The following is a 72,089-nucleotide window of genomic DNA, read 5'->3' as shown; positions in this document are numbered from 1 at the left end:
CAAAACAACATTATGCCATGTGCAACTCTAGGCATTGAATAAAAAGAAGTGGGAGACTGAGAATTAGACAGACTCAATTCAATCAATTTAGACAATTCAGAGTACCCTTAACATCCACTCTCAACGATTATCCCTTGCTAGTGGAAGACAGCTCTCTTTCTCCGTCTAATGAAGCCTCGCATATTACTCGGAGGCCCGATAATGAGACCGTATATACCTCACCCGGGGTAATTATCATAAAAAGAGTAACAATTCTCTTTTTGCAATATATTTTTCTTCTCTCTTTTGCTCCCACATTTGTAAATACTGTCAGATCTCAGCATGACCCTAGAGCATATACACAACTTCTGACCCAGAAAGGAAGAAAGCTAACACCAAAACTCTTCCTCTCTCTCTCTCCCTCTGTCATAAAATATAAGATACCAATACCAACATTTCCTTGTATGTAAAATGGACACACAGACACACACACTCAGACACACACACACACACAGACACACACATAGACACAGACACACAGACACATACATACACAGACACACACAGACACACACACACAGACACAGACACACACACACGCAGACACACACACACACAGACACACAAACACACAAACACACAGACACACGCAGACACACACATACAGACACAGACACACAGACACACACACACAGACACACAGACACACACAGACACAGACACACACAGACACAGACACAGACACACATGCACGCAGACACGCACACACAGACACAGACAGACAGACACACACACACGCAGACACACACACATGCAGACATAGACACACAGACACAGACACACACATGCAGGCACACACAGACACAGACACACACACAGACACAGACACACAAACACACACACACACACAGACACACACAGACACACACGCAGACACACACACACAGACACACACAGACACACACGCAGACACACAGACACACACACGCAGACACACACAGGCACACACGCAGACACACAGACACACACACACAGACACACACATAGACACACACACAGACACACACACACACACACACACACAGACACACACACACACAGAGGAACTTGAGGAATATGTATACCAGTGGGCTCAAAGTGTTCTATACCAGTGAACAAGAAACATGATTTCAGATTAGGTCAATTTATAAACAAGTATGTTTTTATTAGAGATAAGAGTTTCAGTATGCAAGTTCAAACATGTTCTCACTTTTTGGTTGAAATCTAGACTCTAAGGTGACACATTTTTGTGAGGTTGAGATGTCAGATATCCTTGCTTTATTGTGGAGTAGTAAACACAAAGCCTTCAGGAAACAGGCGAGATTCCGCATGCACCCAGTAACTATGGCCTTGAGAGGATACAGGCAGCATTTCTTTCTTACTACAAAGGTAGTGAGAATTACATCCATGAGTAGAAAAGCAGTGCCCTCGGAAGCACTGTAGCATTCGTCCTCTGTAGGTCCTAATAGACGTTCACAGTATTGCTATTGAAATAGCCTCCCTAATTCCAATGAGGACAATGTTACCCACAAGTCTCAGAGAATAAGTCCTCAGCTGCCTCAAACAAAATCCAACTGATATTATGAAGGAGAGAGGGCTAAAGGAATAATTGTTTGATTTTGGTGTGGATATTTATGCAACCTTTTAGAACTGAAATAGATGAGTAGACTTGAGTCATCCTGGTTTCTCTCGATTTCCAGACTTACTTCCCTGCTTCTGCTACACTGGGACCTCTCCCTCAATCCATACTATGGCTTCATGGAAAGACTTTTGCAACCAGTTTGTCAAGAAGAAAATATTGAGCTTGCTTTTTAAAAATATATATTTTTAATTTTAATCAGCAAATAATGTGATATGTGACATGATGCTTTAGCACACCTTATGGAATGTCTACATCAAGGGAACTTGTGTGCATTATTTTCTTACATACATTTATTTTGTGGCAAAAACACATAAAATCCACTCTCTTAGCATTTTTCAAGTATGTCACACAATGTTATTAACTCTAGTCACCATGTGGTGCAATAGATCTTCCGAACTTATTCCTCCTATCTTACTAAGATTTTATACTCTCTGATCAATATCTCCCCACTGCAACTCTTCACTGCCCCCAGCCTCAGGGATCCACCATGTACCCTCTACTGGTGTGAATTTGACTGTCTTAGATACCACATGTAAGTGACATTATGCAGTATTTGTCTTCTGTGCCTGACTTATTTCATTTAACATAATGTCCTCCAGGACTATCGTATTGCTGCAAATGACTCATGGCTGTTAGAATGACTACTACCAAAAAGATGGAAGATGACAAGTGTTGGCAAGAATGTGGAGGAAAGAGAAGCTTTGTACACTATTGGTTGGAATGTAAATTAGCACAGCCACTATGGGAAACAGTATGGGGCTCCATCAAGGAATTAAAAGCATAAAACTACCATATGATCCAGCATTCCCACTTTTCAGTATATATTCAAAGGAAACAAAATCAATATGCCAAAGAAATATCTATACTCCCATGTTCATTGTGCCATTACAACAGCCAAGATGTGAAATCGGCCTAAGTGCCCATCAATGGATGAATAAAAAGAAAGTGTGGCATATAGACACAATGGGATACTTACTATTCATCCTTAAAAGAAGGAAAGCCTCCCATAAGCCTCATTTTCTAACAGTTTGGTACAGTATGCTGACACTTGTGAAACAACATAGCAATATAGACTCTATAGACCTGATACTGTTTGACACTGTCCCCACCCGAATCTCATGTGATGTTGTAATCCCCAATGTTGTGAGAGGGACCTGGTTGGAAGTGATTGGATCATTGGAGCAGATTTTTCCCTTGCTGTTCTCCTGATAGTGAGTGAGTTCTCAGGAAATCCAGTTGTTTGAAAGTGTGTGGCACTTCTCCCTTTGCTCCGTCTCTTCTGCCACCATGTGAAGACGTGCTTTCTTCTCCTTCATCCTCTTGCCATGATTGTTAAGTTTCCTGACTTACATGGGCTCCCCAGCCATGCCTCTTGTACAGCCTGTGGAACTGTAAGTCAATTAAATCTCTTTTCTTTATAAATTACCCAATCTCTGGTAGTTTTTTTTTTTTTTTTTAATTTTACTTTAAGTTCCAGGATACACGTGCAGAACGCATAGGTTTGTTACATAGGTACATGTGTGCCATGGTGGTTTGCTATACCTATCAACCCATCTAGGTTTTAAGCCCTGCATGCATTAGCTATTTGTCCTAATGCTCTCCCTCTTCTCGCTCCCCGCCCCACAACTGGCCCCAGTTTGTGTTGTTCCTCTCCCTGTGTCCATGTGTTCTCATTGTTCAACTCCCACTTATGAGTGAGAACATGTGGTGGTTGGTTTTTTGTTCCTGTGCTAGTTTGCTGAGGATGATGGCTTCCAGTTTCATCCATGTCCCTGCAAATGACATAATCTCATTCCTTTTTATGGCTGCATTGTATTCCATGGTGGATGTACCACATTTTCTTTATCCAGTCTGTCATTGATGGGCATTTGGGTTGATCCCATGTCTTTACTATTGTAAATAGTGCTGCAGTAAACATATGTGTGCATGAGTCTTTATAGTAGAATGATTTATATCCTCTTGGGTATATAAATTTGACCCATTAATAAGATTGCTGGGTCAAATGGTATTTCTGGTTCTAGATCCTTGAAGAATCACCACTCTGTCTTCCACAGTGGTTGAACTAATTTGCATTTCCACCAACAGTATAAAAGCATTCCTATTTCTCCACATCCTTGCCAGCATCTATTGTTTCTTGACTTTTTAATAATCGTCATTCTGACTGGTGTGAAGTGGTGTCTCAGGGTGGTTTTGATTTGCATTTCTCTAATGATCAGTAATGTTGAGGTTTTTTTCATGTTTGTTGACGGCAAAAATGTCTTCTTTTGATAAGTGTCTGTTCAAATCCTTAGCTCACTTTGTGATGGGGTTATTTTTATTTATTTTTTCTTGTAAATTTGTTTAATTTCCTTGTAGATTCTGGATATTATACCTTTGTCAGATGGGGAAATTGCAAAAATTTTCTCCCATTCTGTCAGTTGCCTGTTCATTCTGATGATAGTTTCTTTTGCTGTGCAGAAGCTCTTTAGTTTCATTAGATCCCATTTGTCAATTTTCACTTTTGTTACAATTGCTTTTGGCGTTTTTGTCACAAAGTCTTTGCCCAATGCTTATGTCCTGAATGGTATTGCCCAGGTTTCTTCTAGGGATTTTTGGTTTTGGGTTTTACATTTAAGTCATTAATCCATCTTGAGGTAATTTTTGTATCAGGTGAAAGGAAGGGGTCCGTTCTCAGTTTTCTGTGTGTAGTTAGCCAGCCCTGTGGCCCAGAAGCTGAAGATTGTCACCAGAGTGAGGAACATGAGGAGGATACTGAGTGAACTGGAACAACCATAACTGTACTCTTTTAATGGAATCTGATGATCATGCCATTCTTACTTCCAGTAGTTCTTGTTTGTTCTGGCATACATTCCTGGGTTTACACTAATGGAGCAGTGGATATGCAATAGCAATGACAACATTATTAGAAGTTCGTTAATGTGAAAACAACACTGAACTTAGAATGCTTTTTAGTTTGCCCAGCCGCTTTACAACTCAAAATTTTATCACTCTTCTAAGTCCCTAAATCTTTAAAATGAAGATAATTGTCCTTAGATCGACTCTTGTGGGGCCTAAGACAATTCTTTTTCCAATGTGGCCTAGGGAAGCCAAAAGATTGGACACCCTTGCAAAAGCAATCTTTCAACTGATGTCTTTTTAATTTCAATTGCTCAAGTCTGCCCAATTATGTTTAAAAACACTTTTTTTTTCTTCTAAGAATATCCAGTGTATGTCTGATTCCTGCACTGAACTCTGTTTGATAAAGTTATTTACAAAGGTTGGCAGATTCAGAGCCAATACACATATATCAGAAGATTTTATATATATATAAATATTTTATCTCACTATGTTTGGCATGGAGAACAACAAAAATTATCCACAAACAAGCAGCCATGAACAATATTTTCTATATTCTTTATTTTGTGGATCATAGATACTTCTTTAGATGACTGATAATGGAGTACAAATGAGTACTGTGTGACTTTACCAGAGGGTGCCTTATATTTTAGCAGTTTCCTAAATTACCAGATACAATGGGGCATCCACTGAGTCATCACTATTACATGTCTAAACACGAAGCCCATTCGGGTGACTGCCTGACTTACTTAAAAGCAAGTCAATCTCTTTGATAGCCAGTAAAACTTAGACTCAAACACCAGAGGATCAGATCACTTATTGAAGCTTTATGTCTTGACACTGAATGACTGATTATTTAGTAGAAATTTGAACTGTGTGACATAAAACGTTAATACATTCTTAAAGTATCAAATATGATTTAGTAACACAAACTAAATGTGAAAGCTTACTGTGGAACTGAAAATAGATTTAAATGGTTTGAGGAAGCACTTTGGCCCAGAAGAAGATGAATTGGAGGGGTTTCTAAGAACAGATTTAGTAAGCCTGGGGTTTTGGGTGGTTTACATTGGCCAGATCTAACATTATAGACAATTTGGTACTTGAAGTTAGTTATTTCAACAGCAAAGTGAGAAATGAAAATGATGTTTTCATTTGAATGAAAATGATGTAGAAAATAACCACAGAGAGGAAAATAGAGTAAAGGAAGAAGGAGTTAAAGGCAATACAGGAAGATAGATGAGCTACACCAGATGGTGAGCCTTGACCAGGAGAGATGGGTCAAGTATGAGCCACAAGTTGGAGAAGGCAGCATTTTGATGAACTCCATGAGAAAGAAGGGGATATCCCACATAAGGAATAAGAGGGTCCTCCTGCCATTATTCTGCATGTGGGGTTCTTACTGCCCTCACTGGGCACTCATTTTTATGCAGTGCTTCAATGGGTGAGTAGGTCTTCTCAGAAATTGCAGTGAAGCCAATGAGAACGTCAAACTTGAATTATCCTCTCAGGATTTATTTTTCTGCTAGTTAGACACTGAATTCCCTATAATTTAACTACTGAGTAAGCACTGTTTGAGAAAGAAAGGAGTTAATTTGGCAAGAAGATCAGGTTCATTGAAATACTGAGTTTTTCTATTATACTATAGGGAGAAATTACATGGAATGAACAACAGCAGCAAATGTACCAACCCTGAGATAATAGCTGCTGCGTTTCTGGTTGCACTAATACTGCTACCACTACCTGGTGGGTCCCTAAGTGTCACCTTGTTATGCAAATATGCTTCCTGGGGGCAATAGCTGGAGAATTTCACAATGGCACCAGTCCATACAGACAGGATGATTTTTGGAATTAATGAGTTTAATAATATAATGTTTGCTTCATATTCATATTTGTTTCAAAGAAAGTAAGGTTTAAAACCTTTTCATAAGTTGTATTACTATGTTGACAATGTAGAAATGAGATGCTTTAACATGTATTTAGTTACATTGGCAGAGATGTTTCTAAATTTACATTTATATGTGTAAGTGATTATACTTACCCATAAATGTAGAGTTAAAACCGCCGTTGAACAATTCTTTTTGTGTATTTTTACCTTCACTATTTATAACTGAATGACATCTAAATGGAATAGAGAGAGAATAGCCATGGTGACAGAGCGCTTCCTTGCTGATTTAAAGAGGAAAGAGAATCATATTTATAATCTTTGGTGGAAAGTTGTGGGAAGAATTGAGTTTTCCATTGCTACACTTCCAAAAACAGATTATGTTGCCTACTCTGTTTATTTTATCCTTTTAATAATGCACATTCCTAGTCTGAAAAAATTTTCAACATAATCGTCCTGGGGTTTAAGTCGTCTACTACGACATGGTAGACACAAGGAAATTAAAGGAATATTCATTTAAGTATTTTTCATATACTGAACATGTCCCAAAGAGTACATTTTATCTCAGAAAAGAATAGTAATATATCCTGAGAAGCTTAAACTTTATTTCCAAGAAGTAGTTAAAGTCAAGTCTTATAAAACAGGTCCAAGTATAGTATTTGGCATATAGAATGTGCTGAGTTAGTGTTTAAATTAATTCATGGTAAAGAATATCATGACAGTCATTTAATCAAATACCCTTTAATATAAATGGGATATGATTATTAACACAAATTCACTCAAACAATTGATTTCATCTTAGCTTACCAGCCTGGATCAGGTGTGGAACACATCTTTTACTTTGTATCTAGCGTCAATGAATGTTTGTGTTACCCACACTCCTGAAAACGCTCCTATAGTTTTATTCTGTGATATTTTACCAGCACAATTTGGGTGCTCTAAAAGACATTAACGGACATATTTGTTATTGGTTAAATACAAAAAACATTAGGATGGAAGTGGATTGCTCATATGAGTTATAATTTTAAAAGTCCCTGTGAATATAAAAAAAAAAATTGGTTCCAAAGGTCCACAGTGTTTCCCTTCTTCTAAAACCGATATTGCTGATCACTTCAAGAATAAATACATGTGCCATTGTTAAATTCAAGATCCTCTTTCAACTCATCCAGAATTCTCTTTCCAGCTTTGTTTTTATGAACTGCAGTATTGCACACAGCCAAAGTTACAAAAAAATATTCTCAAACAAGTGAATCTGGAATCTTTAACTGTGCTCATGTTAATTTTTCTACCCTACCAAGTCTCCGATTCCACTGAAGTCCTAATCATTCAAGACCCAGGAGAAATGCTCTCTGCCATTGTAGATTACCATGCAAAATTGGACATTTCCTATGAATAAAATTACTTCATTAATCTTTTGTGTCTGACTCCTTTTGTACAGAATACTGCTTTTGAGACTCATGCATGGTGTTGCCTGTACCAGTGGTGCATTTCTTTTCCTTTTCCTTTTCTTTTTTTTTTTTTTTTTTTTTTTTGTGATGGAGTCTCACTCTGTTACCCAGGCTGGAGTGCATGGAGTGCAATGGCTCAACCTCAGCTCACTGTAACCTCTGCCTCCCACGTTCAGGTGATTCTCCCTCCTCAGCCTCCCTAGTAGCTTAGATTAAGGCGTGCGCCACTACACCCTGCTAATTTTTGCATTTTTAGTAGAGATGGGGTTTCATCATGTTGGCCAGGCTGGTCTTGAACTACTGACCTCAAGTGATCCACCCACCTCGGCCTCCCAAAGTGCTGGGATTACAGGTGTGTGTTTCTTCTTATTGCTTAATTGTGCATTTTGTAGACAGAAAACAATTCATTTATTCATTCACCTGGTGATGAGCATTTGGATTATTTCTACTTTTGTTATTATGAATAAAGTTATTGGGAACTTTCATGTGCAAGTCTTTGTGAAAGGAGCATTTTCAGTTTTTCTGGATAAATATCTAGAAGTGAAACTGCAGCATCTTATAGAAAGTGTACAGCTTTCTTTAGAAGACACTGACACAGTGTTTTCCAAAGTAGTTACACCATTTAACACTGTCACCAGCAATGAATGACAGTTTCGAACTGACACTTGTGTTGTCAGACTTTTCAACTTTAGCCCTTCTATGGTGGGTAGTGAGTGGAATCCAAATCTGGTGATTTCTTTCATTTCTTTGCTAACTAATTAGGTTGAGAATCTTTCTTCTTTGATGAACATCTGTTCAAGTCTTTTGTCCATTTATCATTATTATTATTATTATTTGAAATAGAGTGTCACTTTATCACCCAGGCTGGGGTGCAGTGGCGTGTTCTCAGCTCACTGCAACGTCTGCCTCCCAGGTTCAGGGATTCTCCTGCCTCAGTCTCCCGAGTAGCTGGGATTACAGGCATACTCCACCTCGCCTGGCTAATTTTTGTATTTTTAGTAGAGAAAGTGTATCACCATGCTGACAGGCTGGTCTCAAGCTCCTGACCTCAACTGATCCCCTTGCCCTGGCCTCCCAAAGTGCTGGAATTACGGGTGTGAGCCACTGGGACTGGCCTTTTTTGCTGATTTTTAAGTTGGATTGCTTGTCTTCTTATTGTGTTGTAAGGGTTCTTTATATTCTGGCTGTAAGTTCTTTGTCAAGTATATGTATTGGGAATACTTTTTCCCATTCTGTGGCTTGCATTTTTATTTTTACATGATTTTTTTGAATATCAAGTATTCAGACATTTCTGATAAAGTCCAATCTATCTATTTTTTTCCTTCTTGATTCATGTTTTTCATATTTTACCTGTGAAATATTTGTTCCCTCTGAGCAAAAATAGAAAGTTCTTCTGTTTTCTTCTAGAAGTTATTTAGATTTTTGCTTTTACATTTAGGTTTAAGATCCACTATGATTTACTTTTACATGTGAGAAAAGGGCCAAAGTTAATTTTTGTGGTTGTCTTAAATTTGTAGCAATAATTTCTAATTTTCCTTTAAAGCTTCTGTATGAATTTTTGTAAATATCCTCTAAATGTTTATTTTTTCTGACACTATGCCAAATATTATATTTTATTTCAAGTTCTGTTTACTGTTAGTACATAAAAATACAATTGATCTTTTATGTTGATATTAACATTCTGAAGCCTTGTTAAACTCATTTATTAGTTCCAGGAGTTTTTTGTAGGGATTAGCTAAGAGTTGAAAAAAAAAGTAATTATCATATTGACTGTGAAACAGAAAGTTTTACTTTTTCTCTCCAATCAATGTGCCCTTTATTTCTTTCACTTGACCAATTTCCCTGGTGAGGCCCCCCAGTGACATGTGGACCAGGAGTGGTGAGAAAGGCCAGGCTAGCTTCGTTCCTGACCTTAAGAGTAAAGGATGCAGCCTTTCATCATCACGTAGGTTGGCATCTGAAAGTTTTTCATGGATATCCCTCCACAGTCTGAAGACATTTTCTTCTACTCAGGGTTTCCTGAGAGTTTTGTTTGTTTGTTTGTTTGTTTTAAATCATGGATGGTGGTTTAGAGAGAGCAAAGGTAAACATCAGCTGTGCTGTGATCTATATTTTCCCTGATTCCTTGTAGGACCAACTTGAAGAAATCACAGAAGACAGGAGATTCAACCCGACATCCGCTCTGTGATAACTGGACCTTCGCATAAATTGATTAATGATATCAGCTTGGAGGAGAATCCACAGCTGTGGAACACTCTTCACAGAATGACCCTGGCTTAGAACTGCTTATGATAGACACACCCAAAATCAATGGCATTGTTATGAGGCACCTGTCCCTGAAGGATGCTCTGTAATCTATGCAGAAGTCTGTGGTACAAAATAGAAATGTACAAAAATAAATAAATAAATAAAATTAAATTAAAAAATAAAGTTTTCTAAGAAAAACTGTCTCTACCCAGTGAGGAAATAATCTTTTGAATAATAAGAATTTTAACAGTTTTGATAAAGTCTAATTTATCTATTTTTTCTTTCTTGATTCGTGTTTTCCTTATTTTATCTATGAAATATTTCCCCCCTAAGTAAAAATAAATGCTCCAGAGAGACTCGATCAACTCAGTCCTGACATCACATGTCAGAAAAGAGAAAATTGGATCTGTGAAACTATTCTCCATGTTTCAGTATTATTCCTGCTTTGATTATTCATATGCTTGAAGTTATTTATTAAGCTTGATGGTGGATAGATTTCTGATCAATATGAGTCTGAATTGACAACCCAATAATTTGTGCTAAGTGTGAAATTTTTGCCAAATGATTTTTCAGCCTGTAAAGATGTTAGTATAATGTTAAATCAACTTTGCATTGCTGAGAAAAAACTCTACTTGGTCATAGTGTATTATAATTTTTATAGATTGTTGGGTTTAATTCGTTAATATTTTGTTGTGGATTTTTGCAAGTATGTTTATGAGGAATATTGATCTGAAGTTTCTTTCATTTTCTTGTAATATATCTAATAATCTTAGTGCAATCGTGGCATCATTAAGTAAGTTGTAAAGTAGTCATACTTCTGTTTTCTGAAAGAGAATTGTGTAGGTTTGGCGTAACTTCTCCCTCAAATTTTTGACACAACTCATCAGTAAAAACATTTGGGCCTAAAGTTTTCTTTATGGGGAGGCTTTAATTACAAATTCAATTTCTTTAATAGATATACAAACACTGTAATTTTGTATGTCTTCTGTTAGTTTTGTTAATATACAGCTTTCAAGAAACTTGGCATAATGTTTATAATTTTTATTTTATATCCTTTTATGTTTTTATGCTTATATAGTAATAACTCCTCTTTCACTTCTGCTATTAATAATTTGTATTTTCTCTACTTTTTTATGCTAACATAGCTAGAGTTTTATTATTTTATTAATATTTCCATGAGACAACTATTGATTTTATATGCTTTTCAATTTGTTATCCCTTTGCCATTTCATTGATTTCTGCTTTTATCACTATTATTTTGTTTCTTTCACTTAATTTGTAATAAATACACTCTTCTAGCTTCTTAAAGTGGAATGTTATACCACTGATTTGAGCCTCTTCTATTATAAGTATTTATATTTTTTCTTTAGGAAGAGAATTTGCTGCACCCCCAAAATATTATGCATTGTTTTTAACATAATTTAATTAAAAATATTTTCTAATTTTTAAAATATATCTTTTTGTTCCATGGATAGTTTAGAAGTGTATACTTAATTTTTAAATATTTGGGGATTTTTTTCCAGATGTGTTTGCTATTGATTTTTAATATATTTGCTATTATCATCAGCGTATTTACACTCTTTATGATTCTACATTTTCTATGTTTAGAAAGAAATATTTTCAGACCTAGTATAAAGTCTGTCTTAGTGAGTCTTCTATGTATATCATAAAAAATGTATTCTTTCTTTTTTGCTTTTAGTGTGCTGTAAATATTAAGTCAAGCTGGTTGATAGTGTTTGTTAGACATAGATAGTGTTTTATATTTGTATCCTCAATGATTTCCTTCTTTTATAAATTACTGATAAAAGTATATTGAATCTTTAACTGTAATTGTGAATTTTTTCTCTTTGCTGTTTTAATTCTATGAGATTTTATTTTATGCATTTTGTATCTCTGTTATTAGTTGCATACATTTTGAATTTCAGTGAGCTTCTCATTTGTTGATCACTTTACATTATGAATTACCCATTATTATCCTTGGAGATCGTTCTTGTTCTGAAATTCATTTGTTCAATCTTGGTATAATCATCTTTCTGTAAGGTCCATTTTTTTAAATTTAATCATCTAACTTTCAACTTACCTAAATATTTATATTTAAAGAGAGTTTTTCTTGTAGACTTCACATAGTTGAGTCATTCTTTTTAATCCAGTCTGACAAACTCTGCCTTAGATTTGGAATGTTTCGATATGTATAATTAATATAATTTGACATATTTGGATTTAAGTCCCAGGCTTAAATTATATGTACTATCTATTTATCCTCTTCGTTCATTGTTTCTTTTCTCTTATTCTGGTGCATTATTTTTAAAAACTTTACTTCAGGTGTTTGGTTGTTTGCTTTCCATTTTACCTGATTAGTTGGTTAATAGATAAAATTCTCTGTGTGTGTGTGTGTGTGTGTGTGTGTTTAGTCATTGATTTAAAATTTACAAATGTACAATGAACTTATTATAATCTGCTTTAAAATTTTATTATACCACTTCATGTAAAAGTCAAGGAACTTTTAACAATAATTTCCATTACCCTCCTCTCAAAATTTGTGCTGTTGTTTTCAAATGTTTTAATTGTATATAGGTTATCAACTCAAAACTTCAAGTGGTTAGTTTTTGCATTTACAGGTTATTTTTGAGTAAAAACTTAAAAAAATTTGTATGCATATTTTAAATTTTTGCATTCATATTTATACCCATATTTTCTTATTTATGTGGCTTTCATTCTTGTAATGTTGATCTGCAATTCCCCCAAGTGTCTATTTTTTAGCCTAAAAAAACTTTCTTTAATATTTTCTGAAATGTAAATTTGCTGGTAAAAGATTACCTCAACTTTGGCGGCCCTGAAAAAATATATTTTACCTTTCATTTTTGAAAGATATCACTTGATAAAGAATTCTAAATTGACAGTCCTTGTTTTAACACTTTAAAAGTTGGTGTTTAAATTTCGTATACCTTTCCTTGCACCTAATGATAAATATGTCATCCTTACACTTCTTTCCTTACAGAAAATCAATACCATGCTTTTCTTTTTATAATGTATATACATTTTAAGTATTGTCTCTTCATGAGTGTTTATTAACAATCTGATCATGATATACTTCTTAAGGTTTTAATTGTTTCTATCTTGCTGGAGTTTGTTGTGCTTCTTAGATCTGTATGTTTAGAATTTTCGTGAAATTTAGAAAACTGGTGGCCGTTGTTTGTGTCAACGTTTTTGCCCCTTCCTCTCTTGCTTTTCTTCATTTTCCATGCCAATTAAATGTATTTTAGACATCCTGATATTATTCCACCGGTCACTGAGGTTTTGTTCTTTTTTTTTTTAATCTCAGTCTTTTTTTATTCTTTTTCTTCAGGTTAGCTAATTTCCATTGCTATGTTTATGTTTTCAAGTCCACAGGTTCTTTCTTCTGCAATGTCTATTTTGCAGTTTATTTAATTTGGTGTATTTTGCATCTCTATTACATTTTTCAGCCCTATAGGTACCATTAATTTCTATTATCTTTCTTTTTCCCTCATTATGTTCATTAAAAAAGAACCATGAAGTCACTTATAGCACCTACTTTAAAGTCATTGACTGCTAATTTCATCATTTCTTTTATTTATACATTTGGATTTTTCTTCAGTTTATGGGTCAATTTTTACTTTTTTCCCCAAAGTTTTTGAATTATTTTTGTCTTCTTGAGATTTTAAATATTGATGGTTGTATGTTTAAATTTTATTGTCTTCTTTTAAAGGGTTTTGAAGTTTGTATTGAAGTTATTTGCAGATCAGATTAATCCTTTGAATCTTGTATTTTAGGTCTGTTAGAGAAGGTACCCTCTTTGAGGGCCAGTTTAGTTTTATTACCAAGACATGGCTCTCCTGGGATCCACTGAATGACTTTGGGATTTTGACACAGTCTCTGGGTCTGGCTCTTAAAAACCATAACATACCCTCCCCACCCCAGCTCAGTAGTTAGTCCTTGCCCAGCCTAGTGGAGTTTTACTTTACGTATGAGCAGACTAAAATTCAGTCCAAGACAAATTTCTAAAATATTTCTAAGAAGAAGAATCTGAATGCGAAGTTTAATTAATAATTATGATGGAGATACTCACTCCCCTGTAGACCAGGCAGTCCCTTGCCGAACACACCCCAGTACCGTTCAGATGCTTTTACCTACCTTGCTTCTTCACTGCCTCTGTCTTTCCAGTATCTTCACAGAGATACTTCTTTCTTGCACTTGACATATTAACTGATTAATAAAGACTCAAGTAATATATGTAAGCGCTCTTAGAAAGAAGTGCATTTGTGCTGGAGACTTTTGAAGGTGAAAATGATCCTACAACAATCAAGGAATAAGAGGGGTCATCTTCCATAGACTGGGTATGATGTGGACAAACACTCATTCATACCACAGTGGAGGCCACAGCCCCAGAATGCTAATTCCAGAGACTGTTCTCTGCACTTCAAGTATTCTGTTGGCAAATAAAATAGCGTATGAAACATTAATACGTTGCAGCATTATACAATTAGTATACAGAAATCATTTAGTATATTCAAAAATAGATGAAGAAATAAGCAAGTTACTAATGGTTTTATATTTATGAGAATTAGGTTTAGTATCAGTGTAAATGCGTAATCTGCTTTCTTTTATTTCATTGCACTTATTTTTTCAATACCTAAAATTAAAAAGTTAGTGAATCTTTCAAATTGTTGAAATAATAGGCTTTAAAACTTTCAAAATGCAAGGGAATTTGAATGTGTACATTTGCTATTATAAATGTGATCAGCAACACATGTATTTTCTTCTTTAAAAATGTTTTTCTCTCTATTAGATGTATTTCCAAATGACTAATTTTATATACCTGGTTTTTTTTTTCTTTTCCATTGTGATCTTCTTAAGCAATTAGATTTTTTAAAGAACAGGACAAATGCAAAATAGTCTACTTCTAGGACAGAGATATCTGTCAAAAGGAAATTATATCTAATCCTATGTACTAAATATCAGTAAGTAAAAGAAGAAACACCGAATAAACAAGCTTTACTGAAGGCATACTTTTAATAGAAAATATATCCCAGGCCTGATTAAAATCCTCAGTATTTCGGAGCATGTTGTACCAGACCTACAAACTCAGTATCTTGTCCTGCTTGTTACCTTCTGAGTACCGTTTATAATTGGGAAGTTAACTTACAGATCTTGAGTTTTTTAATTCTTGATTACTGGAACATTTCTCCTTCTCATATACGTACACACATCATTACCTTCAGACCATTTGGCAACAACTGAGATTTACATGCCTACTTTTATGATCAGCTCTTCATGTATGAGAATACACCAGCAATTAACGTTTCCAATTTTTTATTTTAATTCCAGTTTTACAGTTCAGCATCTAAAGTTAATTTGGGTGAAAAATAAAGCTTTCTTATTTAGACTCTGCAAGGAGAAATATTAAATATACCTGCATGTTTTAATGTAGGCTTTTAAAATAATTTATAATGTTTTCAATGTAGATTTTTTAACACATAAAAGCATTTTTATTTTGGGATTAAGCAGAATATAAATTACTTGAGGATACAAATGCATATAATTTACACATATGCATATGTATTACATATAATATGCATATGTGCCTGCATATACATAAGAATTTGGCAACTCTAATAGAAAAGTATTTACCTATCTTGATTTACTTTCACAGTATTGCCAGTCTCAAAAACCACATTTATTTTTCCTTTAGAAATCACTATTTGCCCAGCATTGCAAAGTGTTTGTTTTTAATCGCCATTCAAGACCAAATTTGACATTTACTTTTTCTGCGCCACGGAGAAGGCTAATGGGAGCTAAGTGAGAAGGAGTTGATGTATGTGTGTTCATCTCTTCATAACCTCTAACCCCAGAATTATAAGAAATATAGATTTAATGGAGGTTCTATTAGTTAGTGGCTACGTGGCTTTTTAACTTTTAAAAATCTCTCAGAGGCTTGACCAGGTGCGGTGGCTTATGCCTGTAATCCCAGCACTTTGGGAGGTCGAGGAGGGTGGATTACCTGAGGTCAGGAGTTCGAGACCAGCCTAACCAAAACGGTGAAACCCTGTGTCTACTGAAAATACAAAAATTAGCTGGTCCTGGTTGTGAGCGCCTGTAATCCCAGCTACTCTGGAGGCTGAGGCAAGGAATTGCTTCAACCCAGGAGGTGGAGTTTGCAGTGAGCCAAGATTATGCCATTGCACTCCAGCCTGGGTGACAGAGTGAGACTCCGTCTCAAAAAAAAAAAAAAAAAACAACTCTCAGAGACCCCACCAACTTATGTATAAATGGGCATGATTGGTTTGTACATTCTTATCCAAGGAACTACACGTCAGTCTCTTAATTAGATGCTGAGAATGAGCCTGTAAGTTATGACAGATGTGAATCCTGCTGTGTCTTGGAATTTAGGATTAGAACAGGACAACTAAAGAGGAGGTTACAAAACAACATTAGAAAGTCTTATGAGGCCCGTAACATGGACTTTGGGGTTGAGGAAACCCTGAAGTTAGAAATGTCTAACTTAGGATAGAAGACGAGTAGGATAGAGATAGGTAGGTGGGAAGGAAAGAAGAAAGTAGTGAAGGGACCAGGTAGGAGTTCTGCAGATTTTCCATGCTAGCGCTGACTGTGGTCCACCCAGGGATGTGGCAATGGGGACTGGAGGAAGTGGCTGGGGAGTAGGGAAATGAAATGATTCTTGGTCATTAAATTTTAAATGTACTTTAATGGAGTGGAGTGGAGTGAAGTGAAGTGAAGTGAAGTGAAGTGAAGTGAAGTGAAGTGAAGAGAAGAATGACATCCATGGACCCAGAGCAGCACTTGGTTGATAGAAGTGTTATTCACTAAAATGGGGATACAAGAGGAGATATGGATTTGTTATGGAAAATCATAGTTTCAGTTTTGGACATTAGGAATTTTGCATGTCTGTGGGATGAGGAACCAAATGGAGAGATCCAGAAAGCAACTGAAGATAAATTCTGAGGCTCAGGTAAAGGATCTAGATCAGAGGTAAAAATGGTCTTTGGAGCCCCACAGGAGGAGGCAGGGGTAATGCAACTGGAATGACACGGCTGGAGCACAGTTGGGGGAGCACTAGCAGGTGAGGACTCCTCAGGCCCATACCAGAGTCTGAAACAGGCAGCTTTAGGAATCAGAGCAAAACCAGGTGTGTGGCAGACTAGAAACCAAGACAACAGAGTGTTTCTAGGATTGGGCCCTATTAGAAAGTGGGAGGTCAAGAAAAACTACGTATCAAAACGTTCTATTGAATGTATCAATAGGACTGTCATCAGAGATATTCACGAGAGGTGCTTGTATGTCATGATTCACCTAGAAGTCAGATTTTAAAATCCGAAAAGTGAATGGGAAGTATGAAAATGGAAACATGAAGTAGAGATAATAATTAAGAAGCCTGGGTGTGAAGAGAAAGTGAAGACAGAAACATAGAGTTTGCAGTAGATATAGAATCAGAAAAACGACGTGTGAGAACTTCTAACTTTTGGCATTACAGATTGAAGAGGTTGAGAAATCCTACTCTCACACAGCAAACTACTGAAACTGACAAAAAATTATTTGGTCCTCTGGTAATGGACCAACGGCACACAACAAAAACAAACCATTTATTCATAAGAACTACTAAAAGTTGAGTAAGGACAGTGTGAACCTGGGGTTTTTCTGCCTGGGGTTACTCCCATCGCTCCTCCCTCAGCTTGGTCAGTGTGGGGATTCAACTGGGGGCAGAGGAGAGGTGCAGCCCCTGAAAACCTGCAGCTTCCCTGGTGCTCCCAGCGTGAGCTCTCTCCAAGGAGAGCCCCATGAGTTAAAGTGGTGAGCTAGGTGCAAGCCGGCTGGGGGTGGGGTACGGGAGGCAGCAGTTCTGGTAGCTTGAGGTTCAGGTCTTGCGTCAAGCAACAGAGTGGCCCACTAGCTGGTAAGTTAGCAGAGAGCTTTGGGAAATGAGATGATTATACATGCATTGATAAGCTCTCCATTCCAGCATGATCACAGAGGCCCAGGCCACCACACCTTCTGGCTAACAGAGCCTGTGCCCATGCACAGAGGGCATATGTCAGAGACCAGCAGAAAATAAAACTGAGGCAGATCTGGAAACTAAGTCTAGTTTCAATGTACTCCCTGGTTCACACACCTATCTATCAGCAGACAGTGTAAACCACACTGACTTGAGGTTTTTGAATACAACTTCTGGCCAATCTTTAGTTGAACACTAAGCTATGCAGACATAGGTGTAGCCCCAACATTAAACCAAACTTAAAAAGAAAAAAATGACAAATGCAAAGCTGCCTACAATGTGTGGGAGATAGACTTTGAAGGCTGACTCCAGGCAAGTTACAAATTGCAACAATAACAACAACAAAAACCCACAGCAGGCTAAAGTTAACACACACACAAAAAGTGAATAAAACATGTTCTTTAAAACCAGAATCTCCAGCTCCCTGGCCGTGGACTGATGCAGGTCCATGGACTGTTAGGACCCGGGCCACACAGCAGGTGGTCAGCAGCAGACCTGTGAGCAGAACCGCCTGAGCTCCCGCTCCTGTCAGGCCAGCGGCAGCATCTGATTCTCACAGGAGCACGGACACTAGAGGTGAACTGCCCACACGAGGGATCTAGGTTACAAGCTCCTTAATGAGGTGGAATGGTTTTATCCTGAAATCATCAAATACCCCTTTCCACCTCCCTATCTGTGCAAAAATTGTCTTCCACAAATCTCGTCCTTGGTGCTAAAAATGTTGAGGACTGTTGTGTTAAAATATTCAGTAATTTTTTAAAAATCAAGATATTCAAATAAATAATAAAGAAATAGTCTGGAGAAAAAGTTAGCCAATAGAAAGCATTGCTGAATGTGCCCAGATGTTGAATTTAGTAGGCAAAGTCTTCATAGCAGAAACTATAGTTGCCTAAAAAACTAATAGAAGTCATGTCGGAAGTTTTATACAAAAGTATGACAATGACTCAGTGACAATATAGAAAATATAAAACACAAACAAATGGAAATTCTAAAATTTAAAACTATAGTAATTGAAATGGGAAAAATGCACTAGACAGGCTCAGAAATGTATTTGAAGTGATAGAAAAAAGAATCAATGAACTTGGGGATGCATTGATAGAAATTATCCAATCTTATGAACAGAGATAAAAAATGGTGAAGAAAAATAAAGAGAGCAGTATAGAGTTGTGGGATACATGAGCAATGGTAGTACCAGAAGGAGAAAACAGAGTGGAAGAATAATATTTGAGCAATAATGGCAAAAGGTCCCCAATTTGATAAAAATATGAATCTACAGACCCAATAAACCCAACAAAACTCAAGCAGGAAAAAATTCAAAGAGAATCACACCTAAATATATCTTGGTCAAGATTTTGATAGTTAAGGACGTAGAGAAAATGTTGAAAGCAACAAGAGAAATACTAGTTATCATGTGTAGAGGAACAACAATATGACTAATAGCTGACCTCATCAGAAATGAAGTAGGACAGAAAGTAACAGAAAGACACAAAGTGATGGTTCAAAAATTCAATATCCAGGCCAGGTGCAATGGCTCATGCCTGTAATCCCAGCACTTTACAAGGCCAAGGCAGGAGGATTGCTTAAACCCAGGAATTCAAGACCAGCCTGGGCAACAAAGTGAGACCCTGTCTCTACTAAATATTTTTAAAATATTAGCCAAGCATGGTAATGCGTGCCTGTTGTCCCAACTACAAGAGAGGCTGAGGTGGGAGGATCACTTGAGCCCAGTAGATTGAGGCTGCCATGAGTCATGATCTCACCACTGCACTCTAGCCTGGGTGACAAAGCAATACCCTGTCTCAAAAAAGCAAATCAATATCCAACAAAGCTATTCTTCAAAATGAAGGTGACATAAAGATATTCATAGATTAACAAAATCTGAGATATATTAATGCTACTACACTTTCAAAAAATATTAAAGAAAGTTATTCCAGTTAAAACAAAATGACACCAAACTACTATGCGCTGCATACACAGGAATAAACAAAGGTAATACAAAAGTATGTGAGTTAATATAAAATTTCACTTTGTAAGTGTGTGGGCTTATATAAAATTCTCCCCTCCTCTCTCTCACACATGCACGCACACACACACACAAACATATGTATGTGTGTGTGGATATGTATACATGAGTTATTAAAAATATTATATGTATATGTTTATGTATCTATCTATATATCAGTTATACATATCAGTTGTTTTTCTCATTTCTGTTTTTAATCTTCATATGACTCAAGATTGCATAAGGTAATAATTAAAACACTGTATTGCTGGGCTTACAACATAAATAGATATGAAGATTATATATATAGTAATTATAGCCCAGAACAGGAGGAAGGAAAAGTACTGGAAAAAAAGTTGCTATATTTTATCAGAGTTAAGTGAGCATAATGCCGAAGTATATTGTACTATGTTTAGTTGCATATTTTTATCCCTAGGACAACCACTAGGAAAATAACTGAACCTATAGCCAATGAAAAGAAGAATTAAAAAGACACACCAAAAATGTTTATTTAACACAAACATAAGGCAGTGAAAGAAAAACAGGGGAACATGAAGACACAAGGCAAACAAAAAAATAGCAAAGTATCTGCTACAAATTCTACCACACAAATAATAATATTAAAACTTTAAATGGGCTAAATACACCATGAAAAAGGCAGAAATTATCAGATTGAATAAAGAGAAATGTATGTAAGAGACATACTTTGGATTTAGTGATGCAAATAGGTTTAAGGAAAAATTGTAGAAAAAAGATATACCATGAAAAAAATAGTCATAATAAAACTGGAGTGACCATATTAATATCAGACAAAATAAAATTTATATAATAAATATTAATATAGAACAACAGAGGTAACGTGATAATCACATGGTCAATATATCAAAAAGATATAACAAAAATGTATGTACACTTAACAATGGAGTACCAAAATACATAAGAAAATCCTAGTAGGAATGGAAAAGAAAACACAATTCAGTGATGATAAAAGTTGGAGATGTCAATAGAAAACTTTTAGTAATTGATAGAACAACTAGATGGAAATCAGCAAAGATGGAAGGCTTGGACAATGCTTTCAACCAACTTGATCTAATTAACAGTTACAGAACATCTCACCAAATATTAGCATAATATACATTCTTTTAAAGGATATATCTATTTAAATAGATTGAAATTCTATAAAATAGGTACCTTGATCACAATGAACTTAATTTAGTGATCCACAATTGAACAGAAAAAGTGAAAAACTCAAAATATGTGTATACTAAAAATTACGATACCAAATAACCCATGAGTCAAAAAATATATAACAAAGAAAATTTTAAGACATTTTTGACCTGAGTGAAAGCAACAGCACAATATATACAAAGGGATGATATATAGGTAAAATTATGCTTAGAAGAAAATGTATAACTTTAAAGCATATACCAGGAAAGAAGAAAGGTCTCTACAAATGATAATAATCTATGCTTCCATCTTAAGAAACTAAAAGAAAAATAATAAAAAGATGCTCCACATCATTAGCCATTAGGGAAATATAAACTAAACCACAATAGGTACCACTGCACACCTACTAGAATATCTATAATAAAAAGACAAACAATCCCAAGTGTTGCAGGGAGGAAAAGGAAGCCTCAAAGATTTCTCTTGGGTGGAATGTAAAAGGGTGTAGCCTCTTTGGAAACAGTTTATTAAGTTAAACATAAACATGTCACAGCAAGTGTACTTAAAACATCTACTCAATGAAAATATGTGTCCACAAAAGACTTCTGCACAAATATTTGTAGCAACATTATTCATGATAGCTAAAGAGTGGAAACCACCCAAATATGCCTCAACAGGTGAAGGGATAAACAAAATATGGTATATCCATACTGTGGAATACTTTCCAGCATGAAAAATGAATGAAATGCTGACACATACTAAATCATGAATGAATCCCAGGAACATGACACTAGTTGAAACAAGTAAGTAGCAGGAGACCATTTATTGTGTGGTTTCCTAGATATGAAATGCCCAGGGAAGGAAGATTGAAAACAAATAAATCCAGGGAGTTCAGAATATTAGCAAGAGAGTGTTTGAGGCAATAGACTTTTTTATTTTTATTTTTATTTTTAAAGTGGAGGAGTGTTTGAGGCAATAGACTTTTTTATTTTTATTTTTAAAGTGGAGTATCACTCTTTTTGCCCAGGCTGCAGTGCAATGGTGCGATCTTGGCTCACTACAACCTCTGCCTCCTGGGTTCAAGCAATTAGATTCTCCTGCCTCAGCCTCCCAAGTAGCTGAGATTACAAGAGTCTGCCACCACGCCCAGCTAATTATTATTATTATTATTATTTTATTTTATTTTATTTTATTTTATTTGAGACGGAGTCTCGCTCATCGCCCAGGCCGGAGTGCAGTGGCACAATCTCGGCTCACTGCAAGCTCCGCCTCCAGGGTTCACACCATTCTCCTGCCTCATCCTCCTGAGTAGCTGGGACTACAGGCGCCGCCACCACACCCAGCTAATTTTTTGTATTTTTAGTAGAGACAGGGTTTCACCATGTTAGCCAGGATAGTCTCGATCTCCCGACCTCGTGATCCGCCAGTCTCAGCCTCCCAAAGTGCTGGGATTACAGGTGTGAGCCACCGCACCTGGCCTATTTTATTACTATTTTTAGTAGAGATGGGGTTTCACCATGTTGGCCAGGCTGGTCTCGAACTCCTGACCTCAGGTGATCCACCCCCTTCGGTCTCCCAGTGTGCTGGGATTATAGGCGTGAGCCACTGGGCCCAGCCATGAAGCACTCAACTTTTAAAATCTAAGTGATAAATAGCAAGATGTGAAGTCAGGAAGGCACCGATTGACAGAAACTGGAATTATCATTGCCTTGATGGGTTAGAGAAGAGTGATGTAGCAACTCCCAAAGACGAGGACAAGGACAGGAAGTGGAGGCCAGAGAGCAAGCGTTGAGTTCCTAATTTTACTAGTGGAAAGCTCTGATGAGGCCCAGGGAATAATGGTGTCTCTGTGGAGTTAGACTCCAGAGATTTTGGTCCTGAGAAGCCTGGGGATGAGGGTGGCGTCAGAGGAATGGATACTGGCATCACACAGATGATGCTGAATGAGGCCATTGCGGGAATGAGAATATTATATCAAATGCTTGCGTTGTGGCTTTTGGGCTTCATACCCCTCTGGTTTCTGGTTTTCTGAGTAATCTTTGACCTTTTTTTTTCCATGCTTTTGCTCTTTCTGTATGCCTGGATACCTCTTCAATAGCGTGACTCTGACTCATAAACTTCTGTTCCAGAATATGCTGTCAGTATAAATTGATGCCCTAATTCCAGACTCCCAGATTTGCTTTGACAATGGGCTCTTCCGCCCTGCCCTGGCCTCACCTATCTCCATGGACATGTTCTTGCTCCTGTGAGGGTCCTGCTAGCTCCCTGGTTCGTCCTTCTCAATCTGCCTGTGGGACACACTGACACCCAATTTCTGAGTATATGTTTGTGGAGAATAGAGGGGAATCTTAGATCTGGTGAATAGGGCTAGTAGCAATCCCTAATGAGTGATACAATGGTGCTTCAAACTCCTGTCTCGGTGTCAAATGTGGGTCTAAGTAAATTAGTAAACTAGTTTTAAATATTCACCTTTGCCAGTCTTAGTCTTAATGGAATGATTTAATTGATACAGTGACTTTCTCTTGTATATCTCTGAGTAGCTTACATTTCTGAGATATATTTTTCTTCAAGATACTTTATTAAAATAGTCCCATTACCAATAAGTATGGAAAAGAATAATATAAATATTATAATGTACTTTTCAAAGCAGAGTAAACCATTAAAAAAAGAAAGTTCACTTAAATAGATGATACTATATGGTATGCAACCAAAACTTATTTGTGATATGTATTTGCTACAGAGCACACTACATCCCAATGTGATTATGGCTGCATGCGATGTGACAGCAACTTAATTTAGCGATGAGGTTTCCTACTTCTTGCTCTTATTTATAGAAGTAGGTGTTTGGTCAAATTAATTTCTGTTAACCAAATAAATTAAATATACTTTGGTCAAAATGTATTGATATTACCTTTTCAGATTCTACTTATATAAATCTTTCATTATATACTATTTTAATGTATAAAACTAATTTTCTCTTGATATAAAATTTATAGTAATTGTAAAACAGTGTACATTGAAAGACCAAATGTTCCATAATAAGCCTAAATGTTATCTAAGTGAACATTTCTGTAACCTCTGTAGGTTTCTTTTTGTGCTGTTACTGATCCGAAAGAAAAACAGATTAAAATAGGTGTTTTTTTTTTTCTTTTTCCTTATTCTCGATATGATATTTCAGGGGATATTCAAATATAAAGTTTAAGAGAGCCTTCAGGGAGTATTTTTTCACGGCAGCCAAAGTGAACAAAAGAACAGTAAAATAATTTTTTTCTCTGCAGAAAAATCATCACGAGGCTGGGCACAGTGGCTCACATCTGTAATCCCAGGACTTTGGGAGGCCAAGGCCAGTGGATCACCTGAGGTCCAGAGTTCGAGACCAGCCAGACCAACGTGAAGAAACCCTGTCTCCAATAAAAATACAAAAGTAGTCGGGGCATGGTGGTGCATGCCCGTAATCCCAGCTACTTGAGAAGCTGAGGCAGGAGAATCACTTGAACCGAGGAGGCAGAGGTTGCGGTGAGCCGATATCATGCCATTGCACTCCAGCCTGGGCAACAAGAGTGAAACTCTGTCTCAAAAAAAAAAAAAAAAAAAAAATCATCACCTTCTCTGGTGGAAGGTGGCTGTCTTCACAATAAATACCGCACATCTCACATAGGGAAAGACACCACAGACGTATAGGATGAAGGAGGTATAAAGGTGATAACCTGAACTAACACCAGATCACAGGCTGTTGATGTGGTGTGATGCTCTGTGAAATGAATTCAAGCATTCAATCCAACAAGAATGAGTTCAAGCATTCAATCCAACAAGAATGAGTTCAAACTTCAATCCAACAAGAATGAGTTCAAGCATTAAATCCAACTCTGAAATGCAGGTCTCTTACTTGCTATTTCTAGAACTTTGAACAAGTGTTTTGCTCTCAGAATCTAAGTTCAGTATGAATAAATGAAAGTAACTTCTTATAACACAGTTTATTTTGAGGAACAAAGACAATATTTAGCACCTGTAATATAATTGGAACTTAATAAGATTATCTAAGGAGGGCAGTAATTAGGAAGGAAAACCCGTGAGTTGTTATCCCCATGTAAAATATGACGGATTTAGTGAAGTGAAAACCAAAGCATGTAATCAGGTCCTAACGAATCATCTTTAAAAAGATACATAACATTATATTAAGGAATAAGCAACTATCAAGAAATATCTATTACTTAGTACAATGTTTAATATTTGATGTTACGACTTGTTTGTAGGAAATGAGAAAGGGACTTATTTCCTTAGCACACATTATTACATAGAAGATCAACAGGGAGAATTACTGTTTATGAAACTATTCAGAATAAGTAATTTCTCATCATCACAACCACTCTTTGAGGCAGACATTTCATCCCCGTTTTACAGGTGGAAAGTATGGGCTCAGAGAGTTTAAAATATTTGACAGTTGACAGATTCCAGAACTGAGATTAAAGCCCAGGTTGACTCTCATAGTGACTTCTTTCCAAAGACTACAACGTGGAAAGGGGAACAAAAGAGTGAGTTTACAGAGAAGAAAGAGGACCTCCCTCCTCCACCAGGTGAAGACGGCGAGTACCTACAGTGAGCATGGCCCCTTGCCTCTGTGGGCTACCTCCCCAAAACCCACAGTCCAATCTATGACAAAAACATCAGACAAATCTCAATTATGAAACATCCTACACAATACTCAGCCAGTAGCACGTAAAACTGTCAGGTTCTTCAAAAGCAAGAATGCCTGAGAAATTGCCATCGCCTTGAGGAGCCAAAGGAGACATGACAACAAAATATAAGGCGAAGTCCTGGATGGCACCTGGAATAGAAAAAAGAAAAGCAAGTAAAACACAAAACAAACAAACAAACAAACAAGAAATACAAGTAAACCATGGATTTTAACTAATGACAATGGACCAATATTGGCTTATTTATTTTGTCACACGCCCCATATTCACGGAAGTTAGGAACCACTGGGTACAGAGCAAAGGGGAACTCTGTTCTGTTTCCATTATTTTTCTACGAATCTAAAATTGTGCCAAAATGAAAAGTTTATTTTAAAAAGCAGGCCTATAGTAGGAACAGATCCTATCTATCACTGCCTGGAGTTTTACTTTGGCTGTGGAATCTACAATCTTATGTGGAGGAAAAAAAGTAATGTTTAATTTGCTGGAAACATTAAAATCCTTGGGCCTGAAACCAGGTAGAGTGCTTGCTGATAGCAAAAGATCCGCATGATGGCTCGTGAGGTGCCAGTGCTAAGGCAGCTTCTCGGCCTGTGTGGTGAGGCAAGAAAGACTCAGAAATGCATTTAGTGATGACAACGCCCTGTGTCTTCTCATTCTCACTATGTTCCCCTCAGTATCTGACAGAGACACTGCACGTCAGCGATCATTTAAAAAACGATGAATGAGGGCCGGGGGCAGTGGCTCATGTCTGTAATCCCAGCACTTTGGGAGGCAGAGGGGGGCGGATCACGAGGTCAAGAGTTTGAGACCAGCCTGACCAACATGGTGAAACCCCATCTCTACTAAAGATACAAAAAATCAGCCAGGCATGGTGGCAGGCCTGTAATCCCAGCTACTCAGGAGGCTGAGGCAGGAGAATCACTTGAACCTGGGAGGTGGAGGTTGCAGTGAGCCGAGATCACGCCATTGCACTCCAATCTGGGTGACAGGGTAAGACTCCATGTCAAAAACAGAAAAACAAAAACAAAAAAAAAACCATAACAACAAAAGAGGAATGAATGAATAAGTTAAAATAATGTAAATCCAGCTAAAATTTTTAAACAATATGAAACAACTACCAAAAGAAAAACAACCCAATTTTTTTAAAAGATAGTGTTTAATGTAATGTTGGGAAACACACCCAGAAAATTGATTTTCCCCTCAGCCCCACATTTGGCAGCTTACTGATAAGAACTATGTTTTCCTAATGTGTTAACAATCTTGTAAAAAATAATCTCCAATAACAAATGCATTTAAACTTATACCACCAATATTCTCCACCTTGCGCCATTAGCACAAAGTAAATTTTCTCTCACACAGACTGAAATCAGAGTCTTTCCATTTAAAATAATGTAAAATAAAAATGTAAAACATATTGTTTTGAAGAAAGAGGATGCATGGGGAAGATTAAGTGTCTTGAGATGTTAGCATGGTTTTCAGGTAAGTGGACAGAAAAACACTCTTGTTGTGCAATTGTCTTTCTCTACAACAATTTACTTTCTGCTTAGAATTGGCTATTACATATAAGTAAACAGAAGTGTCTACAATATGCCAGGCTATTTCCTACTGAACAAAATGGTGTTCATTTTTTATATAAATGTTGGACTTCCTTCTAATGCTCCCTAAATTATAGTCTGCTGAAAAACTGAACAAGACAACTTTTGTGAAGACCCATAATACATGTAAAACCACAAGGCAAAGAATACTGACTCTTCAATAATTCAGATGCTTGCACTGATTTAGAATAAAAATTGGGAAGAATAATAGAGAAGTACAACCACATCATTGTGTTTAATATGGCTAATGGATAATAATTTACATGAATTTCTTTGGTATGCCATGATACTAAAATATCTTCCTGTTTATTGGTTTGTTTTGTTTGAAATGCAGATGTTTCTAAGAATGTAGCTTTGTAGGACTTCTTACTTCAGGACCTGAACCATATTTGTGAAGGTCAGAGAAGGGCGGTCCTAAAAATAATACATATGAGAAAGAAAAGAAAAATATTTTACATTTCCTATTCAATTCCCATCTACAGGCATCCTTCCAAGCTATTACAGGTCTGTTCTAGACTACTGCAATAAAGTGAATATTACAATGAAAAGAGTCACATCGCTGGATGTATTTTGGCTTCTGAGTGTATATACAATTTATGCTTATGCTATGTTGTACTTTAAGTGTGCAATGACATATCTAAAAACAGTACATACCTTAATTTAAAATATGTTATTGCTAAAAACTGTTAACGATCACCTGAGCCTATAATACATTCTAATCTACTATTTTTGCTGGTCGAGGATCTTGCCTCATTGTTGATGGCTGCTAACTGGCCAGGGTGGTGGTTACTGAAGGCTGGGGTGGCTGTGGCAGTTTCTGAAATGAAACAATGAAGTTTGCTGCATCCATTGACTCTTCTTTTCACAAAATATTTCTCTGTAGCATGTCATGCTGTTTGGTAGCATTTTTACCCATTTTTACCCACAGTAGAATTTCTTTCAAAATTGGAGTCAGTCCTCTCAAACCCTGACAACTGCTTATTAACTAAGTCTAGGGACTATTCTAAATCGTTTGTTGTCATTTCAACAATGTTCATGGCAGCTTCACCAGGTGTAGGTTCCATAGACTCCATCTCAAGAAACCACTTTCTTTTTTTAAAAACTTGTATCTTATTTTTATTTTTTATAGGCAAGCTTTATTATGTATGAACTTTATTTCACATACAAAGTTAGAATAGCAATTTTACTTAAAAATAATTCATTATAAAGTGTAAATATCACAGCATAGATATGTTATCCAAAACTCCAAAAGGTAGTGAAACTGGTAACAGATGCTGCTACTCATCTATGGATACCTACAACCAACAACAGTATTAATGAAACTGGTCCCAGACAAGTATGTAGTATGTACCACTCATCCCTGTGCCTTAGGTAAGAGAGGATGTTCTAACACAGGCATTGCTGATGCAAAGACTCATGGAGAGTTGCTCCTTATTAACACTGCTAAAATTAGGTTCACATTTGTTACTTTGTGTGGGAGCTGATGACTCTTGTCCTTTTGTTTTTTTGAGGGATATCTTTCAATGTGTTGGCATCAAACCCACTCATTCCAAAATGTATCACAGATGGGAATTTGAGCTTCTTTACAAAGCAAACCACTGAAAATTCACTGGTAGTATCCAACATTGGTCTGTAACTGATCTCCAATAATGTGGCAATGTCATTTATTTAGAACATCATTTTCTTGATCCCACAAGAATTGACAGGAAAATAAAACTCGTAGTTAAATGAGAGCAATCATGTTATAGGACAGTTACCTTCCAGGTCTATGTCACCAATTCTAATTTCTGTGTTGTTATCAAAGGGCCTTATTTTCATTCTAACAACCAATCATCAGAACACATTGAAACTATTGTTGAGTTTCAACAGTAGTTGAGTCCAGAAGAATTCTAAAACAGTAAAGAGGAAGGACCTGCCTAAGAGCACAAGGTCTTCATCATTCCAGACTCCAAGACACAACAGAGGGAACAGGAAATCTTCAACTTTTATTTTAAGTTCAAGGGTACGTGTGCAGATTTGTTCCATAGGTAAACGTATGTCATGGTGCTTTGCTGCCCAGATCATCCCAATGCCTATGTATTAAGCCCAGCATCCCTTAGGTATTCTTCCTGATACTCTCCCTCCCCAACTCCCCTTCCAACAGGCCCCAGTGTGTGTTGTTCCCCCGTCATGTGCCCACGCATTTTCATCATTCAGCTCCCACTTGTAAGAACATGTGGTGTTTGGTTAAGAAATCACTTTCCTTTATTATCCATAAGAAGCAACTCCTCATCCCTTCAAGTTTTGTCTTGAAATTGCAGCAATTCAGTCCCATCTTCAGGCTTCCTTCTAATTCTAGTTTTTTCTTTAATTTTGTTTTGCTTTGTTTTTGCTATCTCCCATACATCTGAAGTTAATTCCTCCACCAAAGTCCTGAACTCCTCAGTCATCTGTGAGGATTAAAATTAACTTTTTCCAGACTCTCTTAATGTCGATATTTTGACTTCTTCCCATGAATTACCAATGTTCTTAGTGGTAATCACCATCTACAGCAGGTATAGCTTTACAAAATGTATTTTTCAATAGCAAAGTTAAAAGTTACTCCTTGATCCATGTCTGCAGGATGAATGCTGCATGAGTAGGCATGAAAACATTGATCTCCTTGTACATTTCCATCAGACCTCTTGGGTGACCAGATGTATTGTCAATGAACAGTGATATTTTGAAAGGAATTTTTTTTTCCTGAGCTGTATATTTCAACAGTGGACTTGAAATATTCAGTAAACCATGCTGTAAACAGATGTGGTGTCATCCAAACTTTGTTGTTCATTTTTAGTGTATAGGGAGAGTCGATTTAGCATAATTCTAAAGGGTTTTAGGATTTTAAGAGTGGTAAATGACCTTGGCTTCAACTTGAAGTCACCTGCTGCATTAGCCCCTCACAAGAGAGTCACCCTGTCCTTTGACACTTTGAAGACAGACATTGACTTTTCTCTAGCTATGAAAGTTCTGGATGACGTTTTCTTTAACAGAAGGCTGTTTTATCTAAGTTGAAAATCTGTCATTTAGCATAGTCACCTTCATCAATGATCTTAGCTAGATCTTCTGAATAATTTGTTGCAGCTTCTGTATCAGCACTTGCTGCATCAAGTTGCACGTTTATTTTATGAAGATGGCTCTTTTCCTAAACCTTGTGAACCAACCTCTGCTAGAATTGAAGAGAGTTAGAGACTTGCTCTGGACTGGTCTTTGGCTTGAGCAAATGTTGAAGCTGTGTGATCTACGCAGACCCTGAAAACTTTCTCCAGTCAAAAATAAGATTGTTTTTCCTCTCATCTTTTGTTCACTGGAGCAGCACATCTAGTTTCTTTCAATAACTTCCCCTTTGCATTCTCAACTTGCCTAACTGCATGACACAAAGGGCCTAGCTTTTGGGCCATCTCAGCTTTTTTACTGCTTTCCTTACTAAGCTTCACCAACCTTTTCTGCCTTTTAATTTAAAATGAGAGATGTAAGATTCTTACTTTCACTTGAACAGATAGAGGCCATTGCTCAGTTATTAACTGGTGTAATTTTAATGTTGTTGTGTCTTAAGAAATAGGTGGGACAGAAGAGAGGGGGGGGGATGGGGAAAGGCTGGTCAGTGGAGCAGTCAGAACACACACATTTATTGATTAGGTTTGCCATCTTTTATGGTTGTTGTCATGGAGTCCCACAACAATTACAAGAGTTCCATCAAATGTCACTGCTCAGAGATGACCATATCAGATATAATAATAATGAAAACGTTGGCAATATCTTGAAAATTACCAAAATGTGAAACAGATAAAATGTAAGCACAGGCAGTGCTTGGAAAAATGGTGCCAATAACTGTTTGATGCAGGGTTGCCACAAATCTTCATTTTATGAAAAATATATATGGTATCTGTAAAGCACAATAAAACATAGTGCAATGAAATGACTTGTGCGTATACTCCACTCACTGTGGACTTAAAAAAGGGGCATTCTTTTCTTTCCATCACCCAGGTTGGAGTGCAGTGGTGGGATCACAGCTCACTGCAGTCTTGAATTCCTGGGCTCAAGTGATCCTCCAGCCTCAGGCTCCTGAGTAGCTGGGACTACAGGCATGTGTCACCATGCTTGGCTAATTTATTATTATGTTCTTAGAAATGAGGTCTTGCTACATGGCCGAAGCTTGTCTTAAACTCCTGACCTCAAGCGATCCTCCTGCCTTGGCTCCCCAAAATGGTGGAATTATAAGAGTGAACCACCATGCCCAGCCTGGGGTCATTCTTATTGCCATGAGAAAACTCAGTTTGTTGAGTTCTGTGACCATTGTCCAACTGAAATACTCTTTAAAGGAAATTTTACGCTCTAATTCCTTGTTTTGTAATTTCAATTCCTAAATTATCAACATAAATACATTCTAAACACACATGTACATTTGCAGAAATAATACATGAAGTGGACCTGTCCCATTCTCAGAAGTAACTATACAAGATTTTACTATGTATTTATAGAAATTATCTATGCTTGTATAAACAAATGTATAGATGTTGATGCAGATAGAGACATGTATTTGTTTCCTGTGGTTTATATAAACAGGTGAGCATTAAACTGGTGGCTTACATTCTTAAGAGACCAGAAATGTATTCTCTCACTGTTCTCAAAGCCAAAAGTCTAAGATTAAGACTTTAACAAAGCTGTGCTCCCCATAGATGTTGTAGGAGAGGGCCCTTCCATGCCTCTTGCAGCTTCTAATGGCTTCAGGGGCTCCATGGCTTGTGGCTGCATCATGCCATGTTCACAGGTCCCCAGGGTTGGGACAAGGGCATATCTTTGGGGACAACACAGTTTAAACCATTCCAGGGTGTATGGGCACATGTATATCTACATAAATACACAGAGATTTAGAAATTCTTGGTTTCAAATGGACTCCCAGCAAGAGACAAATGGAACCTTCAAATTGAGATAATCTGAGGAGCATTTACTAAAGAGACCATGTGTATAGGTCTTGGTAGGATAAACAGCAACAACAACAGCAAAACCCAGAAGGGGCAGTGGAGTACCCTGCAGCCAAAGGGCAGAGAGAAGGAAGTGTGAGCAGAACACAGGAGGAAAAAGTGGTTTAAAGACAAGTTGATCCTGACAGGAGCAACTTTCTCTGGTCAGGGGAAGCCATCAGATCTTCTCGGAGTCCTGTCCTCCACGAGGGATCAGCAAGGAGGCAGAATAGCAGAATGAGCCAAAGAGATCCACGTATGTCCAAGATGACAAGATACCATTTGCAAGGGAGCAAGCACACTATTTCTCTCTCTCTCTTTTAGAAACAGGTCTCACTGTCATCTAGGATAGAGTACAGTGGTGCTCACTGCAGCCTCCAGCTCCTGGGCTCAAGCAATCCTCCCACCTCAGACTCTCCAATACCTGAGATTGCATATGTGCGCCACCACACCTAGCCTGAATAATTATTTCTCTTAAAACAAGCAAGAATTGAAGATCAGAAAGGGCAGGATTTACAACTTTTTGTCATTACAGTTATAGACAACCTGGTCATATTGCAAAGACATTTAAATATATTCTAAATGACAAAATATTTTTGAATTCCTCAGAATTAAATATATACATTTTTGATTCATCCCCTCCACCCACTGGATTTTAGAATATAGCTTTTAACTTTACTTTTTGCCTAAAATTAATTGTAGAGATAGCGTGTTGTTAAGTAATCAATGATGGAGGATAACATTATGTGATCCAAATTACTGAATAGAAATTAAAGACATCTTACAATGAAAGTCATGTTCTCCCAAATGCATTGGTTAAAAAAAGTGGCAGGCAAATCTGGCGGTATTCCATTCTGGCTTCTTTGAGTTTTGCTAGTAAAAGAGAATGATTTATTCTGCTCTAGAAGTTTGGTTAAATTGCCATATATTATACTTTGTCCATTCTGTCCAAAAACATAATGCATGTCAAACAGATGTAATTCTGTAGTAGAGTGCCAAAATCAAGCTTTCTTCATGTTATAAATTATTCCTTTCCTATACAGAAGATACACAAAACTTTTTGCCTTGGGCCACTAAATGATTTACTTATTTATTTATTTTATACTAAAATAGCTTGAGTCTCTTTTTGTAACTAAAGAGATTTAGTTTAACTGACTTACACTGTCCGTGTATTTGCTGATAATTCAAAAATAATGAAATCTAATTTATATTAAAATCGTACTGAACTAATTGAGTTTCCCTTTGCCTACTCCTATATTTTATCAAAATTCCAAAATATGAGGATCATCTTTACTTTTGACTTGACAATGTGCAGTTAATAAACATTCCTTGAAAACAAAAGTTTCATGTGATAGAAATGTGGGTGAATTTATTCCTGTCACGTTGCATATCTAGAAAGAAATGTCCTGAGGATGTTTTTTTTTTAGCACCTGGAAAGAGTTTTGGAGGCAGGAAATGAACTCTCCGGCACTAACCCTTCCTCTGGCCCTTCCATTACATCTTGTATATTCACTCACATGATATTCATAGCAGGATATTATATTAGCAATTTTTACCGAGGAACCAAATAAAAAAATTGAGGCACCAATCACAGTTAGGTAAAACCATCAAAATGAATTTCGAAATAGACCATTGACAGTACTTCCAAACATTTAAAATAGGATGCTCCCTAAAACGCCCAAAGGGCATAGCAAAAGCTGAGGATCGGAGTTGTTGAAGATTCTTCAGTAAGAGCTGCTGGGATCCTGTGAATCTCACCTCCAGGGACAAGGGTAGGAGGTTCTTAATTCTCGCCTTGCACCTAATGAGATGGGCTTTCTTTCACAGGACCACCTGCAGAGATTAAAGTGTGCCCTCTGGACTTTGTGGGTCACAGTGAGCTGTCCCTGAATTGTGCCAGTTAAGTCTTCAGATGGGGAGAGAAACTGGCAGGCTAGATTAGCCCTTGTGTCAAGAGTCTCTTCAAGGAATGAGTGAGTGTTCGTAATGGACCCCATGTAAGCCGCGCACCAGCCATCTGGTGTGGAGTCCTCTCAGGTCCTTGCCTATGGGCGGACTGCCCAGAGTGTAGAAGAGCCCTCAGCAAAGGAGGAACTGAGCTGGTAGGTAGCCCCGGAATAAAGGGGATCTTCCATGTCAAGGTACAAGGGGCTTCTGAAGAACCCACTGCGGATTCACAAGATCCAGATTTTAATGCGGGCCAGACAGAAGGGTGTGAAGTCATTTTACAGCAATACCAGTTAGTTAAAACCTCTCTCTCCTCACAGCTACTCCTCCTTGCAACAAAGTCAGAAAAGGCGGTGGAGGAGTGGAGCAGGAAAGGAGGTGAGAGGAGGCAGGAGGCTGCGGGCCCTGGCTGCTCCCCGGGCTTCTGGAGTTGCCTCACCACGGAAAGAACAGGGTGCATTTATTGATGAATATATTGAAATGTGCTTTCTAATTTCTGACTCAAGATGGTGTTTCGTTCCTTAAAATGACTCTAACCTTTCAAATTATCTGAGAATAATTAGAAAATTCTTGAGCCTGTCAGAGTTTTCATTCATGGACAAGGTAAGAACTTCCCCTGTGAAATCAATTTCCAAGGGATAATGGGAACCCAAGTGACAATGGCTCCGGGTTCCCCGTGTGCTGAGTGTTCTCATCATGCACCATAACCAGCAGTTGGCCTGTGTGTGCTGTGCAGAGCCCTGTGCGCTTCCAAGGACAGCGGCTCTGCTGTTTCCACTGTGCGTTCCCAGGCTGGCTCAGTGCATTGCAAATACAGCTTACTGAATAAATATTTTACATTAGTTGGATGAAAAATTTAGCATAAGGCTAAATATCTCCAGTATTCAAGTTAGTGCATATGTGTAGTGGGTGGTATTTTGTGTGTGTGTGTGGTATACATGTGGGGGTGGTGCTGTGGTGTGTGGTGAGTGTAGTGTGTGGTCTCTGTGGTGAGTGTGATGTGAGAGATGTGGTATATATATTGTGTGTGGTATGGTGTGTGGCATGTATGGTGTGGTGTGTTTGTGGTATGAATGGTGGTGTGGTGTGTGGTGTGGTGTAGTGTGGGTGGTGGTGTGGTGTGGTGTGTGGTGTGTGTGGTCTCTGTGGTGAGTGTGATGTGAGCTGTGTGTGGTATGTAGTGTGTGTGTTTGTGAAGTGTGTGTGGTGTGGTGTAGGATGGTGCGTGTGATCTGTGTGGTATGGTGTGTGTATGGTGTGGTGTGGTATGTGGTGAGTGGTGTGATATGGGTGATGTATGTGGTATAATGGTGTGCTGTGGATGGTGGTGTGTGTGTGGAGTGAGGTGTGTGTGTGATGTGGGTGGTGCATGTGGTATAGTGGTGTGGTGTGTCATGTGTGTGGTATATGTGGTGTGGTGTAGATGGTAGTGTTGTGTGTAGTACGTACAGTGTGGTATGTGTTGTATGTGGTGTGAATGGTAATTTGTGTGCAGCACGTACAGTGTGGTGTGTGTGGTGTGTAATGTGTGTGGTCTCTGTGGTGTGATTTGAGGTATATGTGGTATGTAATGTGTGTGTTTGTGGTGTGTGTGTGGTGTAGTGTAGTGTCTGTGTGGTATGGTGTGTGTGTAGTATGGTGGGTGTTTGGTGTGATATGTGGTGAGTGGTGTGTGGTGTGGGTGATTTATGTGATATGGTGGTGTAGAGTATGTGGTGTGTGTGGTATGGTGGTGTGTGTGTGGTGTGGTGTGTGCAGTTTGTGTGGTGTGGTGTGTGTGATATGTGTGGTATGGTGTGTATGATGTGTATGGTATGGTGGTGGTGTGTGTGTCTGTGTGTGTGGTGTGGGTGATTTATGTGGTATGGTGGTGTGGTGTGTGTGGTATGGTGGTGTGGTGTGTGTGGCATGGTGTGTGTGGTGTGTGGTATGTTGGTGTGGTGTGTGTGGTATGGTGGTGTGTGTGTGGCACGGTGGTATGGTATGGTGATGTGATGTGTTTGGTGTGTGTGTGTGGTGTGTAAGGTGTGTGTGGTGTGTGTGGTGTGGTGCGGTCTGTGTGCTGTGTGTGTGTGGTGTGTGTGTTATGGTGGTGTGGTATGTTGGTGTGGTGTGTGTGGTGTGTGTGTTATGGTGGTGTGGCATGGTGGTGTGGTGTGTGTGGTGTGTGTGGTGTGTGTGTTATGGTGGTGTGGTATGGTGGTGTGGTGTGTGTGGTGTGTGTGGTGTGTGTGTTATGGTGGTGTGGTATGTGTGGTATGGGGTGTGGTGTGTGTGGTGTGGTGGTGTGGTATCATGGTGTGGTGTGTGTGGTGTGTGATGTGTGTGGTAAGGTGTGTGTGGTGTGTGTGGTATGGTTGTGTGGTGTGTGTGGTGTGCTGTGTGTGTGGTGTGTGTGTAGTGTGTGTGTGGTGTGGTGGTGTGTATGGTGTGGTGTGTGTGTGGTGTGGTGGTGTGGTGTGTCTGGTATGGTGGTGTGGTATCATGGTGTGGTGTGTGTGGTGTGTGATGTGTGTGGTATGGTGGTGTGGTGTGTGTGGTAAGGTGTGTGTGGTGTGTGTGGTATGGTGGTGTGGTGTGTGTGGTAAGGTGTGTGTGGTGTGTGTGGTATGGTTGTGTGGTGTGTGTGGTGTGTGTGTAGTGTGTGGTGTGGTGGTGTGTATGGTGTGGTGTGTGTGGTGTGGGGTGTGTGTGGTGTGTGTGTAGTGTGTGTGTGGTGTGGTGTGTGTGGTATGGTTGTGTGGTGTGTGTGGTGTGGTGTGTGTGTGGTGTGGTGGTGTGTGTGGTGTGGTGGTGTGTTTGTGTGTGTCTGTGTGTCTCAGGTCTGAGTATAAGCATCACGTTAGTGATGTATAAGCAGGACTGTGGAGCCTCCCTTCTTCCCTTCCTCTGGGACTCCGTGTCCCTCCCGCCGTGAAGCACAGTGCGCGGGGACCTGCCTCCGCTGTTCTCAGGAGTGCGGCCTGGGAGACAAGCATAGCTCTGCACCCTCAGGGCCAGGAACACCGAAGACCAGCCACCATTAGCCACAGGGTTTAAAGCACAGTGGGAGGAAGCCTGTCCTTCCGGAGTCCACCGGAAAAGAAAGCAGCAAAATTAACTCACATGGTAAGGAGAGAGAAGCGAGTCCAGGCCAGGACTAAGCAAACCTGGGCCTTTGAGCGAAGCAATGTCAAGACCAGCTGCCAGCCTCAGGTGTCCTACAGAGGACAGGGCCAGACCTCACAGTATTGGGACTATGGGCTCTGTGGAAACTGGGACTGGCTGGACACCCACTGAGCCAGGCAGGATCACATCCTCATGAGAAGGCTGGAGTGTCTGTGGCAGAAGGCGGCAGTTGATGGCTGGAGGAATCGCCTAAGCACCTCATGAGTGCAGTCTCAGTGCAGGCTGCCTTCACAAAGCATCGTGGACAACGAAGCTTATGAACAAATCTGTCTTATTTCTCACAGCCCTGGAGGCTGGAGAATGAAAGATCACAGCACAGCACCAGCAGATCGGTGTCTGGTGAGGCTCTTTTCTGGTTGAGGGACAGCACCTTATGGCTGTGTCCTCACATGTGGGAATGGCAAGGCAGCTCTCTGGGTCCCTTTTACGAGGGTACCAATCCCATTCACCGGGGCTCCACCCTCTGACCTCATCACCTCCTAACACCATCACCTTGGGAGTGAGGATTTATTTTCAAGGACACACACATCCAGTCCATAGCAGTGCCTTTGCCCTAAGCACAGACATGACCCTCAGGAGTTCTTGCCGTTTCAGCACAAAACTTCCCATTCAGTGGGACTTTGTTGGTTCTGTCAACTGAGGTATGATGAGGTTCCTAAATTTCGAAAAGGGAGCCTTATTCTCATAAAGGGCTACAGGCCGTGGGGTAGCTATTTTGACTGCCTGGGAAGCGTAGCCTCCAGTCAGAGGCCAGAAAAGGGCACTTGGAGGGAGGAGCAAAGGGCACAGGAATTCATGCTGAGCCAGAAGGTCAAATATACATGTTCAATAGGCTATGGGTAAAGTCATGAATATTTATGAGGAAAACCACAGGTTTGTGCAGTTGAGCTTCAGGCCTCTTCGGGGGACCCATGTTCAACAAATGGTGGCCTTAGCAAGATCAGAGGGTGGAGTTCTTGGCACTCTGATGTCAAAAGGTGCAGCAGAGGACACGAGGACCCTTCCTGTGCATTCACCCAGACATGTCAGAGCCACTCGGTGGCCATGGGCTCTTATATCAGGAAGAAATGCTGGTGGGTTGTTCTGCAGATACCTCAAAAGGGAGGGTCAGCATCAGGTGGTTGGTTGATGTCAGTGGTGGAGTCTTTTGAAAGGGCTGGTTTCTATTCGGTGTTAAGGAGAAAGCCTAGTCATGGTTAGCAAGGGAGAGGGTAGAACCAGGCGTGTCTGACCTCTCATCCCATCACGGCCAGAAATTCAGTCTCCAAGATTACTCTTGAGTCCCCTTGGCCAAGAGGGGCTCCATTCAAAGAGCTGGGTCTTAGGATATTATTGTTAGCTTACAGGTCTTAATGGCATTGGTTTTAGGACCAGGCACCTGGAGTCAGCGAGGTGTCCATTCTGAGTACCTGTGCTGGGACCAGAACCAGGAGGAAGGTGAACTGTAGATGCTGCCATGCACTTCTGTGAGGCGAAGGCATGGTTTATCTCAACTTATATGGAGCCTTGATTTTAACATCATCTCTTGGGCACACTAGGTGAAAATAAGGGTAGACCCTTACTTTAATTCAAAATTAGCCTATGCTAATTACTTGCATGCCTTGAGAAAGCTTTGTTAAATATTTCTAAATATAATCATAATTTTGTAGAAAGTCAATCCTTGAAGCACATCCACACACACTCATGTTTTCATATGTTTAAAATGAAGTCCCACACAGCCTACTTGATTAACCCCGTGTTATAATTTAGAACTATTTTTCAAGGTATCATGAGGTGTGAAGGTCAAAGACAAGACTGACAGGTTGAACCACTTAACAAATTCCTGGGGCAAGTCACCCCGACTCCCTTGCTGTCATCTCTCCACATCCAGCCACTGCACCCAGCACAGGCCCCACTGACCTTCTCACACTCCTGCGGTCGTTGGTGACCCCATTTGTGGTGGCCCTCAACATTTTATCATATTTACATTCTCCTCATAGATTTGTAGAATGAAAACATGAATACATGAACACACTTTGTTTCCCCTCTCAGCTTTGAAAGCCTTGTTTTCAGCTCCATAGTAATTGTGTTTTGATTACAACAGATACAAACCTGCAGGAAGTATTACCCAGAAGCCTACCGCTGAGATAAGGCATCTTCAGCTTCCCAGTATCCACAAAGATAAGGGAGCCAAAGACAAACGACATTCGCAGCTATCCTGTCTCGCAGCTATCCTGTCTCTAACATTTATAGCCATTCATTTATTTGTAATTTAAGTCTGTGATTTTATTCAGTATTTATTTACCTCATCCACTATTTCCTTCTCAAACATGTACTGCTATTAAACATCTTCTACTGGATATCTGTTGACACACTGATTAATAGGCATCATAGTAAACCATCTCATAGATATTCAAGTTCTTTTTAGTGCGTGGATAAGAATCCACTGACTAATAAAAATTATCACTTATTTCAAAGTCCTGTCAATATATTGCACTTACATTAAGTACAGGCAAAGACAACTTAGATGTGTGTTGGTGTCTGCCTCTTTCAGTTTCATGACTCCTCAGAGGACCCAAGCTCAACAAATGGTGGCCTTACTTATCATGATCAGAGGGTGTCGTTCTTGGCCGGCTGATGTCCAAAGGTGCAGCAGAGAGCATGAAGACCCTGGCCGTGCACTCACCCAGACTTGTCAGTGGTCTCGGTGGCCGTGGTCTCTTATCAGGAAGAAATGCTGGTGGGTTGTTCTGTGGAAACCCCAAAGGGATCTTCATTGCCAATTTTCATACTCTAGAACACTTTAGTTGAAAATAAAAATAGGGGTTAAAAAATCTCACTGGATAAAAAAGGGGAAAGTTGTACTGGGAATTCATTCATTCGTGTTTCTAATTAAATTAGGGGATCAAAATATATGACAAAGTAAGGAAATGTCCAGTGAAAGAGTATTCACATCTACCCCGTGTTACATTTCTTATCTCTTCTTTCTCCTGTCATCCTGCCTGTCATCTGTGGGGGTGCCATTCACAGCTCTGGAGCCTGTTCGACATTGGCAGAAAAATCTGTTAGCAGGCATTGCTCCAACATCCTCCTGAGACCACACCCAGTGGCCTCACCATGACTGTCAGCACATAGAGGGAGTGTTTGGGAGAGCCCTGTTATTCTAGGGTTAGAGCAACACTCTCCCCAAAGCTACCTGACATGCAGTCATTTTGTATTATTAAACATAATGCACTGCAAATCACAAAATGACCTTTTGGTTGAGTTTCACTTTATAACCAGTGCCTTGGTGTAATATAGCTGCAGTTACAGTAACTGTTATAAAGCATTGGTATCAAAGACAGAGTTGAAAGGACAAATGAGGTATTTAAATAAATTCATCGGAGAACAGAGGAGATAGAGTCTTCCCCATCCCCAAGACAGTGACCTATTCACCTTGGTTATCTATTTGTAAATTGTTTGGTATAAACTACTGTGTTAAGGATAGAAAACCAGGTCTTGAGATGAGAAGCAGTCCTGTTGGTCTTAAAAGATCCTGTAGTTTTTGGCATTGATCCAGAAGGAAAGCATTCTATTTAATGCTCAGTTACCTCTGTCCTCAAGACCCTGTGAGTGTGAGTGTGTCTTCATAGGCACTAAGCAAACTAACTTTATTTTGAGTGCAACTCAGGCCTCAAAGCCAGTTTCCACTAGGTTGAGCAAGAAGCTTGACTATCTCACCACGTCTGGGTGCTGTTGAGGCCATGGCGTCAAGGGCAATCTGGAGTTAACTGCTTCTCATTCTTGCTTTGTGTTTCAGACAGGACCAAATGAGAGATCAGGACTTCAAGGCAGAGGATGAACGTGAGAGATAATTTAAATGTCATTAATTCGTTGAGATTCTTAATCTTATTTTTCTGAATAGTTGATTAAATAGGTAGTAACACTTTTGGTTACATGCCTGGGAACATCTCAAAAAATTGATAGACTTTCTGAGCTCCTCATGGGCAAAGCCTCTTTTGGAATAATTCATATCTGTTAGTCAACTTGTAAATTATTCATTTTTTGATTAATATGCTAATTAAACATTTGCTGTTAAAAAGGTATAAATATCTCTCATTGCCTAAAGTAATTAGAATAAGTAATTATTTAAACATTATAATTCTGATGTTAAATAATAGCTATGAGATTAAAGGGAAGGAGATGACATAAAAATATGCTTGATATAATATCAAATGTTGGACCAAATAACAATATTTCATGTTGTTTATGTAAATGTAGACATATGCTTTGGAAGGCTGTAATATCTATTTCTTTTTGGACGAGTCATCAGTTTTCATTTCACTGAAATGTACAATCTAGAATTGTAATTTTGCTCTTCTCTAGCCTCTTTTAAAAAGAAAATATAAATTATTTCAATCCATCTATCATGTAACTTGTGTGTATTTTATTTAAACCTTTATTCGACAGTGAATTTTTAAATGACTATTATTACCAAGTGTGATGCCAGGTGCTGGGGATGCCAAGTTGATCAGGGCTTGGAGCGATCCACACAATTTGCAAATTTATCAGGGTATTACTCGGATCACTGGAGTACAGAATCTTGCCCATCTAGTAGGCAATAATGTGTAAACTTTAGATCATATGACTTTATCTGGTAAAAAAAATCATTGATACATACTTGATAATACACCTACATGTATTCCTATAATAAATGCATTTTTTATTACTATAAGTAGAAATGTTAAAGTCAATTTTTGTGTGAGATTAGGCTTTGACATTCCCAAATTTGCAAGTTGATGAATGCATAGAAAAATATCAAGACCCATGTCTTTATCACTAACATATTTTCATCTATGAATCTGACTCATTTAATGCTTAGTTTTACTTACATTCTAAAGAAAAGCATAATTTCTAGATTTTAGTTATTCATTCATCTGTCCACCAATATAACACTTGCACATTTCTTAATAAATTCCATATATAAGAGTAAAATATACATGTTGGATGAGGTAGATACTGAATAATTGTGGCTGTAAATCCATAATTAAAATAGTCTTACTGATTATTTTGGTTTGGGGGTTCTAAGTGTCTACAATGTGATTGAAAGTGAACTTGTACGAAGCATTTGAAAGAAAGTTCTGCCATGTTCTTATTGATGACTTTGTAAGATCATCTTTAATCCATGTTTTCTAGGTAGACATTTTCAAACTACTTGTACATTTCTCTACGTAACTTAATTAAAGCCAAATAATAGACTCTGTAAATCCTATACACTCAATCCTTTTCTGTCACAGGAGGAGCTTATCTAATTGGTAAGCTGGGAAGAAGAAAAAGGGGCTGCACTGCCCAGGCCACCTCCCTTCAAAACTCTTGGTAGTAAGCTGCTCTTTCCAGGGGCACTTGTTCTTCCCTGCCCTCAGAGGTGGATTTTTTTTTTTTTTTTTTTTAATGTTAACAAGTTAAAGGAGTCAGTAGAGGCAAAGTATCAGCTCCTCCATCTGTCATGGAGCTCCGCCCTTCCCTGGACACAACTCACGTGTCAGACATGACACTTGGTTATGGGTGAAAGTACCAGTCTCAGTAGTAAATCAAGTGTTAATGTAGTTTAAAAATAATTTAGATAAAAATTATTGTATTTCCAAATTTCATGTTTTCTTCTTGTAACACAGTTGGCCACCTTCACATCTCAGAAGCATGTGCACATATGTTTAAAAACAGAACATTAAAGTACAGCCCAATGCCACTTTCTTTCACTAAGATGTTCCTAATCCTGCCATCCTGAAATCCTGACTTCTTCTAATACCTCATGGTCTTTTACTGGCTCTGGTTTGTGACGACCACTTTCATTTCAGGAAATAACAGCTAATATGTAATACTTGCTAATCACAGGCATTCGCTTCATATCTTCCAATGATCTGGTGGCCACTGAAGATCAGAAATCTTCTCCTATTCATGTACGCATCATCCTAGCACCTGTGAACTGTATGCCATGAGGCTTCTTTATAAATGCCAATAAAAGAATGAGTAAATATTCTATCTCATCTCAACCTTCCAATGTGTACAGGACAAGATAGGATAGGCGGCCTTGAGACTCCATGGAGCATGACATGACTAAGACAGGAAACAAGCGGACAATTGTGGTTTTCAGTGCAGAGAAGAACCCTGGGCCAGGAGTCATATTTTTATCCAGAACCCCTGTGTAACATTTAGGTGATGCAGATGGCTCTTTGTCATTTGTCTTTTTGCTTTGCTGATAGAGTATCTTCAAATGCAACAGAAGAGATTGTAAAGTGCATTTGTGGGCAGGGTGGTAATTTTTCTGGATCAAAATAAAAAATATAACTAAGTATCTTGAATACAATTTCTCTTATAGTATATGTAACTCTGTACATAATAATGCATAGTGGAATCACTGGAACACAACACACTCAGATTGAATCTCTGAGCTATTATCTGTGCCCAGATAACTGGTGAAGTTACTTCTCCTGTCTATGCCTCAGTTTCCTCCTCTGTAAAATGGGTGTAAGCATATCAACTATCAGAATAGTTGTCAGCCTCGTATGAGGTAATGAATGTTGAACTATTCCCCTAATTATAATTGAGCAAGAATCAAACTATTACCAAGCTTATTTCATTAAGAAAAAATGCCATTTTAAAAATAACACTGAAAAGTTAGCCCAAGACAACAGTTCAAGAGCTTAGAAGAGTTTCCAGGAGTGAATACAGTTTTTATAAAAAGGAATAAATAAATAAATCATTGAGGGGGATAGCCCCACAGTAATTGCTAGGGAAAGATACAAAAGAAAAGCAGACAAGTGATACACATCTTCTTTTCTTAATATGTTTTCTTAAGATTTACTGCTTCCTATATTATTGTTGTAAAACTCTTATGAATTTCTTCATTTTTTAAAAGCAAAGCCTGTCAAGTGGTTCATGAGCTGAAATATGGAGATAAATAGCCAAAGAACCAGGAAAAATCTTAGGACCTAAAAGGTGCTCAGGTAGAGCAAATACACAGTTTATACACTGTAAGGGCAGCAAGGGTCATTTATAAAGTAATATTGAGCATATCTGAGTTTTTACAATTTCTTTGTTGCAAGAAATTTTTTGAATTTGCCTCCTTTACCCAACAATAGACACAGGCTAATGAACAGGTGTCCTCCAAATGCCTGAACTCCAAAAGAGAAAACAGTATTTGCAAAAGATAACATGAAATATGCAAATGAAGACATGTCCTTGCTATGGTATATTTTTCCCATTAGGAAGAGGGATTGGTACAGAGAATAGGCATTTCTCACATCACTTGGCCCCACCATTCTCTATCAAAGGGTGATCTCTGGACTATTTGCATCAGTATCCCCTGGGAATTTGTGAGAAATCCAAATTCTTGGACCCATCTAAAACTGACTAGAGCTGAAAATCTTAAGGTCAGGCCCATCAATCTGCATTTGAATGGTCCCTCTGGGTGGTTCTGATATACATTCAAGTTTGAGAACGACTGATATATACACTTGACACATTAAAATATGAGTGAGCATCCTCACATTTACACCATACAACCTCAGGACTGGAGGGTGCTGGTAGCCCAGGACGCTACCTGAGTTGCTCTATGAACATCCTTGTTTACAACTTGTGCCTTATTTTTGAATTTTAATATAAATAGCTAGCTAACTAGACAGACACAGATGTAGGTACAGACAGTGGATACAGAGAAGTGTAGACCTGTATTTCAGCCCCAAGTTAGTGATTAATCAGAGAAGAGAACCCAAGACAGAATGGAAATAGACTTGGATTCCTATAGAGCAGAATTTGAATGAAGGTTGTTCACTTCCTTCTCTTCTCCCTCTCCAGTCTTCCATAGTGCTTCATTCTCCCCGCACCCCTCCAAGCTAATGGTTGTTTTGTCAACATATGTGAGATGAATATGCAGATTAAAGAATCTCTTAGGTAAAGGTAGGCAAGCTTTCCCAACCCATTTATTTTTGTGAAGAGAAAACCAAGGCTCAGACAGACCCCTCTTGCTCAACTGGATTTTACTAACTCTTTGGAGTGCCTCAGATAACCAGCAAGAAAATTCTGTTTTCTATTCTATTAGTGCTGGAAAACATGCTGTTCACCCAGGGGACACTCAACAAAACCAGGGAACAATCAACAAAGAGCAGTGGTTGGTGCCAGTCAGCCTGAATGCAGGCGTCTTGATAACAATAGATGGCAAAGCTAAAGTTCACAAAGGTGAGGATTTAATTCTCTTCTCAGGCTTCACGCTATTTGTTTTCATAATGTCTGAAATGCTCTCTACATCTTTGAGGAAACGCACACTCTCAGTGCCTTTTTCAGAGAAAAGAAAAAGTACAGCATTATTCTGAAGAGTAATTACATTTAAAATATGTTCATCTAAATTATAAAAAAATCTGTAAAATTTTATATAATAATTTTGCAAAAAATAAGAAATATGTCTTTTTCATTAAGCTTATGAATAAAATAAAAAGCTTATTCATTCCTTTCTTCTCCAGAGATTTGCATAATGCGTAGCTATAATAGATGCTCACTGAATCTGTTAATTGGATGATTGAATGAACTAATACAGGAAAAAACCCTCACTGTTCATGAGTTGAGTCTCAATTTCTAAGAATTCATTTATTCATGGCTTCTTAACACACCGCCATCTGAGACAGAAGGTAATACTTGATTCAACAAATTTCTACTGAGTACTTAATCTATACTCAACACGGACTTCTAAACAAATACTTGTCAGTGTTGGGTAATAAATGCAACAAAAATAGTATTTACTTGGCACTAAAATAATACAGGTGGTATCATTTATTTTTTCCAAAGGGTCAAGAAATTCTTGTACCTAAAAATAAAATTGAAGCTGGTTTTGAAGAGTGAGTGTGAGTATTGAAAGGCAGGCAATGGAGGGCGTTTCAGGAGCTAGGAAGGGTGTGCACCAAGGTTTAGAGCCATTCAAAGGTGGCACCTTGCGTCTGCTCTGCTGTGTTTTTTGAATGAATCACAGTGGTCCAATTTCTAGAACTGATCAAGAGGTACATTTTTTTATACCACATGCTTGAAGGAGGATCCTATACATCCAACAAACCCTTATTCCAAGACACTTTTCTGAATGTTTCCTTGGATACTGGGTGTAGATGCCCTCCAAGAAACCAACTCCTCTGTGAACTACTTAAGTAGTTCTCTGTGTAGATACAGTCCTTGAAGCAAACGGTGTTATCTTATTTTCAGTGATAAAGTACCTGCTGTTCTCTTCTCTCCTAGCCCTGTCCTGATATTTTCTGTAATTGTATTAAACGGATTTGTTCCAGGAACACCTTTACTGTAATTATCGTTAAGGAAATGAACTTCACACCTGAGTATCCAGACCTGCAAGATTTTATCTGAACATCAATGTTGAATTATTAGTTTGTAACACTGGCCAGGTTGGTGAGAAAATAAATGCATGCAGGCCACACTGAAGAGATAGGAATCAGCAAGCCCTGATTACTGGAAACAGCCTTTGAGATCCTTTGCTAGGTATTGTGCTGTACAATGTCACTTGAATTGCTGCCTGGCATCATTGGCAATAAAATGTCCTTGCAGAAACGTGTAGTTTCCTGATGAGCATGCACTCACAGCAGGAAACAAGGAACATCATCTTACTTCATTTGATTCATTACCTATGTGTTCTTTCATGCAGTAGATTTGCAGAGGTTTTATTACATTTAGAATTTTGGGAGATATTGTATAATGCTCGTTAAAAGGATTATACAACAGAGAATGTCTTTCTCAGGAAGAATGCACTAAAGCCAGTTACTATACCAAGATGTACCACAGACTGGTTAACTTGTGGGTTAAACGACATCTTCCTATGATAATAATGACTTGCAGAAATATACTAATCCTTTATTTTTACTTTTTTTTTTTTAGACAGTGTCTTGCTCTGTCGCCCAAGTTGGAGAGCTGTGGCAATCTCAGCTCACAGCAACCACCTTCTCCTAGGCTCAAACGATGCCCCCACTTCTCAGCCTCGAATTACCTGGGACTACAGGCATGCACCACCACTCCCAGCCAATTTTTGTATTTTTTGTAGAATCAACGTTTTGCAGCGTTGCCCATACTGGTCTTGAGCTCCTGAGCACAAGCGATCCACCTGCCTGCCTTGGCCTCCCAAAGTGCTGGTATTACAGGTGTGAGCCATGGTGCCTGGTCTAGTCCTTACTGTTTATTGAGAACATGTTTAGAAATACCAGTTAGTAAGTGAAAAAGCCATGATTCAAACACTGCTGCTGCCAAAGCCCAGATGCTTCCGCCTTATGTGTATACTTGTGTTTGGGGATGGAAGGAGGATGTTGTCTGTCTACACTAGCCAGAAGCACAACTGCATGTCTTCAACTCCTTCATCTCTTACCCTTTGCTTTTATCCCACTAACCTTTCTTGGGTCCTCTGTCACCTAAACAAGCTGAGTCCCAGTTTACTCATTAAAAAAAAATAATAATAAAAGGAGTAGAGTAATAATTCTCATTCCATAGGGTCCTTCTGAAGGTTAAATGTAATCATGTCTGTAGATTGCTCGGTGCATGCAAATTTAATTTCGTCTCCGTTTTGTGCCTCCTTGTTATGAAATTTGCTCAAGGGATTGTGCTTATTTCTGTGTTTATTGTTGTTTCAATCATGCTGGTGTTTAGGATCATTGAAGACCCATGACTACCTTCTTGATTCTAGCTACAGGAGTATTAATATAAATGGGGAATAGATTCTGACTCCAGGGTCTTCCTAAGTGGAGTGCAAAGTACACAGAGACAGTTCTGTGTGTTAAGCTCCACAATAGCAATGTGAGATAAGGTCTGGGAGGTCACAAAGAATAAATAAGCAATTATACATGCAACTCCTAGGGAAAGAGTGTGGTCCTGATGTTAACACCTTTTCTTCTCCATTTTATTGCCTTAGGCTATTAGTTACTTAGCACATAGCCCTAATAGATATTGATAAGATATAGTTATCAGGAGCAATGCAATCCATCAAAAGACCCTCCTCTGAATCTTGTTTTTTTTTAAATATATTGTTGGTTTATAGGTTTATAAAGCATATAAAAATATCTGGACCTACTGTGTTCAATAAGTAAAAAGTAAATGTATTTTGCCATTCCTTGTTAACTATATTAATTGATAGTATCTATTTGTAGACAATCTGATTGTTAAGACTTTTAAATAATGAGTCTGGTCTGCCCAGAATTGCTGACACTTACTGAATACATAAAATAAGATTTCTGTCAAATGTACTTTTTAAGTGATATTTCCCATTATTCTGACCATATGCTACTGCAATGTCATTTTCTGTGTATCATGGAAACTTGTGCTTTCATTTTCCATGCTGGGGACGTTGCAGGGCTTAGGACCTTTGCCACCAGGAGCACGTACAGCTGACAACACCAGCTCTGTGGCCACTGGGCTCTACCACAACCTGGGACCTCCCAGATGGTAATCATCTGGGACAGGGCTGGCTCGTAGCAGCTCCTCTATCTATCCTTGAGAGAAAGATTGCAGGGAGTGAGATAATAGAGTAGATTTTCCTAGGGTAAAAGCTCTCAGAAGTAAACATTCCAAAGCATTATACATCTGTGTCTATTTTTCTTTAGTCTTAGATTACAAACAGGCAAACATTTCCTGGGAGCGTTGATAGCACAAGTGTGGCTTGCAGAGTAGAAAGGATTTTTCATGTTACCATGGGGACACCTGAGTGTGAAAAAATATAACCTTTCTCTCCCCTTAGCTCTTAAGATAAGTGCAGAGCTTGAAGCCTTTTATCTGTGGCCATTTATTTATTTTTATATATCTTTTCAAAACTACAGCTTGCTTCATTTTCTTTCATGACAATTTCATGAAAGGCAGTGTCTTTTAAGCAGCCGTGTCTTTACTGCAGTGTGAGTTTTCACTACAGTGGACGGACCCCTTGCTGGACGTCAGCCCGGCCCCTGGCATGTGCAGCACTGAGCCTGGGCTCCTGCCCCACAGAGACAGGCAGTGGAAGGAGAGCAGCATGACCAGAGCTCAGGACTTTGTGAGACCCCCTGCATCCAGATCCCGACGTTCCTGCTTCAGAGGACAAACATGGTCCCAACTTTCTCACAACTGAGAAAATGGTAGCCAATTGCCTAACACACAGAGGTGAACTGCTGATGATTACTCGTTATAAATGAAGTGACTTTTGACCCAGCATAAACCCTAGCAGATTGCACACCCACCCTGTCTCTTGAGTCAAAAGACGCTGTGCCACCCAGATGCACTGTTCGGCAGAGGAGCAAAGGCGGTTCCCTGCAGGGAGAGAGGATGCTCCATGTCCCCGGGGATCCAGGCATCCTCCTCCCTTCTAAGGGGCATAGAACATCTGAGGAAAGTTGATAACTTTCTCAAGAATCAGCTCATTTCAGCACAAATCTTGATGTATAGATTTGCTTAATAAAATGAATTTATGAATGAGGAGTGAGGGACATCATGCTTCAAAAGTTGCATCCAAAAAACACCGAAGAAGAATCCCATCTACTGAGGAGGCAGAAAGTGGTCAGAAAGTGTCACTTCCACACAACTGATAAGAAAAAATTAGGCCGGGCGCGGTGGCTCAAGCCTGTAATCCCAGTACTTTGGGAGGCCGAGACGGGCGGATCACGAGGTCAGGAGATCGAGACCATCCTGGCTAACACGGTGAAACCCCGTCTCTACTAAAAAAAAAAAATACAAAAAACTAGCCGGGCGAGGTGGCAGCGCCTGTAGTCCCAGCTACTCAGGAGGCTGAGGCAGGAGAATGGCGTGAACCCGGGAGGCGGAGCTTGCAGTGAGCAGAGATCCGGCCACTGCACTCCAGCCTGGGCGACAGAGCGAGACTCCGTCTCAAAAAAAAAAAAAAAAAAAAAAAAGAAAAAGTTAATATAGTTACAGAATTATAACCTGTCCGAGTCCCCTAAAGAAGTGAAAAACTCCACAGACGAGAGAAAGGACTCAGAACCCCATTCACATCTGGAAGATTTGGGGGGTGAAGGTGATGGACATAAAGGCACTGAAGAAGGCTGTGGACATTTCATTGCCTTCTGAAAGTCAGGTGTAGGCTGACGGCACAGTGCCTGGGTCCCCAGAGCCTCAGTGAGTCCTCACTCAGGAGTGCCTGCCCCTGGGGCACCAGTCCCCCAACCTCCCACCTCTCCAAGGCCTGGACTACCACACTTGGTTCTCAGTTGGCTGGAGTCTAGAAATCGTGAATATATTTACCCTCCGTCCAGAAGCAGAAAAGCCCTACAATATTTTAATTCCTCTCTTCCTGTCTTGGTTTATGTAATGGTTTTGAGTATTTTAGCTGCGTTGTATTTTAACCTGATGAAATGCTGGTATTATTCTAAGCAAAGCTTGTTTATATTAATTGCATACTTATCATTCTTCCCTCTTTATTCCTCCTTCAAAACTTTCAGCCGGGATTACTCTCTTTCGACCTGATATACAACTTTTAATATTTCTTTTAAAGCAGATCTTCTGGTGGTTCATTCTCTTATTTTTTGTTTGTCTGGATTTTTTTTCCCCGTCCTCATTCTTAAATTAGGTCATATAATTACAGGTTGAGAAATGTCTTTTCTCAGCACATTGAAGGTACCTCACTGAAATCTGGTTTCCATTCGTGACATTAAAAATCTTGTTGGCCAGGCATGATGGCTCACACCTGTAATTCTTGCTCTTTGAGTGGCCAAGGTAGACGGATCACTTGAGCTCAGGAGTCCAAGATCAGTCCGGGCAACACCTACCGCCTCTGCTCCTCAACAAAAAAAATCTTGTCAATGTAACTCTGGCTCTTTTGCAGATACATGTCTTTTTTGTCTTGCTACTTTCTAGGATTTATTTCTACACTATCCATTCCGTTCCATTTATTTATCATTTTGCTCATTGTAGTAAATTTCAGTGATATTTCTGATGTTGAACATGTTTCTTACATTACTGAAATAAATACAAGTTAATTAAGGTATATGTTTTAATACAACATTTGTTTATCTAATACATATTTAAGGATTTTGCATTTACAATCATAAATGAAATAAGTTCTGAAGTTTTTCATTTTCCTCCTTCATTTTTAGAATCAAACTTGTATTAACATAATAAAATGTTTATTGTATTAAAAAGTAACAGTGGGGAGAGGAAAAAGTGTTTATAAGATCTTTGATGACTGTTTCAAATCCACTTAAGGTTGTTAGTCTACTCAGGAATTTTGTTTCTTTTCAACCCATTGTTAACATTCTGTATTTTCTAGCAACTCATCTATTACACTTGGACCACCAAAGTTATTCATATATACTTATTTTATTTATTTTTTCTGTAATCTCTGTTATCTGCTTGGCTGTTTCCCAATTTCTTAATTTAGTGTTGTATTTTCTTCTGTTTTTCTTTTCTTTTTTTTGCAACGTGTGGTGCATGAGCTTGTTACATCCAACAACTGGAGTTGTTAAACTTCTTAATTGCTTTGTTTTTGACATTATTTGATGACCCGGGCTTGTAAAACTCTTTTATTACTTTTTTTCAGACATTACTTTCTGTTAAACTGATTTCTGCCTCGCATTTATTATATGTCTTTTCTACTTTTGTCAGTATTTTAATTTGTTCATCTTCCAACAATTTCTTTTGAAACCCTAGCTCATTCATGTATTCTGACAAATGTAAAGGTATAAAATTATTTTCATGATCTGATATTAGTATGTGCTCCAAATTCTGACACATAGCATTTACAGTGTTGATTTATAATTATTTCCCAATTTCCACAATGCTGTTTTTCCTCAACTCAAATTATTTTATAATGTTATATAATTTTCAGATACCAGAAATTTCTTTTTGCTTTCATTTTGTTAACATTTTCTCATTTTATTGCATTCAATAAAGTGGGTATAAAGTTGATCCTTGGAAATTAATGTGTGTGTTTGTGTGTGTGTACACTAATGCCCAGTAAAATTTCATGAATAATTCATATATTATTTTAAAAACAAAGTCTCTGTTTTGTGTAAAGTTCATGCACACATATCTATATTAAACCTTATTGTTATTCATATCTTCTATGTCTTTGCTTATTTTTTACTTTCTTGATCTACCTATTTAGGAAAGTTATGTTAAAAAAATTCCCAACTATATTTGTTAGTTGATATATTTTACCTGGTAATTTTATCTGTTGTTGTTTTATTATTTGGGGTTGGTTATGGTAAAAATTCATATGTTCATCAATATTATTTCTTCTTGATGCATTTTTTTTCTCTTGCTGATACGAAATGTCCCTTTCTATTCATTGTCATTTTTTGTCTTAAAATTAAATCTATTTTTTTGATAGTCAAATAGGTACTCTTCCTTTCTTTGCTCTATACTTCTTAGCTCTCTTTTTAAATTTTCAAAGTTTATGTGTCTTATCTTTCTGTTTTTAAGTACTTCTCTTATAAAAAACAAGGGCAGAGAATTGTATTGTATTGTTTGTTATTATTTCATTTTAAACAATCCCAAGAGTTTATATTTTGGTTGGTGGATTTAATTCATTAGCATTTATTGTAATTACCAAATCTTCATTCCCAAACATGCTTTATAACTTTATCTTTGTATTTTCTAGTATTTCTCACTCTCATTTTTTATTTCTATTTTTTGGACATCAAGTACAAAAAATAAATGGGTACTTCTGCTTAGAGCATGAAATCATTATGGTACATGCAAAATTCTTTCTTAGTTTATGAACTCATTTACTATTTTATCTTTTTGCTTGTTTATTTTTCCTTTTTTTATATTCCTGTTCTACATGCTCATTTCTTTCCCCACTGTAGAAAACCAACTCATTGTGTTCAGTTGTGCCTATCATTACTATTTGACTATGATTTTGTAAAATATCTACTGTCGTTTTATACTGTGACTTTAATTGAGCAAAATACTGTAATATCATGCATCTCCTTCAATTTATTTCTTTTGTCTACTCTTAGTGCCATATGTTGAAGATGCATACTTATTACTCTTAACCACCTTTTATAAGCTTAGACTCATATATCTCAGTATAAACTGGCTATTTACACTAATGGCTACAACATCTCATAAGAGACACCCAAATGGAAAGTCATCAGGTTTACTGAAAATGGGCATTTCTTCCCACGTAAACTATGTCATAATCCCCCAACCCCCTGCTCAAGTATAAAAATCTCACAGTGAAAACAGAAATCTAAACTCTATTATGGACTAAGTCCATGCTTTCATTCACTGTATTAGAGTATTCAGTTAATCACCTATTGCTGTAGGTTGTATTTCCTGAACCGCTCTCGGATCACTACCTGTGCCTAAGTGAAGTACCTCATTGCCTCTGTCTATGTCATTGTAAAAATAATCTAAGAGCCCACCTCTTTAAGCCTCCAGAAGTGGCTCTGTAACATCTTACATGTTGTTTCTGGTGGACTTTCTAGAGCACATGTCTGGTCAGCTTATGGGTCTTCAGTGCTTTCTCGTCACATATGGGGTACAGTCTAAGTTTCTTGGTTAAAACCAAACCCTCCCTGTTTTTCCTCTTTCCACTTTTACCTGGACCCTATGATTTAGCCACACACAAAGGCTGCTGATCCCTGGGCCTCCTGCTTTACACCTCCGTGTTTTGCATATGACAGTTTATCCACTGGGCTCCTTTCCTCATTCTTTTTTTCTTTTTTTTTGTTGTTGTTGTTCTTTGCAAAACTACTCATTTTAAAGGATTTAACTCAGAAATCCGCTCTTCTATAGAAGGCCATTCTCCTCTCACGTCCACCCCCAACCTAAATTTAAGCTTTCCTCTGCTAGAGTCCCTTTGTTCTTACATTCCGTTTTCTCTGACATCAGAGCATTTAAACTTGTGGCTTCCTTGCTTGGAATTCTCTTCCACAAGCTATTTGCAGAGGTCAACTTTTGCCCAAATACCACTTTATAAGAGAACCTCTCTCTGCAGTGCTATAACATGGCAACTCCCCTCCCATACACTCTCACCCCTTCATATCGTCCTTTGTTCTCCTTGACTTGTAATGTTCATGCATTGCTCCACTGTGGTCTGCACCTGCAACAGTAACAGTCAATGAACTCAAGTGAATTTAACTCTGTTGCACTATGATTTCTCTTACTTTAAGTAGACCTCTAAATTAGAATACATTCTTTGTTATATCCCAATCAAAATGATGAAAATCTTCTAAAACTTCCATTACAAAGGTTATATACTGATTGTAAACGTTTGCAAAACATAAACATAGCACAAAAATATAAATAATTACTCATAAGCTTACCACTCAAAGGCAACCATTTATTTCTAGTATTCATCTGTCATTGATTTATGTTCATTTTAATGCTTATCTAGTTATTGTTCTAGCTGAAGAATTGTATTATCTGCACTTTTTCATGCACATGCTATATAAACTCTTCATAAATATTACTTTTAAATTGTTGTACTTTATTCTGTTAAATATAAACATCAAAATCACAATATAGTTAATAATTTCAAAGCAGTTGGGACCACAGGCTATTTCCAATTATATAAACATCACACAAGATGTGTATTTTTTAAAGAAATAATTTTTCCTGCATTTTTATTCTTTCCTTAAGATAGTCTCTTATAATTATCAAAATAAGAGATATAAATTATTTTAGATTTCTTTATGTATCACCCATTTAAAAAATAACTTTTCAAATGAGGTCTAAATTTCAAAAATTCAGACAAATTTTCTGGTCTTAGTGGGCGAATTTTATGGGCTTAGTGTCCCTATGAAACAGTTCCAAAGGAGCTTGCTCTCCCCTTCCACAATTTGAGGACACAGTTAGGGGCCACTGTCTGGGAGCCAGAAAGCGGGCCCTCGTCAGATGCCAAATCTGTCAGCACTTTGACTTTGGACTGTCTTTTCTCTGGAAGTGTGAGCAATACACTTCTGCTGTTTATAAGCCACCCAGTCTATGTTGTTTTGTTATAGCAGCCTGAACAAACTGGCACTCAGATAGCTGTGGTAATATATTACAGATACCATGTTCCTTTTCCAAGATGATGAGTTGTTTTATGTGTATTTATATGAATGAAATAATTAGTTCTCTTAGTTTATTCACACAAGAGAAATGATCAAAGAGATTTTAATATAATTGCCCTGTGTATTAGTCAGTTATCACACTGTTATAAAGAAATACCTAGACTGGGTCATGCATAAAGAAAAAAGGTTTAATTGGCTCATAGTTCTGCAGACTGTACAGGAAACATAGCAACTTCTGGGGAGATATCAGGAAACTTACAGTCATGACAGAGAGAGAAGGAGAAGCAGGCACATTCTGCCCATTACCTAGTTCCAAGGCTGCTTTCAAATTTTCAGATATCTTTAGAGCAATGCCTCACTCCTCAGTATTAATTTTCTGTATTAGTCAGTTATCATACTACTATAAAAATACCTGAGTCTGAATAATTTCTAAATAAAAGAGGTTTAATTGACTTACAGTTCTGAAGTCTGTACAGAAAGGAGAGCAGCTTCTGAGGAGGCTTCAGGAAACTCACAATCCTGATGGAGGGCAAAGGAGAAGCAAGCATGTCTTACATGGCCAAATCAGGAGAGACATGGGGGGAAATGCCACACTTTTAGAAATTCAGATCTCATGAGAACTTGGTCACAAGAACAGTACCAAAGGGGGAAGCCCTGTTACGTGATCCAATCACATCATACCAGACCCATCTTCAGCATTGGGGATTATATTTAACATGACATTTGGGTGGGGACACAGATCCAAATTATATCACCCTTCTTTCTATACACTCACAATAGTGAAACCTAGGGCAGTTGATACCCAAACTTTTGTCATAAATATCAATAGAGTTACAGATTCTCTCTGAATTTTTATTATCTTAATATTTTCTAGCCATTGTTAATCTTAATTATCCAAGCCCTTTTTTACATGGCAAAACTAGAAGAATAAAAATTTTATAACATATTCTATGTATCTAATTTATACAGTTTGTATTTTTATAAATAGGTAAACATGACCAATATAATTGTGTTTATACACAAAGAATTTTTTTGTTTTTTAGCTGTACTAATTTCTGGATCATTACTTGCATAGAGAGAATACACACTTTTCTGAGACATAGTAGTCTATGCAGAGATCACAACTGAGTTGGCATTAGCTAATGGTTTTTACTATAAAGGCCATAGAATATCATAAGTAAGCATAATTAGTTAAGATTAGCTGTTGCCTTCTCAATAGTTCTGAAGAGTCATCTATTTAATTTTCTTTACATTAGCTAAATATAGTTGTAACAGACTTTAATCTGAATCACCACTAACTAGATGTCCCAAAGCAAACTGAGCTTACTTATAATCAATAGCAAATAAAGAATAATGGCTATGAAAGTCATAAAAAGGCCAAATTTCTATAAATTATGTCAAGAAAAAAAGTCAAAGTGTATGTTAGTTCAATTTTGGATAATGCACAGCAAAAGCTTGTTATAAATAGCAGAATATGATTTAGTCCTCACTTAATTTATATGGTTAATGGTTATTTTGCTTTCATAGGATAATTTATGGGTAGTTTTAAGAATCTCTTTTATTAGATAAAAAATAAAATTAGAGTGCTAAATAGAAACGTTAAAGAAATAATCAAAAGTACTTTTTCATCTTTAAATTAGGCTTTAAGGGGGGTTAAAAAGTATTGCTTTGAAGTCATGAAATGAATGCTCTAATTCTACACTTTGCATATAGCACTTTATTTTTAGATCACATTTTATAACCCCTTATTTTTTAACATAAGTTTTCAGAAAGAAGATATGATTTACGTGTTTAAAACAACCTGACAACACTCTCTCCGGTTTTATAAAATTGAGATGAAAAGTTGAAAATAGTATACCATTTCTTTAAGCAAGAGATTATGGATTTTTACTTTTACTAGAAAATATGTGTACATTAGAAGAACAGGGAGTTCCCTTCTCTCTTGCTATTAATTGTCTGTTTTAATGCTGTCAGCCAATTCACTGCTTTGCCCTGCTATTGTAAACATCAAGGTCATTTTGAGGTTCTGCCAAAATGAAGATCATTATTTACAGAGCAGTATTAAAATAGAGTGGCTCAGCCCTGGGGCTGTCAAGAGCTCTGAAGAATGAGCCACTCAGTTAATGCTGTTTCTCTGTAAAGGCAGACTGCTGCTTAAGAAAGATTCTTACAGTCAGGTGAACTGACAGCAACTGCTATGGAAATATTTTTCCCTTGCATGCAAATATGTGTTCAATGTTGTTTCTCAAAGCCCACATGAAAAAAAGCAATGGTGGAGGGATGTGTCACTTGGGTCCTCCAGGAAATAATTGCCAGGACATCAACTTCTAGTGCAGCAACAGGATGATCTCCCTTGACCATCTCCCCTGAAAAACTAGAAGAAATTATTATCATTACTATTGTTGTTATTTTCAGACAGGGTCTTGCTCTGTTGCTCAGGCTAGACTGCAGTGGTGCAATCTTGACGCACTGCAGCTACCAACTTTTAGGCTCCAGCAATCCTCCCACCTCAGCCTCTGGAGTAGCTGGGACTATAGGCACTGTGCCACTATGCTCGGCTAATTTTTAAATTTTCTGTAGAGATGAGGTCTTACTGTATTGCCCAGGGCTGGTCTCAATCTCCTGGGTTCAATTAATCCTCCTTCCTCAGCATCCAAAAGTGCTGGGATTACAGACATGAGCCCCTGAGTCTTGCCACATTTTTTTTTTTAATACCACCATTCAGAGGTTCTGGGAATAGTCTTAAGAAAAACATCCACTGAAGAAATATCTATTCAAGAAAATCTACAAAAAACTTGGTAAGACACCAAGAGTCTATGGTATTTGAACCAAGAGACATCCCCCTCCCTCTACTTTCTAGCTCTGCAAGGTAGAGTCAACTCTAGCCTATTGCAGCCAAGAATGCAGGGCTCCCTCCTCTCTCCCCTACTCCAGCTCTTAAATGGAAGGCTTTCTTCTATTTAGAAGTAGGACATGGCAGTTTTCATTAGACCTATAGCTATGCTTTGTTGTGTCTTAGCCTTGGGCAAGGGCAGTCAAGAGATAAGAGCTTCATTCTCTCATCCAGTTTCCAGTCATGAAACAATGACTTTACCATGGGTATAATACTGGTTCCTTAATAGACATTCCCTTACCTGTAGGTCTATGACGGAAGAGGCAAACTAAAAGGTCCATGCTACTGCCTCTGCTCCTTCCATTAAACTCTCATGTGCTAGAACTGGAATCACTAGACATAAGCTCGCTGTTGTCCCTAATTCCACCTTCTGAGTTCTTACTTGGAAGTTGGGAGGAGGTGGGGAAGCAAGCTAAAGAGTAGAAAGCTCTTAATCTCTTCCCAAAGTAACTGTCTTCTCTTGAAACAGAGCATTGAGAAGTTCAAGCCTAAGGGTTCCCTTAAGAAAAAGAGTTTGCAGTGAAAAGTCAATTGTGAAGAGACTCATGGATCTACTAGAGATACAGCCAGACTTCAGGACAGTCCGTTTGCCTGGGTACTGGAAAATAACACAGCTAGATGGAGTCTTTCTGATGTCAAAACAAACATTAAACACTGACCACAGAAGGGAATCCATCAAAAGAGTCATAACTTGATTGAAGTAGTTTGTAGCCAAATTCATGCCCAGAACAATGTAGAAGACAATAAGCAATAAGTTGGCATTAGTGAAGTCTATCAGCTGGATTTGGTCAGGTAAAGATTGGAAGAGATCCTCATCAAAGCTATTGTCATCACAGGGTAAAGGTGGAGATATCCCAAATATCATCATTTTGGAGGAGCAACAACAAAGGATAATAACTATGAGGGAGGAAATATATTTCACTAAAATAATTCAGCTAGTCACTATTCAAAGGGAAAAAGGAAAAACAAGTAAATAACAACAGCAAGTCTTGGATATATGTTTGATGGTGAGACAAATACCCGGAGTTGCTACAATATGGTGTTTAAAATGTGTAGTTTCCAACAACAACAACAAAGTACAAGGCATACAAAGAAACAGTAAAGTATATCCCACACACTGGTAACAATGTAGGCAACCATAAATTTCTGTGAGAGTGACCGATGTCAGGTTTAATAGATCAAAAGAGCCATAAGAATTATGTTCAAAATCCAAAGGCATGCATGATAAATGAAATAATTTAAGGTATAAATACAATATCATACCAAATAGAGAAAATCAATAAAGAGATAAAAATTACATTAAGAAAAAAAGAAACTGGAAATTTTGGAGTTGAAAAGTGTAACAACAAGCCAAAAACATTCTCCAGAGGGCCTGAACAGTAGGTTTAAACTGTCAGATGAAGGAATTAGTGAACTTGAAAATAAAGCAATAGAGATTATACAATAGAACTAAGTATCACAATAAAACAAGGCATCAGGAAAATAAACAGTAATTTTCAAGGCAATCACAATATAAGATTAACAGCCGACTTCTCAGCAGAAATAATGGAGGCCAACAGGCAGTGAGATAACACATGGAATTCAAAGGCCTCAAAGGAAAATTAAAAAATAAAGCAAACAAAAAGGTTTTAAACAAAGATCCAGCAGAGCTATTTTTCTAAATGCATGTGAAATAAAAACACTCCCAGATAAACAAAAACTGAGAGAGTTTGTTTCTGGTAACCCACCTTACAAAAAATGCTAAAGAAAGTTCTTCAGACAAGTGACCCATACAGTAATCTGAATCCACACAAACCAAAATTACTAGCAAAAGTAATTATGAAATTATAAGAGACAATATGTATTCATATTTTCCCTTCTTAAGGTATTTTAAAAAGCAATTGTATAAAATAATACATATACAATATGCTAATGGGCATATAACATATAGAAATGAAATACTTGTGTAATATATTTGCCAATAACTTTACAAAGGGTGGTAGGAGAAAATCTTAAGATAGCAATGCAATAATTCTAATAATGCATTTCTGGGTTTATAACATTAATAGATGCAATATGCATAACAATAATACCACAAGAAAGGGAAATATAACAGAACTATATAGCAGTAGTATTTTATTTGGATTAAGCTAGTATAAATCAAGCTTTTTGGATAAGATATGATGTGTGTTGTAAGCCATAGAATAACTACAACAAATGTTTAAATAAATACAGAAACAATGTTTGTTAACAAATGTAAATGTTTTATTAGAAAAGATTCACTTAATACAAAACAAAGGTATAATGAAGTAATAGAGGAACAAATAAACACATGGACAGAAGATATAAAATGACAAACATAAATCAAACTATATCCAGAATAATATTAAATGTGAATGGAATAAATAATCACAAGACAGAGATTGTCAGACTGAATTAAAAATTATCCAATTATATGCTGTCTAAAGGAAACGTTCTTTAGATTCAAAAACACAAATAGATTGAAAGTGGGTTGGAGAAACATATAGTATGCAATCAATCAGTAAACCACAAGAAAGATGGAGTGGCTGTACTGATACCAGGCAAAACAGACTTTTAAGCCAAAAAAAACATTTTTCAGAATAAAATAGACCATCTTACAGTGACAACGGATAAAGCAGTTAATTTATTGGAAAGATAAAACAATTATAAACATATATAATATGTATAACAATTATAAATTGTATTATGTACTTCAATAAAAGAACATCTAAACATATGTATTTAAAACTGACAGAATAAAAAGTTGAAATAGATGAGTCAACAATAATATTGGAGATTTCAATACTCCACTTTCACTTGTAGATTAAATAACTAGATAGAGATCAACAAGGAAGTAGAAGATGAAACTACAAAGCAATTATAAGTAACAGGTATGTATAGAATACTTCACTCAACAGTAACACAATATACATATATTCTTAGTATATATGTATATTGTATAAGTATACTGTATAAAATAATATAATAATATTAAATAATATAATATAATATATAATATAATAATATAATATAATAATATAATATAATAATATAAAAACACAATATACTTCTCAACTGTGCATAGAACATTGTTCAGGATAAACAATATGTTAGAACATAAAATGAATGTAAAGGAATATAAATAATTTAAAACATGTCCTTCAATCATAATGGAATGCGCTTAGAAAACAAATGGGACGATTGCAAATATTTTAAAATTAAACAACACAGTAACAAATAACTAAGGTGGAAAAGAATAAATCAAAATGGAAATCAGAACACATATTGAAATGTGGACACAAAATACCTCTACTTATGGTATGGAGCTAAAGAAGTGTTCGGAGAGAAACAGGAGCTAAAAAGTGTTCAGAGAGAAATAGTACATGCTTATATTAAGAAAGATAGGGGAAAGCAAGATGGCCCACTCACTAGTCAGAGACAGCTGCCATCGAGGGAGCGAGACAACTGGTGCACTACTAACATCTTCAGAGCGAAGGCACTGAGAGTGAATGGAGGGAAGACACAGAAGCTGAGCTAAAGGAGCAGGAAGCTTGGAACCATGCAAGGGCCTGTCACATATTGGGACTTGTTCCTGGCCCCCAGCAACTCTGGGAGAATGAATAAATTGAACTAGCAAGAAGCAACCTGTTCTCACCATGGGCCTCTGTAATCCCAGCAGGGTGAGACCTCTTGAACACTATGGACACTTAAGTTAGCAAGGATGCTGCTTAGCAAAGTCATAGGGGCAGAAAGCCAGGTGATGTACAACCCAAAGGGTTTGGTGTAGGAGCATCAGTACTGGAGCATGGGAAGGGATAGCCTTAGGCTCGAATTGTTCCCATAGAAGACTTTACCCTTAGTGGAGTTATTGGGCCTGAATTCCACAGAGTGGTCTTCCTCTTCAGACAGGGCTGAAAATAGAATTCAGAATATGGACAGGAAAGAAAATTATTGAGATGCAGGAGCAGGTTGAAATTCAAGCTAAGGAAGCTAAGAATCACAATAAAATGATGCAGGAACTGACAGACAAAATAGCTAGTATAGAAAAGAACATAACCAACCTGATACGGCTGAAAATGCTACACAAGTTTCATAATGCAATCACAAGTATTTATTAATAATAGAACAGGACAAGCAGAATAAAGAATGCCAGAGCTTGAATATTGGCTTTCTGAAATAAGATAGCCAACAACAACAGAGAAAAAAAAAAGAAAAGAAAAAAACAGAACCTCTGAGAAATATGGGATTATGTAAAGGGACCAAATCTACTACACATTGGTGTCCCTGAAAGAGATGGGAAGAGTGTAAGCAACTTGGAAAACATGTTTCAGGACGACAACCATGAAAACTTCCCCAACTTAGCTTGAGAGGACAACATTGAAATTCAGGAAATTTACAGAACCCCAGTAAGATACTCCACAAGAATATCCAAAGATAAACATCATCAGATTCTCCAAGGTTAAAATGAATGAAAAATATGTTAAAGGTTAGGTCACCTACAAAGGGATGCCCATCAGACTAACAGCAGAACCCTACAAGCCAGTAAAAATCAGGGGCCAATATTCAGCCTTCTTAAAGAAAAGAAATTCCAACCCTGATTTTCATATCCAGACAAACTAAGCTTTACAAGTAAAGGAGAAGAAAGATTGTTTTCAGACAAGGAAATGCTGAAGGGATGCATTACTAAAATAACTGCCTTACAAGAGCTCCTGAAGGAAGCACTACAAATGAAAAGGAAATAACATTACCAGCCACTACAAAAACGGACTTAAGTATATAAACCAGTAGCACTATAAAGCAACCACATAAACAAATATGCATAGTATTCAGCTAACAACATGATGACAGGATCAAACACACACATATTAGTACTAACCTTGAATGTAAATGGGTTAAATTCCCCAATTAAAAGGCAGAGAGCAATAAGTTAAATTAAGAACCAAGACTCATTGGTATACTGTCTTCAAGAGACCCATCTCACTAGCTACAATACCCATAGGCTCAAAATAAAGAGATGGGGAAAAAATCTACAAAGGAAGTGGAAAACAGAAAAAGGCAGAATAAGAAACTCCATAGTCTTGGCCCCAAAGCTCCTTCAGCTGATAAAGAGTTTCAGCAATGTTTCAATGTACAAAAATCACTGGCATTCCAATACACTAACAACAGACAAGACCAACAACAATAGCCAAACATAATTCCATTCACAATTGCCACAAAAAGAATAAAGTACCTAGGAATATAGCTAACCAGGGAGGTGAAAAATCTCTACAAGGAGAATTACAAAACAATTCTCAAAGAAATTAGAGATAACACAAACAAATGGAAAAACATTCCATGCTGATATGGTTTGGAACTGTGGCCCCACTCAAATCTCACATTGAAATATAATCTCCATTGCTTTCGGTGGGGTTTGGTGGGGAGTGATTGTGTCATGGGTGTGGTTTCTCATGGCTTAACACCATCATCCCTTGGTAGCAATAGTGAGTTCTCTTGTGAGAGCTGGTTGTTTACAAGTGTGTGGCACCTCCCTCCAGCTGTTGCTCCTGCTTTGGCCATGTGATGTGTCTGCTCTGGCTTTGCTTTCTGCCATGAGTAAAAGCTCCCTGAGGCCTCCCCAGAAGCAGATGTTGCCATGCATGCTGTACAGCCAGCAGAACGATGAGCAAATTGAACTTCCTTCCTTATAAATTGCCCCATCTCAGCTATTTTTAAAGCAATGTGAGAATGAATTAATACACACACTCATGGATAGGAAGAAAAAATATTGTTAAAATGGCCATACTTCCCCAGGCAATTTATAGATCCAATGTTATTCCTATGAAACTACTGCATACATTATTTTCAGAACAAAGAAAAAAATAAACTTTAAAAAAATTTACATGGAACCAAAAAATAGCTAACGCAGTCCTAAGTGAAAAGCACAAAGCTGGAGACATTATGGTACCCAACTTCAAACTACATCGCAGGGCTACCAGAACCAAAAACAGCATGGCACTGGTACAAAAGCAGAAACATAGACCAATGGTACAAAATAGAGAGCCAGAAATAAGTCTGAACACCTCCAACCAGTTGATCTTCAGCAAAACTAACAGAAACAAGCAATGGGAAAAGGACTCCCTATTCAATAGTGTTGAGATAACTGGCTAGCCATATGCAGAAGATTAAAACTGGACTCCTCCCTTACACCATATACTAAAAGCAACTTAAGATGAATTAAAGTTTCAAATGTAAAACCCAAAACTATAAAAACTCTAGAAGACAGCCTAAGCAATACCATCCTGAACATAAGAACAGGCAAAGATTTCATATAAAGACACTAGAGCAGTTCCAACAAAAGCAAAAATTGACAAATCGATCTAATTAAACTAAAGAGCATCTACACAGGAAAATAAACCATTAGTAGGGTAAATAGACAACATACAGAAAGAGAGAAAATTTTTGCAAACCATGCATCTGGCAAAGGTCTAATAATCTGCATCTATAAGGAATTTAAACAAATTTATAAGGAAAAATAAACAAGAAAATGTGTGCAAAGGATGTGAACAGACACTTCTCAAAAGATGACATACATGTGGCAAGAAGCATATCAAAAAAAGCTCAGCATCACTGGTCATTAGAGAAATGAAAATCAAAACCACAAACAGATACCATCTCACACCAGTCAGAATGGCTATTATTAAAAAGTCAAAAAATAGCAGATGCTGGTAAAGTTGTGGAGAAAGGAAAACTCATATACCATTGATAGGAACTTAAATTACTTCAAGCATTGTGGAAGACAGTGTAGTGATTCCTTAAAGTGCTAAAAGTGGAACTGCCATTTGACACAGCAACCCCACTGCAGGGTATATACCCAAAGGAATAAAAATAATTCTATTATAAAGACATGCACACATATGTTCACTGCAGTACTATTTACAATAACAAGGAAATGGAATCAACCTAAATGTCCATCAGTGGTAGACTGGATAAATAAAATGTGTTACACATTCACCATGGAATATTATGCAGGCATAAAAAGAACACGGTCATGCTGTTTGCAGGAACAGAAGCTGGAGGCCATTATCTTTAGCAAACTAATACAGAAACAGAAAACCAAATACTACATCCTCTAACTTATAAGTGGGAGCTAAACATTGGATACACATGGACACGAAGATGGCAACAATAGACATTGGGGGGTACCAGAAGGGGTATGGAGGGAGGGGGCCAAGATTTAAAAAGTAACTATTGGGTACTATGCCCAGTACCTGGGTGATGAAATCATTCATATCCCAAACCTCAGTATCATGCACTATACCCATATAACAAATCTGCACATGTACCCCAGAACATAAAATAAAAGTTGAAATTACTGAAAAAAGAAAGAAAGATAAAAGTTCTGAAATCAATAACACTGGACAAAGGAGAGAAAACTAAAACTGAAATAAGTAGAACAAAGGAAATAAAGAATGCAGCTGAAAGTAATTGATTATAAAATACAAAAATAGAGAAAATCCAAGAAGTAAAATGCTGAGTCTTTGAAAAGATCAACAGTGTTGAGAAACATTTAGTTATAATGGCCAAGTGAAAAAAAGCAAAAAGAAAGAGAAATCTCAAATTACTAGGATAAGTAATGAACAAATGCAGGTTACTATTGGTGCAACAGAAATAAAAAAAAAATACCAATTAATATGAGCAATAGTGCACTCATTATAAATTAGGTAACTTAGACGACATAAACACATTCTTAGATAGACACAAACTAACCAAACTAACTCAAGAAGAAATAAACAATCTGAATATACTTGTAGTAGGTGAATCATTGAATAAGTAATCAATACAAAATAAAACAAAATACTATTTGCAAAAGAAAGCCCACACGCAGATGGCTGCACTGCTTAACTATGCTAAACATTAAAAAAATAATAATACCAGTTCTTCAAAGACATTTCAAGAAGTAGACAAAAAACAAAAAGAAAAGGAGATAATATTTTCCAGTTCATTTTATGAGAAGAATATTACTATGATGATACCCAAACCAGACAAAGATATCACAGAAAAAGAACTACAGATATGTCTCATAAATACAGATCCAAAAATCCTGGACAAGATACTAGCAAACTCAACCCACCAACCTATGTAAAGAATTATATACTGTGACCAAGTGGAATTTATCCCAGGAATGCAAAGTCGGCTCAATATTTGAATTGAACTTTTTTTTAAGTGGAGGTCTTGCTCTATCTCTCAGGCTGGTCTTGAACTCCCGGGTTCAAGAGATCCTCCTACCTCAGATTCTCAATTATTTAGGATTGCAAATATGTGCCATTACACCTGGCTAACATCTGAATTTCAATTAATACATTACTCTATTTCAATAGAATTTTTTTTGTTTTTATTTCAGCTTTTATTTTAGATTCAGGGCAGACATATGCAAGTTTGTTACAGGGGTATATCGCAGCATGATAAGATTTGGGATATGATTGATCCTGTTGCCCAAGTAATGAGCATGGTGGTCTATAGGTAGTTTTTCAAACTTTTCCCTCCTCCCTCTTCCCCTTCTAGTAATCCCCCATGTCTATTGTTCTCATCTTTATGTTCACGTGTGCCTAATGTTTAGCTCCCACTTGTAAGTGAGAACATGTGGTATTTGGTTTTCAGTTTTTGTGTTAATTTGCTTAGGATAATGGCCTACAGTTGCATTCATGTTGCTGCAAAATACATTATTTATTTCATTCTTTTTTATGGTCTGTGTAGTATTACATGGTGTATATGTACCACATTTTCTTTACCCAATCCACCATTGATGGGCACTTAGGTTGACTCCATGTCTTTGCTATTGTGAATAGTGCTGTGTTGAACATACACACGCATTTGTCTTTTCAGTAGAAAAATGTATATACTCCTTTCAGCATATACCTAGGAATGGGATTACTGGGTCAAAAACAAAAACAAAAACGAAGTCAACAAACTAGGAAAGAAAGTATATTAATCAGGGTTCTCCAGACAGACAGAACCAATTGAATGTACTGCCTTAGATATAGTTATATGAGAATAAGTTTATTAGGGGGATTATTTCTCATGATTATAGAGACAGAGAAGTCCCATGACAGGCCATCTGCAAGCTAGAGGACCAGGGAAGCCAGTATTATGGCTCAATCTAAGTCCAAAGGACTCAGAACCAGGGAAACTGATGGTGTAATTCTCAATCCAAAGACATGAGAACCCAGGGGCTGCTGATGCAAGCTGTGGAGTACAAAGGCCAGAGGACCTGAAGTTTAAATGACCAATGGCAGGAGAAAAGCCTAGTTCTAAGAGACAGAGAGAGAGAGAGAGAGAGAAGAAAGAGAGAGAGAGAGAGAGAAAGAGAGAGAGAGAAAAGAAAGAGAGAGAGACAAGGAGAGGGAAAGAGAGAGAATTCGCTTTCTTTTGACCTTTTGTTTTGTATGGGCCTCAGCTGATTGGATGGTGAGCACTCACATTAAGTGAGGGCGGATTTTCCTCACTCAGTCCACTGATTCTAACGTTAATCTTTTCCAGAAATGCCATTTCAGAAATAATGTTCTGCCAGCTATCTAGGTATCCCTTACTTCATTCAAGTTGACACCTAAAATTAACTATCATGGAAGAGAATGTTTTCAATTGATATCTATGAAGAAAGTAACATTATACTCGATGGTTAAAGGCTGGATAATTTCTTCCTAAGATCTGGAATAATAAAAGTATATCCACTGTTGACACTTCCATTCAACAGTAAACTGTATATTCTAGTCAAGGTAATTGGTCAAGATCAAGAAATAAGGTATCCACAAGGAAGAACGAGGAGTAAAACTATTTGTATTTGTAGATGGCATAATTCTGCACATAAAAAATCTGAAAGAATTCACACACAAAAAATTAATAAATGAATTCACCAACATTGAAGGATACAGGATCAAAATGAAATTTAATTGTGTTTTTGTACAATTTCAGTAAGCACTGTGGGGATGAAGTTAATAAAACAATTTCATTGACAATAGCTTCAAAAATAATAAAATACTTGGCTGGGCGCGGTGGCTTACACCTGTAATCCCAGCACTTTGGGAGGCCGAGGCGGGTGGATCACGAGGTCAGGAGATTGAGACCATCCTGGCTAACACCGTGAAACTCCGTCTCTACTAAAAATACAAAAAATTAGCCAGGCGTGGTGGTGGGCGCCTGTAGTCCCAGCTACTCAGGAGGCTGAGGCAGGAGAATGGTGTGAACCCAGGAGGTGGAGCTTGCAGTGAGCCAACATTGCACCACTGCACTCCAGCCTGGGCAATAGAGCGAGACTCCATCTCAAAAATAATAATAATAACAACAACAACAACAACAACAAAATACTTAAAGGGATTATAACGGAAAAAGGATGAAACATATTCTAAAAACTATAAAATGTGATTGAAAGAAATTGAGGACTATGTATATAATTAGAAAAGCTTCCTATGTTCATTGATCACAAGACTTAACATTGTTAAGATGGTATTATTCCTCAAACTTATCTTCAGAGTCAATAAAATTCTCATCAGTATCTCAGCTGTTTATAGAAATTGACAAGCTGATTTTAAAGCTCATATGGGATCTCAGGAAAATTAGCCAAAACAATCTTTACAAAGAAAAACAAAATAGGAGTAGTTATATTTCACGATTTCAAACTTACTTCAAATCTACAGTAACTAAGTTAGGGTGAAACTGACAAAAAGTCAATTACATAGGACAACAGAATAAAACTGAAAGCCCCCCAGAAGAAAATCTATCTATTTATGGTCAAGCGATAATCCATAACAGCACAAAATTATTCGATGAGGAAAGAATAGTCTTTTCAAAAAATGGTGCTGGAAAAACTGTATAGCAACATGCAAGTGGATGAAGTTGGACATTTACTTCATACCACATACAAAAATTGACTGAAAATGGATCAGACCCAAATGTAAAAGCAAAATTTGTAAAATTCTTATGATAAGACAGAGGTATATAAATCTTTATGACCTTAATTTTACCAAAGGAGTCCTACATATGACACCAAAAAGCACAGCATCAAAATAAATATATAAGTTGCATTTTATCAAAATTTTCTTTTTCACAGTTTTGGCTTTCAAAGCAGCTTTAAGACAGTAAAACATCAACCCTCAGAACGGTAGAAAACATTTTTAAAGCATCTATCTGCAAGAGACTTGTTTCCAGAATATATAAAGAACTCTTACAATTCAATAATAAAGAAAAAGAACCAAATTTAAAAAAAAAAAAATGAGCAAAGGACCTGAACAGACACTTTACTATGCATAACATACAAATGGACAACAAACACATGAAAATGTGCTTGACATCATCAGTCATCAGGGAAATGCAAGCCAAAAATCACAATAAAATACTACATTACACCTTGTAGGATGGCTAAAATCAAAAAGTCACCTAACAACAAGTATTGGCAAAGGGGGAAAAATCGTAACACTGGCACATGGCTGGCGGGATTGTTAAATGGTATAGCCACGCTGGAAAACAGTCTGACATGCCCTCAAATGATTAAGCAGAGAATTTCCATATAACCCAGCAATTCCACTACCACATTCATGCCCAACTAAAATGAAAACATGTCCACATAAGAGCTTATACACAAATGTTTATAGTAGCATCAATCACAATAGCCTAGAAATGGAAACAACCAAAATGCCCACCAACTATTAGATTGGTGCAAAAGTAATCATGGATTTTGCCATTACTTTCAATGGCAAACCACTATTACTTTTGTGCCAACCTAATAACAAATGTATAGGAAAATATGTTATACCCATACAGTGAATATTATTTAGCCATTAAAAGGAATTAAGTACTGACACAAGCCATGACAGGGATGAACTTTGAAAACATTATGCTGAGAGAAACTTGCCATGAATCACAAAATATTGTATGATTTAATCGACATAAAATGGCCAGAATAGGCCAAACCATAGAGACAGAAATCAGATGAGTGATGGCTTAGGGCTGGGGATGAGGTGAGGGACAGGAGGCTAGAGGAGTAAAAGCTAAAAAGTACAGAGTTTCTTTTTGAGATGATGAAAATGTTTTAAAATCGAGGATTGTGATGACTGCAGCACATTGGCATTTTGGCCATGGCTACTGTCACTGAAGAGGACATAGTTGGTGCACTTTGAGGACACAGCTGTCAAGGAAGGAAGCTGTGCATCCATGCATGGGCTTTCCAACAGTCACGAAATGGAAATGCCTCAGCTCCTTGAAAAAAATAAAGGTTAAGGAGAAGTTAAGATGTCAACATTACTAAATTTAAGAAATGTCTTATCTATGATTTAGAATTCTTTTTTTTTCTTGCAGTCTATATTACTAAGACTATGAAAATGTGAGTGAAATATTTTAGAATGTTTTATGGAGCCAAACATACAGTTATGCTCATGGCAGAAACACAGAGTGAAAACTAATTCCAGAAAGTTCTGGAAGAGGAGCAAACAACTGTGTCCGAAGAAAGTCAGGAATCCCATGGTCTCTCATCAGAAAACACCCTATGATGGCGATTAAGGGTAAGATTTTTGGAATTCCTCACACTTTGATCTAGGTCTCTCATTAACAAACATGGAGTTTCTGAGCAAGTAACAATTTCTGAGGCTGTGATGCTTCATCTGTAAAATAGGGATAATATCTATTTAGATAGGTTATTGGAAAAATTATATTAGTTCTTGTGCATAAAGTACTGTATTAGTCGGGTTCAATTAGGAAACTGAAGATATAACTGATATAACTGAAAAACAGCAAATATTTTAAGAGAAAGTATATAACATATGAGAGAGAACATAATTTTAAGAGAGGACCTGAGCAGGTTTTTATATAAAATTAAGTAGGGAACTGAAAAAAAGGAAGAAAACAAACAAACCACAACACTAATACATGAGGGTAGCAACTACAGGAAGTAGCTTGCCCTACTCTTTAGGACTGGCAGAACTAGAGAGAGAGATGTGTACTATTGGAACTTAGAAGCCTCAAGGAGGGGTGCATGGAGCTGAAACATAAGACTCCCAAGGAAAGGCAGTTGCTGGGCTCTAAGAGAAGACAGGATTCGTCTCTGGTTCTCTGAGGACTGAAGAGCTGCTAAGTGTCTTTACCTGCTGCTGCAGATAGAAGCATAGGGTGATTTTAGGATGATGTTTGTAGGACCAGGAAAAAGACAGGGAAGAAGCAGAAAAAAACAAATCCTTACCTCCTTTTGCCTGCCTTGCTCTTGTAAGCCTTTTGCCAAAACTGAATTTAGAGTCAGCTGGCACAGCAGAAAAATTATCTGCAGAGCCTAAATCCAGCATCACAAAGCAAAGGAGCAAACATTGTGTTTGGAGCTGGGAGATAAGAGCTTAATCACCATCACAAGCAGTTTATAAAAAATTAGAATTGATAAGTCTTAATTATTATTGCAAATATCATCATGACCAGTGGATAATCTGGAAGTGAAAGACCTCTAGAGTTAACTTCCTTATATAAAGGACATCAGATTTGGGGGACTCCTAATGCCTAAGGGATTTTTACTTTTTCATATGCCATGCATTCATAACAGACTTGTCAAACATTGATGT

The sequence above is a fragment of the Macaca nemestrina genome, chromosome 13 (assembly GCF_043159975.1).
Source record: "Macaca nemestrina isolate mMacNem1 chromosome 13, mMacNem.hap1, whole genome shotgun sequence".
In the NCBI taxonomy this organism is placed as follows: domain Eukaryota; kingdom Metazoa; phylum Chordata; class Mammalia; order Primates; family Cercopithecidae; genus Macaca; species Macaca nemestrina.
Note: the sequence above shows the minus strand (reverse complement) of the source record.